The sequence below is a fragment of the Thamnophis sirtalis genome, unplaced genomic scaffold, assembly GCF_051295495.1.
Source record: "Thamnophis sirtalis isolate CommonGarterSnake01/CBP01778 unplaced genomic scaffold, rThaSir2_p1.2 scaffold_1, whole genome shotgun sequence".
Taxonomy (NCBI): domain Eukaryota; kingdom Metazoa; phylum Chordata; class Lepidosauria; order Squamata; family Natricidae; genus Thamnophis; species Thamnophis sirtalis.
In genome coordinates, this window is record NW_028261381.1 from 65,345,037 (window position 1) to 65,409,409 (window position 64,373).

General features: G+C 42.9%; 6 protein-coding genes across 6 annotated transcripts; all 6 read left to right on the forward strand.

The window, feature by feature from the left end:
• Positions 1-44,958: 44,958 nt before the first annotated feature.
• LOC148049472 (uncharacterized) lies at positions 44,959-45,843 on the forward strand. The gene is made up of 2 exons (XM_087703812.1): positions 44,959-45,037; positions 45,194-45,843. Exons 1-2 carry the CDS (start codon positions 44,959-44,961, stop codon positions 45,841-45,843), a joined length of 729 nt encoding a protein of 242 aa, XP_087559938.1.
• Positions 45,844-47,090: 1,247 nt separating this feature from the next.
• Positions 47,091-48,104, forward strand: LOC148049473 (uncharacterized). Its single transcript, XM_087703820.1, has 2 exons — positions 47,091-47,169; positions 47,326-48,104. The coding sequence occupies exons 1-2, from the start codon at positions 47,091-47,093 to the stop codon at positions 48,102-48,104; spliced, it is 858 nt and encodes a 285-aa protein (XP_087559946.1).
• Positions 48,105-51,475: 3,371 nt separating this feature from the next.
• Positions 51,476-52,432, forward strand: LOC148049474 (uncharacterized). The gene is made up of 2 exons (XM_087703830.1): positions 51,476-51,554; positions 51,711-52,432. The coding sequence occupies exons 1-2, from the start codon at positions 51,476-51,478 to the stop codon at positions 52,430-52,432; spliced, it is 801 nt and encodes a 266-aa protein (XP_087559956.1).
• A 1,214-nt stretch (positions 52,433-53,646) lies between these two features.
• Positions 53,647-54,552, forward strand: LOC148049475 (uncharacterized). The gene is made up of 2 exons (XM_087703838.1): positions 53,647-53,725; positions 53,882-54,552. Exons 1-2 carry the CDS (start codon positions 53,647-53,649, stop codon positions 54,550-54,552), a joined length of 750 nt encoding a protein of 249 aa, XP_087559964.1.
• A 1,267-nt stretch (positions 54,553-55,819) lies between these two features.
• Positions 55,820-56,779, forward strand: LOC148049476 (uncharacterized). The gene is made up of 2 exons (XM_087703846.1): positions 55,820-55,898; positions 56,055-56,779. Exons 1-2 carry the CDS (start codon positions 55,820-55,822, stop codon positions 56,777-56,779), a joined length of 804 nt encoding a protein of 267 aa, XP_087559972.1.
• Positions 56,780-58,037: 1,258 nt separating this feature from the next.
• Positions 58,038-58,874, forward strand: LOC148049477 (immunoglobulin iota chain-like). Its single transcript, XM_087714122.1, is given in 2 exon segments — positions 58,038-58,116; positions 58,273-58,874. Coding segments are annotated over 2 exon segments (681 nt in total).
• Positions 58,875-64,373: the final 5,499 nt, after the last annotated feature.

Here is a 64,373-nt window from a genome sequence, read left to right on the forward strand (position 1 = left end):
CTTCAGCTGACTGCTAGTTCAGCAGTTCAGCGGTTCAAATCTCACCGGCTCAGGGTTGACTCAGCCTTCCATCCTTCCGAGGTGGGTAAAATTGTGGGGGCGATATGCTGACTCTGTAAACTGCTTAGAGAGGGCTGAAAGCCCTATGAAGCGGTATATAAGTCTAACTGCTATTGCTAACTGCTATTGCATTGTGGAGAGAGCCAGACTGAGTGAGCAGGCCAGAGTGAATGAGAGGCAACGGGCTGGCAGATGGAGCAATGGAAGCAGAGAGGTTGATGGGGAGGAATCGGAATTCATGAGCCACTATTGACGGATACCCTTGGAAAGGCACAGATGTAAATTTTGCAAGGATTTCCAACACACCTTCCACTAGATTGTACATACGAGCTTTCCAGATGTGTTGATCATGCCCGTATTAAAGAAGCAAACATGAGGCTCCAGGAAGTAACACCACCCTTTGTCTTTTGAATACCAAAATGGCATCTATTCTCTGGCTATCAGGCATGGATACATCCTCTCCTGATGGTGGAAATACAGGTAGTCCTTGACTTTAGCAACCACAACTGAACCCCACATTTCTCGTGTTAAGTGAGACAGTTGTTAAATGAACTTTGCCCCATTTTATAGTCTTTCTTACCACAGTTGTTAAGCGAATCTGGCTTGGCCATTGACTTTGCTTGTCAGAAGATCGCAAAAGATGAGCACATAATCCTGGGGACACTGCAACCCTAAATGAGTCAGTTCTCATGCCAATGTCTGAATTTTGATAATGTGACTCTGGGATACTACAACGAACAAGTGCAAAACTGTCATAAGTCACTTTTTTCAGTGCCATTGTAAGTTTGAACAGTCATTGAATGAACTGTTGTAAAGGACTACCTGTATACACTGCATTTTGAGCCAAACATTGCCACTTAGCATTATTGTTGTTAGTTGCAAAGTCATGTCCGACCCATCACGACCCTATGGACAACATTCCTCCAGGCCTTCCTGTCCTCTACCATCCCCCAGAGTCCATTTCAGCTCATATTTACTGCTTCAGTGACTCCATTCAGCCACCTCATTCCCTGTCGTCCCCTTCTTCTTTTGCCCTCAATCTTTCCTAGCATTTGGCTCTTATCCAATGAGTCCTTCCTTCTCATTAGACCAAAGTATTTTAGTTTCATCTTCAGGATCTGGCCTTCTAAAGAGCACTCAGGGTTGATCTCCTCTAGGACTGACTGGTTTGATCACCTTGCAGTCCAAGCACAATAGTTCAAAGGCCTCAATTCTTTAGCCCTCGGCCTTTCTTATGGTCCAACTTTCACAGCCATACATTGCAACTGGGAAAACCATAGCCTTGACTATGTGCACTTTTGTTGGCAGGGTGAATGTTTCTGCTTTTTAGTATGATGTCTAGATTTGCCATAGCTTTCCTCCCCAGGAGCAACCGTCTTTTAATTTATTGCCTGCAGTTCCCACCTGCAGTGATCTTGGAGCCCAGGAAAATAAAACCCACCACTACCTCCATTTCTTCCCCATCTATTTGCCAGGAATTGAGAAGGCCAGATGCCATGATCTTAGGTTTCAAGCCAACTTTTGCACTCTCCTTCTTCACCCGCATCAAGAGGCTCTTTAGTTCCTCTTCATTTTCTGCCATTAGAGTGGGATCATCTGCATATCTGAGGTTGTTGATATTTCTCCCGGCAATCTTAATTCCCCTTAGCCGCTTAGCATAGGCCCACTAAATTCCATAGAGCAGGGGTGTCAAACTCAATTTGATTGAGGGCTGCATCGGGGTTGTGTTTGACCTTGGGGAGGGGAGAGGGGGCCATGGCCAGGATGCAAGTGAAAACGGAGTTCTATTTTTGCTGGCAGAGGGTTGCAGGAGGCCATCACAGTTTGGAAGGGCTGCATGAGCTCCATTTTCACTGGAAGAGACACTGGGGCTGGTCCTTCGTTGTTTCCACGGTGGCCTCGCAGGCCAGGTGTAAGCACCCCGCAGGCTGGATCCATGGCATAGAGCAGTGTTTCTCAACCTTGGCAACTTGAAGATATCCGGTCTTCAACTCCCAAAATTTTGGGAGTTGAAGTCCGGACATCTTCAAGTTGCCAAGATTGAGAAACACTGGCATAGAGGAAAGGAAGTAGTGACTAGTGAGCTTTAAACTGGTTTGAGGAAAATATATTCAGGAAAGAGCCCACAGATGGACGTGATTTCAAGTGATCTTCTTTCAGCTAGTGACATTCATATCACAGGAGAACTCTGAGGTCAGCCAAAGCTCTAGATTTCCTCAAAACCCCAAAAGACTTCTGCTCTAATAGGAATGGCCACGGTTCAGGGCTATTGTATAGGTCTTACAATGAAAACTGCCAATTACAGCAAAAAGGTATCATACGGTCAAGATCAGAGATACACATAGCACAAGAGCCGGTGACTTCCGAAAAGCCCCTGTACAGATGGAATCAAGTCATTCTTCAATAGAAATGCTAGGATGTGAAGCAAGATTTATTCCTGGCACTGTCCTGGCTTACTGGAAAACGGGAGCAAACCTGATTATTATTATTTTAGCTTTGTTTTCCTTTGGCATATTTCAAAAAAAGTATTTAATCCAGTTCTGCAGCATTGGGAGGGGGAGGGGTGTCAGCAGTTCCTGCTGGAAGAAATTCTTGCTTCATTTCAAATTCCTGGGTTCAAATGAGCAAACTGCTACAGAGTAAGTCCAAGCAAAGCTTCTCACCCCATAGAGGTGCAGCCTCTGGTTCCTGACATTGGCTTCCTGAATCCAGCCACAGTGATAGGCAGTCACGGGGACAGTATTGCATGTTTGATACTTGCAAATGAGCAAAGCCTAGATTGGCAAAGGTGAGTTTATCTCGGACCAGACCACTTCCTTGTAAAATTGAGATGGCCTGGAATAGACCCTCTCCATAAGGGTAAATAAAGGGTTTAGGGTTAGGGTTTATTGGTTTTGTATGCCACCAACTCCCGAAGGACTCCGGGCGGCTCACAATAAACAGGGGAGGGAATAAATAAGACAATACAAACTATTTTAAAATCCACAACAGTCACAATTAAGATGGGGCTGGGTGCTTTGACACAGCCCCCAGCCTGCCGGAACAGCCAGGACTTAGTAGCTTTACGGAAGGCCGGGAGGGTAGTAAGGGTCCGGATCTCCACAGGGAGCTCGTTCCAGAGGGCCGGAGCAGCAACAGAGAAGGCTCTCCCCCGGGGGGTCGCCAGCCGGCATTGGCTGGCAGATGGAACCTGGAGAAGGCCAAGCCTGTGCGATCGAATTGGTCTTTGGGAGGTAATTGGCAAGAGGCGGTCTCTCAGGTACCCAGGTCTGATGCCATGAAGGGCTTTATAAGTAATGACTAGCACCTTGAAGCGAGTCCGGAGACCAATGGGCAGCCAGTGCAGCTCACGGAGGATAGGTGTAACGTGGGTGTACCTAGGTGCACCCACAATTGCTTGCGCAGCTGCATTCTGGACTAGCTGAAGTCTTCGAACACTTTTCAAGGGCAGCCCCATTTAAAGAAGAACCGATTGGTGTGTTCTGCTTTGAAACACTGGTATATTTTCTGAATGCTTTGATGGATTTTCCAGCTGATCGGATTTCTGTTTCGTTCAGGCCTTTGACATAAATTGGATGAGAAGATGGAAATGGCGTTTGTACCTCAATGGACTCCTCAGTGCCTTGGATTCCAGAACGGCCCTTGGATCTCCAGGTGATGAAATGGGGAGTGGTTTCCTATAGAGGTAGTCCTCAACTTACATCCACAATGGAGGCCAAAAAAATTATGTTTCTAAGTGAGAAACATGTGTGGCTAAGTGAGTTTTGCCCCATTTTGCAACTTCTCTTGCCACTTTTGATAAGTGAATCACTGCAGTTGTTAAATTAACAAAATGGTTGTTGAGTGGATCTGGCTTCCCCATTGACTGCTTGTCAGAAGGTCACCAAAGATCATCACAGGATCTCTGGGACACTGCAACGGTCATAAATGTGAACCAGTTGTCAAGCATCTTGAGAGACCGCCTACTGCCAATTACCTCCACTAGACCAATAAGATCCCATAGATTAGGCCTCCTCCGAATTCCATCAGCCGGTCAATGTCGACTGGCAACTACCCGGAGGAGAGCCTTCTCGGTGGCTGCTCTGACCCTCTGGAACGAACTCCCCGTGGAGATTCGTACCCTCACCACCCTCCAGGCCTTCCGCGTAGCCCTTAAAACCTGGCTGTCCCGACAGGCCTGGGGCTAAAGACTTCAACCCCACCCGAATAGTATGACTGTTGCACTTTTTAATGATGTATTGTCTTCATGTATGTAACTTGTTTTGTCCTTCCCTCCCCCTGAATTGTGAGCCGCCCTGAGTCCCCTCAGGGAAAAGGGCAGCATACAAATAAAGTAAAGTAAAGTAAATGAAATGAAATGAAATGAAGCATCTGAATATAAGTCACGTGACCATGGGGATGCTGCACCGGTCATAAGTGTGAAAAATGGTCATAAGTCACTTTTTAGTGCCATTGGAAGTTCAAACGGTCATTAAATGAACTCTTGTAAGTCGAGGACTACCTCAGAGTAATCAGCACGTGCTGACCAGTTCTGGAGATCTGGTGGTGGAAATTTTGAGTAGTTCGGAGAACCGGTAAATACCACCTCTGACTGGCCCCACCCCCATCTATTCTCTGCCTCCTGAGTCCCAGCTGATCGGGAGGAAATGGGGATTTTGCAGTAACCTTCCCCTGGAGTAGGGAGAGAATGGAGATTTTACAGTATCCTTTCCCTGCCACGCCCACCACGTTATGCCACGCCCACTAAGTCACACCCACAGAACTGGTAGTAAAAAAAATTTGAATCCCACCACTGGACTATCTGTATTCTTCACAGCCATTATAAGTACTATTACATATTTATAAAGTTACATAGTGCTCTTCTTTCTATATTTCATCCTATCTAATTATGAAAGTCATAAATTATAACTTCATTTTTTTCAATTGTACACAAAAAGTCCCTAAGAGGTTTCCTGTCACCAATAAATGCAAATAGTGTCATTTCTCTAATCAAAAAAAGTTTAGTTTACCCATCTGAGCAAGATCTGTCCATTTCACCAACCATTCCTCCATAGTGGGCAGTGTTGAAACTTTCTACCCCTGTACATATAATGATAATCACCTCGTCATAGTAATCATATATTGAAATAATCTTCCATGGCTTTTTTCTAACTGCTTATCCATTAGTCCTAAAAGGGAAAGTTCTGGCTTCAATTGAATATTAGTCTTTAAAATCCTCTGAATCCAAGTATGCATTTGAATCCATTTTTAAAGCTTTTTTTTTACATGTCTAAAGCTGAATACCACTAAGGGGGGGATAACAAAGATTTATTTTCACCTCTTTTACTGCAGCTTACTGGTATCATTCAATACAATTGTTTGGGCCCATGTGGAGGCTTCTGGTCAGTCATCTGGAGGATATCATCACACAAACGATTCAAAATGTACTAATTTGTATGTAATTGGTGTCATTTGTGTGATTACATCCTGATGTCCTGGTATTGCTGGTCCCTTTGCCAGGGACATCTGGAAAACCTTGTTGCTTTTATTTGAACAACAAACGCAGCACAGTGGCATCAGACGGCAAGCTCTTCCACTTTGGGGCATATGTGCAACACTGCATGGCCCATAGATTAGGGTTGGCACTTGTGCCATGACTTTGCTTTCATCAGCCTGACCCTGCTGCCCCCCCCATCCCCCAGGAAGTTCATGAGTGCAGCATGAGTTTGGTGTAACTGCTGAACAGAAAAGTCCCTGGAATAGTTGGACAGTTAGTTAACTGAAACCAGCAAATATTAAGTTATCGATGTAGGAAGTAGCACCCACCCCTCTCCTAGGAAAATAAAATATTTTAGGAAATAATAAAAGGGCAGAATATTTCCCCTAAAAGGGAGGCAGAAACTCATCCCCAACCTTTGTTAATGGACCATTAAGTCTATTCTACATAACAACGATCTACCTCCTTCAGGCAGTGCCATGGTAGGAATTATCCAAAGCCCTTTCATTACATCATCACCCAGCAAGGCTCAACCAAACCTGGGACACAGACAAACCTAAAAAGTTACCCCTACGTGTCCCCCTGGGAGTCTGAAAACCAATCAGAATACAAGCTCAAATTTAAAGCCCAACAGAGGGCATAAAACCCAGGCACTCTCAGGATCTCTTTTTGCCCAGGACCTCAAACCATGTGATCTTGTCCCCCATTAAAAATAATCTTTCCAATCAGCCTCCATGTTTCCAGTGTCTTTCTCCCCACTTGGAACTGAACCCAGATGGATATTTCTTCCAACATCACTATTTATTTTAAGAAGTGAAGGAGAAAAAGATACTATATGGGAGAACAGAAAGAGGTGTATATTTATATTCATAAACGTGTGCTTGTACATATACAAATATATAGATATTCACACACAGGCATTTCATTTGCAAAAACAGGAATAAAATAAAGGCTCTCCCTTATTCAAAGCAGTCTTTTTTTGGTTCTAAGACTTGCTTTAGATTTGATCACAAGATCTTATTCTTATCCTAGCCTTTTCTTTATTTCAAAAACTGCTTAAGGGTTTCAAGCCTCACTTCTCCAAAAGAGATTTTTATTTCCAAAATTGCGTGGCCTGGGAAGCCCAGACACAAATCCAAGCCAAAAAAACAAAACAAAGACAAAAAAAAACCCATTTCGGTCCTCATTCAGTGTTGCACATCAGGAGGGAGGGAGAGGGGGAGGAGGGGGGAGGGGGGAGGGAGAGAGAGAGAGGGAGGGAGAGAGAGAACCTTCTATAATTGAAAGACTTGTGACTTTGCTATCCTCCAGTGAGTTTTGTGACATAAAGGAGCAAAGAGATGTCCTCCAATGTAAGATAAAAATGGGAATATAAAAGTTTAAAGTGCTCCTAAATACCAACAACTTCTGGACCAATTCACAGAACTCAGTGATAGATCGAGCAGTGAATGCAGAACTATTTTTTTCAGAGAGATTTTTTTAAATTGCAGTACAATTTGCTATGAATAACTGTTTCGGTGAACTGGTAGTCCATTTTTCCAGGCAGCAAAATAACTAAGAAAACTGTGTACGGACAAAGAATCCAGTCACTTTACCCATTGCCTACCAGAATAGAAAATGCTGCATCAGCCCAATGATCTCTTGTGCATTATTTGGGCATGTTTGTTAATTTGCAGTTGGAGCTCTCATTCATAATTAGGATATATTTCTTGATTTGGACTTAGGGGAAGATTACATCAATAGTCCATAAAAGTGTAGCTTTAACAATGTGGCTTGGTAGAAATTAGCCCTTTGGAGACCCATGTGTGGTGCGGAGGAGAAGGGATTTATCAAAAGATTTAACAGGTTGCAAAATGTGCAGCACATTATCAAAATTACACCCCTTTTCATGGTCCTGGGAAATCTGCTCCTGGGAATAGAGCCCATTGCAAAATAATTGACGCCTATCATGGCAGCTTCACAAGCCACAGGAACGTTTTAAAGCAATTGTAAACTGGCCCCGTGGTGAATGGGAAGCCCTTGGCAGCTTGCAATGGAATTGGTTATGGAGTTATTTATGTATCTGTTTTGCAATCTATCTTGGATTGATCAGCTGGAAGGACAGAGAATGATACTGAGTCATGTTCTCTGCATGCAGGCGCAAAACCTGTAAACATAGACCAGCAGGAGAGCTGAGGCAGTGAAGGTATTTCTGAATGGAAGTGGAAATTCTAGTAGTGTGGAAGTGCCCGGAGAGGCCATCTGTTTTGACTGGAGTCTTAATCCCAAATGTACAATTGTCATTGTTGTCATTGTGAACAGGTCTCCTTGTCAAGTATGGGGAAAACACTAAGGGGTTTAATTTCAAAACTTTGCTGCGGAATAGGATGAAATTAGAAGGATCAATTGGATAATTGTGAATAATATCAACTTTACTTAATTGAAATAAGTGCAGATGTTTTAGAAACAAGTTCCTTTAAATTCCTCTTCTGCTTTATTTTTAGAGTGCTGCCTTTGTTGATCTTGGACAGAATTAGATGGCATCATTGTTGCCTCACCCTGAGGGTATAAATTTTACCCACTTTACCTACTGTGTATTTTTACATTGAAGAGTTTTAGTAAAGCTGGGGCAGAAAAAAACAAAGACTCATTAATCTCCCCACTGCTTAGGGAGCAGTGTAGTTGAACTTCAGCAAGGAAACAATATTTTTCCCCCTGTATATTTTCTTGATTTAAATCATCTACTGTTGAGTACACACAGCTTCTATTTGTTGCACAGCTTCAAACATAAATATAATACCTTATAAGCAGTGCTCTGCTGGATCAGACCCCTGGTCCATCTAGTCCAGCAGCCCGTCCTCATAGCAGCCAATCAACTGCATAAGGAAGCCTATTAGCCACCCAGCAGATGGCCTTCAGAGGCAGTCATACTGCCATGAAGACTAATGGCCATTAATCCCCAGGACTTCTGTCAACTGATTCAATCTTTTTTGAAGCAGTTAAGCGGGTAGCCTGTACCATGTTCCAAAGTTTAATCCAAAGTGGTGTAATTTTTTCCTCTACTATCTGTCCTGATTGTTTCCAGATTCAATCTCAACGGGTGATCTCTGGTTCTAATATTTTGAGAAGGGGGAAATAGCTTATCTTTGTCCTCTTTATCAATCCCATTGATATGATTCCTTCTTGTTGATCAGAAGCTTCCAGTTGTGAACTTTTATTCCTAGAACTCTTAGTAAACATCCTGCTGGCTGGGGAATGCTGAGAGATGCCTTTAGGGTGTCCACACAGGAGAAGAGTGACCTTGAGAAAGAAGTGATACCCAGCGACTATTTTAAAGGACAAACCCACTAATAAAATCTCCCATTTATAAACTTTATACCAGTGCATAAATCTATTTTATAGGTGAAAGTGACCACAACAAATTGAATACCCAGTAACCATATCTCTAAAATCATATTCTAAGAACCCAATAGCCACACTGGTTGGCTTTGAAGCCACTTTAAAATAAAATGGCACTTTATCAGATAGGAAAGCATTAGTAGTACCAAATCTGGAAGAGCCATCCTGGCTAAAAACTCCTGAAAAATTACAAATGGTCAATAGTGTTAACTCAATAGGCATAGAATTATCAGAGGAAAAAAGAAAATATTCCATGTTTAAGCAGATAGGCAGATGTCTTTCATAGCATTGAGTTGTATACTTTGGTTCCACCACAAAAGCGCGTAGGACAAAATCACGCTCGACAAAAGCGCGCTGTGACGTCATCACAGCGCGACGAAAAAGTTCGAAAAATGTAAAAATAAAGCGAAAACCTTACCCTAAGCCCCCCAAACCTAACCCTAAACCTAACCCTAAACCTAACTCTTAATCTAACCCTAAACCTAACCCTAAACCTAACCGTTAAAGTAACGAAAAACCTAACACTAACCCTTAACCTAACCCTAACGCTAACGCTAACGCTCTAAAGCTAACCCTAACCCTTAACCTAACCCTAACCCTAACCCTAAACCTAACCCTTACCTTTATGTGAATCGGCTTGCTTTAATTTAATTTTTATTAATTTTTATTTGAATTTTTTGATCTTTTTCGTCGCGCTGTGATGACGTCAAAGGCGCGATTTTGTCAATCGCGCTTTTGTCGTCCGCGCTTTTGACGGGTCACGGTATACTTTTAGTGTGCTGTATGGGTCAGTACATAGGGTGGCTCAGTGACTAAGATGCTGAGCTTGTTGATCAGAAAGGGTGGTAGTTCGGTGGTTCGAATCCTAGCGCCACATAACGGAGTGAGCTCCCGTTACTTGTCCCAGTTTCTGCCAACCTAGCAGTTCAAAAGCATGTAAAAATGCAAGTAGAAAAATAGGAATCACCTTTGGTGGGAAGGTAACAGCGCTCCATGCACCTTTGGTATTTAGTATTGCTGGCCACATGACCACGGAGGCGTCTTCGGGCAACGCTGGCTCTTTGGCTTTGAAACGGAGATGAGCACTGCCCCCTAGAGTCAGGAATGCCTAGCACATATGTACAAGGGGAACCTTTTCCTTTATGGGCCAGTACAACTTGAAACACATGACTTTCAGGTTATGTTCTCATTCAGAAATATTTCTCTGCATCACGCAACAACTCTTGGGAGGCATTCCAGGAACTGTGTGGTGTTCAAGAATGACTTACTTGCATGGGGTACCACAGAAGAAGAACATGATCAGTGATTAAACGTGGCACTAAAGAAAAAGCCAGGTCCTCAAATATTAAATGGAACAAAAGCAAATGTTTTAAAATTCAAGAAAAACAGCCTCTGGGAGAAATACTAATGAAAGATGGCATTGAACAGACCATGCTAAAGGAAAAGCAAATGTAAACATGTCAGAATCAAGGTTCTGAGTATCATGGGAATGGTAAATTATCTCTTGAAATGCATTCGCAGCCTCACTGCCCACACCACAAATTTGAGGGCATTACTTTGCAAAGATGCCTCCTGGCATTAGACTTCAGCACATGACCAGAACCTAAGTTACCTCAACAATACTCTAAGCCCACATCCCTTATGCAATTTTGCAATCCTTCTACAAGAAGTAAAAGGTTCACAGATGCTACTAGTCAGCTTACAGAGAGCAAACTTGGGAACAAATGGCCAGACACAATAAATGAACAGTGCTAAATGGTGCATGGATATATCAGTTTATTTCAAAAGAAGGGGACATGAAGAAGTCCATATTTAGCAAAAGATGAACCTTTCCATATTATAGGGAGAAATAGAATACTCCTTGCAATATATTAAATCCCTGCTAGTTCCAGGTCAGAGTTAATTCCCAGCTGATCTTAGTAAATACAGTCTGTTTAACTCTTGTGTTATTATCTCCTCATAAAAAGCACCCATTGTCATCTAAACACAATTAAGAATGTGGTCAATAGTTAGGAAATTAGTTTTGAATTCATGCCATGTAAAAATTTTCCTTTTCCCCCAAAAAACATTTCATTCTTGCTGCTCTAATAAACTACTGCAATTTTTTACCGCCATGCATGTTCCTGAGGGGTTTCATAGCTTTCATCATGGTAACGTAAGTGGTGCAACTCATATGTGGTTTGTCTAATTTCCAACTAGTAAAAATGGGAGATATAATCCAACTCAATTTCCCAAAAACCTGGGGGAAATTGAGCTAGATGGATGCTCTGGAAACAAAAGCTTCATTTGGTATTGTAACTTTACTTCATTGCAAATCAACAAGAATTATCGAGACTGGGGTGCAATCTTTAAATACTTTTTACAAATAAACCTACATCCCATACAATCTCACATGTTAAGATTGGCCCCAACCCTATTGGCCTTCTGGAAAGGCCTTAAAATTTTGTTTTGCTATCAGGCAAGGGTATCTTATAGATTTATGGAATCTATTCAATTGTTGCATAATATCTACCTTTAGAAGGTGCTCTGCTTTGTCTTTTTGTTATTGTAATACTTTTGAACTGTTTTTATTGTATATTTAGATGGTTTTGTTCTATTTGTGTTGACTGTTTAGTTTTATGTTTTAATTTTGTGTGCTGCTGAGAGTCACAAGTGTGAGAAGGGGGGGGGGGGCTATATACATTCAATAAATTAATAAATAGCATCCGGTGTTATAAATTCACATTGTTCCATAGCGAAAATTGAGTTTCAAGAAGTTGAGCAGAAGGGGCTAATATTAAAGTTACTTTATATCTGTGTTTAGTAGACAGGCTGTTCAGTTTAAATGCTGGTGGTACATATGCAATTTTTAAAAAATTATATTTTGAACCAGAGAAATGATCCACTACTGTTATGCAGGTGGATTCCTCCATTATGGAAGGGATGAAGTCCATATTGGGAAATGCCTGTGGTTCTTCCTCTCCTTTTCCAAGTCTGGATCTGAGTAGTGATGACTGTGAATTTTGAGAAACAGTTCCATGCAGATGTGAGGCAACCCAGGAGTATTTCATCCTGAGACCCAACTGATTTGTCAGACTGCCTAGGGAAGTCTCACTGAGTGACAATAGCAGATGGTAACTGAGGCATTCCTACACTTTCCACATGGCATTAAAGGCTGTCCTGCTGGACCAGCAGCCAATGAGATTTACTGAGCATGATGTTTTCAAGTGGTTCCTCTCTTATTGTTCCACTTTCCTCCCAAAGCTCCTTTTTGCTGTAATTTTAACTGAGTACTGAAACGTGACATCACAGCGTTGCAGTGACCCACTTTTCAGCCAGTCAGCAAGAGCTGAGGTTGCAATGGGTAGTCCCTGGGATCCAGGAGAACTTTTCACACATGCCCTAAACATCAGCTCTCCGTTCCCCTTGCACGCTATACGTACAGTTTTGCTTGCACACAGTAAAGTAATAAAGATCAACAAACTCACACATGTTGCCTAGCAAAGTCCTACCGAATAGAATGTGGTTAGAAAAGCAGGAGGCAATTGCTGAGTCTTAGCAATTTCTCATATTACCAGAGAAATGTGCTGTTGCTTCTCAGTGTGCGCAAATAACCCATCTCAACCAGTTTATGTCCATTGTGACTCTTAACTGCTTTCCCTTTCAGCTATTTATTTAATTGATTGATGGGCATTACAGTTTGCTCCTTAATGACACAACATCCAAGCAAACATTGCAGCCAAAACAATTTGACTTCAGCATTTTCCACTAAGCTGTCTCCATCTTTGTCTGTTTTGGAAAATATCAAACGGTGACATATTTTTTCTGACTTTAAATTAATTTTAAACATATTGTAGCTCTCAGAGTTTGATTGTTTGTTTAGGTGCATATTAGGTTATTCTTTCCCCTCAATTAAAGTCACATACATGGAAAAAGATCCTTAGGGACAAATATCAAATTTAATATTTACAAATATTAAGCAATAATTTGAACTATTTTTAATATTATAACATCATATATTAAAAGGGCCAGCATAATGATTGACATAATGATTAAGGCAACATGTTAGAAACTTGGAGATTGTAAATTCTGGTCTTGCTTTAGGCACAAACTCAGTTGGGGGTGCCTTGGAGACAGTCTCTTTCTCCCCCTTCCCCCAAAGAAGGAAGCAAGGGCAAGTCACTTCCAAAAATCTTATCAAAAAAACTGCAGACACTTATCCAGCAACTTTCCAGGAGTCAAGACTGACTTGAAGGTCCTCCAAAAAGTGGGGAGGATTACAGTGAGAAAAGGAGAAATATATATGAAAATTGAAACTATTAAAGGTAAATGTTCCCCTCGCACATATGTGCTAGTTTTTCCCGACTCTAGGGAACAGTGCTCATCTCCATTTCAAAGAGCCAGTGTCATCTCCGAAGACGTCTTCGTGGTCATGACTAAACATTGAAGATGCACGGAACGCTGCTACCATCCCACCAAAGGTGGTCCCTATTTTTCTATTTGCATTTTTATATGCTTTTGAACTGTTAGGGTGGCAGAAGCTGGAACAAGTAACAGGGGCTCACTCCGTTACATGGTGCTAGGGATTCAAACCACTGAACTGCTGACCTTTCTGATCGACAAGCTCAACGTCTTGGCCACTGAGCCACTGCGTCCCTTCTTAAAACTATTACATCATATTAATTCTGTAAAATTACATCAAGTACCTCCAGGTCCTCTTTTTGGAGGTAGCACATATCAGTTTTACACTGCTATAAAAGAGGATTGGATTTTTTATTTCCAATACTTCCCTGGACAGAAAAAAAGGAATAGATAATAAGCTTAACAGATATAAAATGGCAAAATTCCATAATACCATACTTTTGCCGTGTGTTATTATCCTTTTGGACTTATTGCTTGTACTTAATACATTCCACACTCAATAAAAATTGTTTGTGGGATATATTCAGACTTTATAAGGCATTTGAGAAATCTAATAAATAAAAATAATAATAAAAAGGTCAAGGAGGCAACTTTCTCACTTGCATTTGAAATAAGGCACAACTTGTGCAATTGAAGAGAAACAGGATCAACTCTAGCTAGAGTTTTAATAAACCTGATTGTTTCATTGCTGGCCTGATAAATCTAAGCTTGTTTAGAAACCAGGAAACCATAGGGCAAATCTGCTAGTTTCAGCACTGTGAGTTGTTGGTCTCAGGTGTGTAGAAACAGGGTCTTCTATTTTGGGATATAAAAATGGGCCAGTTGTTTTCTCCAGTTCCACCATCCCATTGCTCCATAATCATTACAATACAGACCTTGTAATGTCAGTCTACATAGAAACATGGACATAACAGTGAATGCTGAAGAGCCCTGTTGGGACTTGAAGTACACTAGTGTTTCTCAATCACAGCAACCTTAAGATATGTGGACTTTAGCCAGCATTTTGAGAGTTGGACATCTCACACCTCAAAGTTGATGAGATTGAGAAATATTGAAATATACAAATGGAAGCAGCAAATTGCAATGGAGCAAGGCGAATGGGACTCCACTAGGTCTGCACTCCTTCTTGCCCCTGTCACAAAATGGGAAGTGCTGCAATGGGCTGTTGGATGCACTCTTTTAAATTCCCCATCCAATTAAGAAGATGGGAAGATGAAGACGGCCAAGTGGTGCTCCTTCCTACCCTTGATTAAAGAGACGGTTCTCCATTCCTTCTAACTCTAAAGCAAGACTTTCCCAGTAGATAACTCACTTGGGAGCCATCTCTTGGGAAATACAAACTGGGGAAACAGCAGAGGTGGTATGCAGCCAGTTCTTACCAGTTCAGGCGAACCGGTAGTGGTGGCTGCTGGAGGCTCCACCCACCTGCCCCGCCATAATGTACAACCTTCTGCACATGCGCGAGCATGCTCACATTTGCGAATTGGTTGTGAAGGTAAGTTAATCCCACCACTGGGGAACAGGCCTAAACATTTCTAACGGGATTCCCAGAAACCTCACAAAAATTTTAATTCCCAGGATTTGGGAATTAAAAAGCAAGTGCAGTAAAATATACCAAGGGCCTCCTCTAGGTTTGTGTACACAGCTTTTTTTTCCATGTCTGCACAAGTTCAAAAGCAGAGCCATGGCCCAAAGGAATGCTCTCCCCCCCTCCCCCGTGTGTGTGTCTCTGTCTCTGGGAAGCTGGGTGAAGTCAGGTAGTGCAACTCTAGCTGAGCATCGAGAGAGCCCTCTTTTGTGAGGCTTCACTTTGATGCTTTCATTAGGTCTTGGCAGGGCCCTGTCAGGTTGGAAGCTTCCGATTGCTGTTGCTGGACTTTGATTGACAGTCTCCATTCTTTGCTGTTCATTGATGAAATGTGATAGCAACTCAGTGTTCAGCACACAGACAATGCAAGCCTGTGGAACCAGTAGAGGTAATGGGGAGGGTGGAAGATAGGAAGGGCCAGTGACCTCCATGAATTTTTAATCTCTCTCTCTCTCTCCTTCTCTCTCTCTCTCTCTCTCTCTCTCTCTCTCTCTCTCTCTCTCTCTCTCTCTCTCTCTCTCTCTCTCTCTCTCTCTCTCTCACACACACACACACACACACACACACACACACATTGAATCTGCTGAAATCAGGATGATGTCCTTATTACATTTTGGAGTTCTCCACCATCATCTTTTTATCCTCAGGCAACGTCATTGGAAGTCATGCTTGAATTATAAGGAAGAAGGTTGAAGGGAGCTTTCCAAAGTACCATTGCCTGTCTCAGGGGCTCATTTTCAAAAATGTGAGGGGGAGGGGCTTAATTTTATTTTCAGCTACTCTCTATCCCCATCCTACTCTCCCACCTACAACCAACGTTTTGTACTTCTGCAGAATTAACTCCACTGTTTCCTCCCCGCTTCATAGTACTAAAGCTATGTTTCTTTTGCCAATTCCTTTCCAAGCATTTAAAGAGTGGGAAGTTTAAGACTCATCATTGATTGTGATGAGATCACTCCAGGTTAATTAATCCAAATCAAAACCTTCAGCTTAACTCAGGATTACACCTCAGAGTATTCCCTTAAACTTAAGCTGAAAAATAGACAAAGGGGCTTTTATTCACCTGGGTAGTTCAAAACATGCTAGGACCTTATAAACTTATTCACACAACACAGGATTATAAGAATACTCTTCAGTGGAGGAAGCTTTAACCCTTGTAGATGTTCTTCCATTTTCTAGTCTCTTTTTCCCCTCTGTAGATTTGTGACTTCCTAATTCAGCTATATATATTTTTCCTGCCCCCAGAGGTATTTTCTCTTGTATCATCCTGCATAAATTTGCTCATCCTGCAGCTTGGCTGATATCTTCTCAGTGTCATCACCCATGCACCTGTCTCTCATCTCAGGCCTGATGCCAGAGATTTTTTGCCCAGAGAAGGCATGCAAGGAACGGAATGATGTTGGGTAGAATAAGGTAAGATGAAGGCAAGCAGAAGGCAGGATCTCAAGGTCATTTGCAAAAGCTTGCCAAGGATGATTGTACTTCAGCAAGAGCACCTTAAACGAGTCTGCTGAAATGAAGAAAGCTTGGGAAGAAGGTATTACATGTATTACATTGAGACACGGTGGCACAGTGGTTAAAATGCAGTACTGCAGGCTACCTCTGCTGACTGCCAGCTGACTGCAATTTGGCAGTTCAAATCTCACCACGCTCAAGGCCTTCCATCCTTCCGAGGTGGGTAAAATGAGGACCCAGATTGCTGGGGGCAATATGCTGATTCTGTAAACCACTTATAGAGGGCTGTAAAATACTGTAAAGTGGTATATAAGTCTAAGTGCTATTGCTATTGGTGGGAGGAGGAGGGGTGTCTCTGAACTGTTTTCACTCCTGAGGTTCAATTGCTGGGCCCCAAATTCTTTGACCCCAAGCATTTTATACCCAATTCTGGTTGAGGAATGTCTCTGTGTTCTAGCAAACCCATTGCACATCTTCAATGTTCAAATATTGATTTCAAGAGAGGTTGCATCTAACTCAACGTTGTCTTCATAAAAAAAAGGAAGGACCTGGAAACAAAGTTTGCCCTTGCTGCTTGGTTTGTTGTCCAACAACTTTTCAGCAGCTTGTCTGTTGTTTTGCTTAATTCAATCTTTTCTAGCTCCGTTTCTCACAGTCAAATCCAATCCAATCAATCTTGACTGCAATCCTAGCCCAATGTTACGTTCTTCGCGGTGCCCTTCAGCCCTTGTTGAGTGGCAAAAAGAGAAAGAAGGGGAGAGCTGACAATTGGTTTGCAGTTCCCAGCAAGAGGAACATGGAAAATAGCAATGAACCCTCCCCCCCACCGCCCTTCCTGGCAAAAGAAAAAAAAAATCCATGAATGAAAGTTAAGAGTAGAAGGTGCCTCACCCCCACCCCCACCCACCCTCAGGGTTGTTGAGTGATGGAAACTGGGGAAATAATTGGCTGAAGGGTTGTTGTGAGGGCTTAGCAGCCGTATCCCTTTTACAGCAGCCAAGTTGAAAGGCAAAAAGAACGAGCACTGTTACACAAATCACAACATTCTGACATCTGTATCGACCTATCTGGACTCGCCCGTTTGTCTCCAAGGGTGAAATGTCAGTAGCAGATCAGGATAAAACATGGTATCACTTTGATTTTATGGGCAACAAAACCGAACTAAATAAAGCGTCATTCCATTTAATCCAGTCCCGAAAGGAGACTTTGGGGGTGTTTGGGGCCTGCTGCTCCTAAATTTGAAGCCGCTATCTAGGAATGAAAACCTAGCTCCTTCGGTTGGGGAGGGGGAGGGCACTTGAGGAGAGTTGGATAATTTTGCACCAATCATTTATTTATGGATGTTGAGACAGAGACAATTTATTCTGAGCACCAGTTGAATAACAGCCCATCCTGTTTCTGCAATAAAACCTTATGCAATGATTAGCCCTGTGAGGTAGGCCAGATCAGGAAATTGGCTCTATAGGAAGAGCAGAACTATATTTAAAACTTAAGTAGACTTAAAACAGTTCATTTAGTGACCTTTCTAAGTTACAACGGCACTGAAAAAGTGACACTTTTTTCACACTTATGATCATTGCAACATCCCCATGGTCCACCTGATTTATATTTGGATGCTTGACAACTGACTTGCATTTACGACAGTTGCAGTGTCCCGGGGTCATGTGATCCCCTTTTGCAACCTTCTGACAAGTGAAGTCAATGGGGAAACCAGATTCACTTAACCCTGTCACTAGGTCAGTGTTTCTCAACCTTGGTAACTTGAAGATGTCCGGACTTCAACTCCCAGAATTCCCCAGCCATTGAATGCTGGCTGGGGAATTCTGGGAGTTGAAGTCCAGACATCTTCAAGTTGCCAAGGTTGAGAAACACTGCACTAGGTTAACAGCTGCAATAGTTCACTAAACAACTGTGGCAAGAAAGGTTGTAAAATGGGGCAAAACACACTTAACAAAGGGCTCAATTTCGGTCATAAATCGAGGACTACCTGTGTTGACATAGCTTTAGTAATCAGATCTTGTGAATCAGCCAGTGTTTGTCATTTCCTGCTTCTCATAACCAAGGAAATCATGAGGTAGCCAGTCTGTTTCTAATACTTTTCTGCCCACTGGGCTTTATGCATGCTTTTTTTCCCCTTGGCTTGTTTGTTGCGCTAAACCAGCTATGCTAGCTGGGGGATTCTGGGAATTGAAGTCCACAGGACTTAAAGTCACCAAGGTTGAGAAATACTGTGCTAAGCCTTCTGTATGCCTTCTCCAAGGCTCCCTATAAGCATGGCTCCAAAGGACCAGCCCTGTTCTTGGGCAAAGGGAGGCCGCCACTCATCCAGTGGATTTGGACTATCTCAATGGAGTTTGCAAGCTTTCAAAAAAGTGCTGTCCCCCATCCCATAAACAAAAGAACCTATCTGAATTTTCTGGAACTGGAATTTCATGGACTGGCTTCTGCCAGCTCAGGACTCCTATTAGATATATCCTTACAAAGATAATGAAAAATCTCCGTGTTTTACACATTCCCTCTCTCCCTTTTCCCCTGATCTGTATTCTGTCTTAATTAACACATTTCCCCTTTCTATTTGTGATCCCCCGAACATGAAACACATTCCCTGAAATTTGCAGTCATGAGTAAGTGGCAACCAGCTCCTTCCCTCCCACACCCGAATGCTCCAATGCGGAGGCTTAACCCTTCCCTGCCATTCAGCTTAACACTCATTACAAGATTTGTACCCCCACTTCTAGGAAAGGGATCTGGGCAATACCGATTCCCTTGTTCCTATTGACCTTGACAAGGACAAGGCCTTCTGAACCCCAGTTAAAAACAGCCCTCGGGTGGAGGGCGGTTGTGAGAACAGACATGATAAAGTTCTATTGGTTTATAGGGGACAAGGGACCAAGGGATTACAAGTGCAGAGCGCGCTCTCATTTGCTTTGCTACTGTATTGCAATCTCTCGTAAACCACGATAATTCTTTGCTTTAATAAGCAAGGTGACATCTGCACCAATACCCTAATCATAAATTATCTGTTATCACCCTTACACGCTATTATTCCTAGACAAATGTGCTACAATGGGAATGTTTTGCGTTGAAACAGTTCAATAGAGATAATAAAGCTGCTTTTCTTATTAACGTTATTAGCTTTATGCATGCATGCATGCGTACTGAACACTTTGCGAGGAATGAGGAGAAAGGCATAGCAAGAAAGCCCATGATTTTGTCAAATGTAGCCATCGTACAAGTGACAAAAGTAACTATTTGCAATTCTATTACCTCGAGTTTTACAGCTAAAGAAAGAGAGGTGCAAAAGGAGACCAGAGACTTTCTTTGGTGTCATTCAATAAAATAAAGTCAGGACACCCAGATTTCCAGAATGAACATTTTTGTATTCTGTCACTAGGCAACATCTTCTCTCAGATATGATTTGCTTTCTCCTAGGACACTGTTGAGAATGTAACTGATATTTTGTCACTGTGTTTGAAGCTAAAGCGCTTGCCTGTTCATCACCAATTTGCCTTCCTATTTCTTTTCTGTTTTTCCCCCTGAAACTGTTTCTGTTTTGAAATTTTAATGGTTCCCTGCCTTTTGTTTCCAGACAGGTTGTTTAGAGTGCAATTTTCATATTGCACAATGACATATTTCCAGTAGGTGCAATGAGTTAAAGTTTGTGTGAGTGTGTTTTTACCTCAGAATGGGTGGGTTTTTTTCCCCCCTTTGGAACGGAAAGTGAGGGCCGGGCATCATTTTTAATTCCAACATTTCAATCTGCCCAGGCTGATATGATCGGTTTAAAATGGGTCAGAAGTTTCCATGAGAGCAATTATTATCCCAGAGCAATAAAAAAAGGCCTGTCCTCACTCTGCCCCACAAAGAGGCAGAGATTGGTTGGCTTCTTCTCTGCTGCCTTCAAGATGGGAAAAGCTGTCATTTACAGGTCCATTTATTCTTTATTTATTACTTTGATTTATATAGCCATCCATTTCGAATACAGGACTCTGGACAGTTTAGGATTAAAACAAGGCAACCCCCCCCCCCCGAATAATATATAAAAACCATAAACAGTTACTGAGATATAAAAACACTCAGCAATGGCCAACATAGCTACTGTACAAGCTGTACTCTATCAGCCCTTAGAGATAATGCAGACAAGAAGCACTAACCATGAACGCCATCTTTAGTTGTAAGGTTACTGTAATAGAACCTTGCCAATTTCGAAGTACATCTCTCCTCCTTGCCTTTACAGTCCCAAAAAACTACAGAAAGTCCCTTCTGAAATGTTTGCCATGCTTCCATTTTTTCTCTAGACTAAACTGTCTTTTGTCTGTCTCTCTCTCTCTCTCTCTCACACACACACACACACACAAACACACACACACTCAAAGACCATTTCAAATGCACACTCTGATCCCCAGAGTGACCATATATTTAAAGTCTTACAAAAGTCTACTAGTGTGTTAGGGCCAACCTGAACTCTGAGAGTTCCCAAAGAGTGGGCAAGTGGGACCATGATATCCTATGCACATCTGGTAATTGATAAGCATCACTAACACAGTGGGCCTCATTTGCAGATAGAATGTACACAATTAGGTCCTTATTCTAAGTCTGGCAATCTGAGGGCCCAGAGTCTGATATATCTCCCAAAATAACCATAAATAAGCAGAACAAACCCCTACAAATTTAGAATAGGAAAAACACATAAAATGTACTGTATGGCTTAAGAGAGGGTTTTTTTTTTTTTTTACAAAAAGAACTAATTCCTAAATCTAGTGAAAATGTTAGGTGGATTTTTTTAAACTGAATATACCTCTTTCATCTCCAGGATGAAATGCTTCAACTGGGGAAGGTGCAAAAATGGGGACAACATGGCCCCTATCCTGACATTAATGACTTGTTAGTAAGTATTAGGTCACTTTGGGGATCGAGATGAAAATACATGCCAGTTCATCAAACTAATAAATGACCTCATAAGAATTTTTCACTGTCAATATGATAGTATGTGGGAATGACCTTGAGCGCTGGGGATGGGGAGATGTTGCCTAAGGAATGATAAGGGAGGGCATAGCCCACAGCTGCATAGCAGGCAGAGAAAGAAATCCAGAAAGAATCTGCCCTAATTTATCAGATGATAAAGAAGACAGCAGGAGCTTTGTACTTTCAGACTTGCAAGATTTTGTTAATGTAACCTTACAATAAAGTAGAATTAGCTCGTCTGGTTGTCTTTCCTGACTGGACTATCTGGGAAAATGGACAATCAGCTTACCTACTTCACAAGGCTGTTGCAAGAATTAAAGAGGGAGGCAGAATAACAATTCCCTGAATTCCCTGGCTCCACAATAGAAGAGGAAAAATAAATAAATAGCCTGCAAACACTCCAATCAAAAGATTCTCCTTTGCATCTGAATGGTAGGTGGCCTCTCCTAGTGCCACAATTCATGAGAATACAAGAACCTGCTGGTCAAACTCATACACTCATCTAATTCAAGTGTCATGCATTGGTTGGTTGGATACCATTGGAAAACACTCAAGCCTTGCCAGAACTCATAATAGCCAACTTCTTCTCTTTTTTCTCAGCAATCAGTACTTAAGATAATATTAGAGGTAGTGGACAGCTGTCAACATTAGTAGACATTGATAACCTTGAACTATGGGAGAACATTCAAACCCACCAGAATAATCACACCTGCCAGTAACAAATTCCATAGTTTAACTGCATGTTATGCAAAAACCTCTTCTTTCAGTGCTGAATCTCATTGTATTTAGCTGCAGTTGATGACTTCAAATTCTACCAGAGAGGGCAGGAAACTCTTCATAGTATCTATGTGATGCAAGATTTCACATACTTCAATTGTATCTCCCCTCCCTCCTTGTTTCAAGCTAAAACAACCCCAGTTGCGGCTCATCTTGTCCCCTAATCATTTTGGGAAACTTTTTTTTTAAAAAAATTGCACATTTTCTCTGCTTATAGCAACTTCTTATCTTGCAAAGGCCAGAATATACACAATATTCCAAGCACAGCCTCACCTGAGATTTGTATAAGGACAATATTATATTAGCAGTTCTATTTCATGTTCCTTCCTGATGTTTCTAAGCATGTGGCTTTACCATTGACAGCAGCTGCTGAGCCCAATCGTTCCTTTGAGCTCTCCACTGGCCGACTCTGCTCTTTCATTCATGTATAGGTGAAGTTTGGGATTGTTGCACTCATATGCACTTCTTGGCCCTTGAGCTGCTTTTGTCATTTTAAAGCCTCGTCAGCTGGCAAACTGAGTAAATATACTTGCAGAGCTCTTGGCAATTCCTTGTAGAGGTTATCCCGTGGAACAGTTTGGAATCATCAGCAAACCCCTACATGATGGCTCTCCATTTTTGTAAAAATGTTCAAAAGCACCAGCCCCAACATTTGTCCCTGAACATCCTCACAATGTCCCTCTTGCCAGTTTGAGCAATGCCACTCTAGCCCTGTTCTTTTCTCCTATTCTTGAATCTATTGCCAATCTAGGAGAGTTCCTGTCCTCTTATGCCATAAGCTGGGTTTTCTCTGAACTCCTAGGACTAACCAAAAACTAACCTTTTTGTCAAGGCATGCCAAAAGCATGGGGAGCGTGGAAGGGGGTCGCACAAGCACATGCCCGCACCCATAATGCAATGCCTTCTCCCCACTCATGCATTCACACGCATATGTGCACGCTTCACTAAAGCCTCCAGACTTCCGGGAGGTGCATTGGGCCATTTTCCTTCCTCCTGAGGCTTCAGGATGATTCCCTGAAGCCTCCGGGAGGAGTTGAAAAACAGCCCAACGCGCAAACTGGAAGTCTGTTCCTGAACTTCCAGTTTGCGCATTGGGTGGTTTTTCACCCTCCAGAGACTTCAGAGAAGCCGCCAGGGGGGGAGGGGCAAAAAATAGCCAAAAATCAAGGCCGAAAATCAGCTGGCCAGCGTGCGCATGTGCGCTGGAGCTGACAGGGCAACGCCTCACATGGCCCCAGAAATGGCTCCGCGTGCCACTTGTGCCACGCCTGCCATAGGTTCAGCCTCACGGTCCTAGGATAAGGAGACCAGACGTCCCGCTTTAGGAGGGACAGTCACGATTTCTAACAATTTGTCCCGCGTTCCTTGGAGTTTTTTAAAAGTCCTGACTTTCTGGCTTCATGTTGAAAGCGCAGTGGATTTGCTTAAGAAATCCTAACCAGGGCAAGACAAAAGACACTCTGTCTAACCCCTCTCTATGTCTCAGTACTTTCATTGAAGATATTAAAACGTTAATGCAAGAAAATGGAACCCTCCCCCGCCCCTTTTACTTCCTTTTATAAGAAAAGATGACACAGTACCATAGAGCTCTAGGAAATACTTTGGCTAGAGAAAGAGCAACTGTTCCTTCCTGGATTTCCCAGAGGGGAGGGGCACGGAGGTTGGAGGTTGGCTCGTGTGGGAAAAATGGTGGCTCCTCATCATTATCAAGGTTTCTTTGAAAAATATTTCCCTGAGACTAATTTCACCATTTTAATTTGCTCAGTTCTTTGTATTAACATCTACATCATTCTGGATTGACTTGGAGTGCCTGCCTGCTGGTAAGTGAGCCGGGTTTTTTTTATTTTTTTAATGTATTTTAAAATAATATTTTATTTATTGTGCATAGGATTTTTTTAAATAGTTTTATTTTGTGTGGATTCTTTTTTAAAATTGTCTTAGACTATCCAAAATAAATTGAAATAAATCATTTTTAAAAATTCTATACACAATACTTTGAAATGTATTGTGCATAGAATTTTTAAAAATAGTTTTACTTCAATTTATTCTGTGTGGAATAGTTTGAAATGTTTTACTTTAATTTATTCTGTGGGGATTCTTTTTTTAAATTGTCTTAGACTACTTTAAAAAAGATTCTATCCAAAATACAAAATACCAGCTGCAGTTATTCACTTAAGAACTGTGGCAAGAAAGGTGGTATAATGGGTTTAGTGACCAAAGTTACAATGGCATTGAAAAAAGTGACTGATGACCATTTTTCATACTTAGCGACCATTTTTCACACTTAGTGACCGTTGCAGCATCCTCATGGTCATGCGATCAAAATTTTGATATTTGGCAACAGATTCGTATTTATGATGGTTTTAGTGTCCTGGGGTCATGTAATCGCCTTTTGTGACCTTTTGACAAAGTCAAATGGGGAAACCAGATTCACTTATGTTACTAACTTATCAGCTGCAGTTATTCACTTAAGAACTCTGGCAAGAAAGGTGGTATAATGGGTTTAGTGACCAAAGTTACAATGGCATTGAAAAAAGTGACCGATGACCATTTTTCACACTTAGCGACCATTTTCACACTTAGTGACCGTTGCAGCATCCTCATTGTCACACGATCAAAATTTTGATGTTTGGCAACAGTTACAATTTATATTTGTAAATTGTAGTTATGTTGAAATAAAAAAATATTACAATACTATTTTTGCGTTCTAATAAAATTTTTGTTGCTCCGTATAAATTTTTTAATCAAGCCACCCCCCCCCCCCCCCCGGTCAAAGGTGTCCCTCTTTACCAATCTGAAAATCTGGTCACCTTATCCTCGGAGAAAGATTTTACCAAAGGTTTTTGAAAGTCTAGCTATCCAGTGCCATTGTCTGTGTGTTTGTGGATAACCTCTAAAAATTCCAGAAGGATAGGGCAGGCAGGTTTTCTTCTGCAGGAGCCTGAATGATTCATTTTAGCAAGGTTCATTCTTCTATATGTTTGCTTATTTTCTCTTTCATAATACTCTCAATCACGCTCTCCGGAACAGATGTTAATCTAACTGCCATATTGTTTCCTTTATCGCCCCTCGATCTGTTTTTAAAAATTATGATCACATTGGCTTTTTTCCAGTCCACAGAAATAGAAGCTGATGTCAAAGAGAGGCTGCATATTTTTGTGGAAAGATTAATATTTTCCTACGTACGTTCTTTCAGAGCCCTTGAGTAGAGATTGTTTGGGTCCAGGAGGATTTTTTTTGGTTTAAAGTTGATTTTTTTCGTTTGGCTTGTGCAACTTCATCTCTTGCAACCTACATTTGTTTCCCAATTTTTCTCAGGAAAAATTCAGTCTCGAAACCAGCATTTGTCCTACAGGCTCAGCAGCCAAGAGGGAAGGGAAGAATTCATTCAGAACCTCTGTTTGCCTATTTTCTCTCACACCTTTACTGCCCTTGTCAACCAACAGTACCATGATCATAAATAAATTGGAAGGATCCTATTGTTTATCTTGAAGTTCTTTGTCATCTGCTTCTCAAAAAAATAATAATTTTTTTGGCATCTTTTTTCAATTGCTTGCTATCATTTGCCAGTGTTTTATGTCCCTTTTTATTTTGTTCAACTGGGCAAAGACTTCTCCTTTTTGAAAGACGTCTCCTTGCCTTTAATAGCATCTCTGCTCATTCATCGCTCTGGCATCCTCCTGGATTTTGTTATGATGACTTTCCTGAACTCGAGTATATCTTCCTTCTACCCGAGATCCAATTATTATTATGGACTTTCCAAGCACTATGAAGAGAATTGACCTTCCTGACTTTCCCTTTCAACTTCCTTTTCACCAATTCCTTTTTATTTTTAAATTGCTTTTCTGAAACTAAATGTGACTACGCTAGACTTTCTCAATAGGCCATCATTTGCATGCACATTGATATGAAGTGACCACATTATGAACATCATAGTCCACAAAGGTAGGAGCACTACTTTGTATTACATGAGATGCCGAATCTCTTACTGTTGATTCCTTGTCCAGCTGTTCAAGGTTGCAGTCTTTTAGGTATCTAGAAATGTAGGGTTGTGGTTTTTTTTGTTATATCTAGAATGGCTGTTTGTTTTTCAATTGCCTTTCTCATTCCTCCTTTTCCCCTCTCCTCTGGAGCTCTAGCTTCTTAGTCAGGTAGACAACAGACATCCACAGTGATTCAATGGAAGAGTCCATTTTGCTTCCTGTGATTCTATGGCCTCTTTACATACAGAGCAACTCCATACCAAGTGCACCCTTCCCTGACTTTTCTGTAGCAATTTCTTCTAGAGAAAACCGTATACCACTCATTATTTCCATTCCTCTAGGCTTCTGCAGTACTTGATTTATCTAACATTAAACACCGTAGCTCTCCCATTTGGCTTACAAGAGCTTGATATTTTTAGATACGCAGATTCAACCTTGAAATTGGTATGTGACCTTATGGCTTTCTTGAGTGACTAGCCTATTTTCCTTGTTCTATCCTGTCTCCTGAATACTTACAAAAACATTCGCCCTCCCTCTTCCAGAAGTAATTTTTCATGAACCAAATGCTTCTTGCATCCTAGCAGCTTTTCCCTGGAATCAATTTAAAATCCACTCTGCCATCTCCTGCCTTTGATATTATGCACCAGCAGTCTCATGTATTCCAGTTTCAGCGCAGCCATCTTTTTTTCTACAGACATGGCTTCTCTCAAAAGATACTGCATAACCTCACAAACATGAATCTCTTCTCCCAGCACCAAACCCTCATCCATAGATTGGATTATTCTCCCCTATTTGGCCCTAATGCATGAGGGATAGGTAATTTTCCTAAGAAATCTACCTTGACAGACCTGAGTTTCAACATCCTATCCCGGAATCTATAGTTGACTTATGGGATCACCCAACTACTTTGCAACATTGGTACCAACATGCACCACAAACAATGGCTTCTTTTGCACCACCTACCAATCTGTCTAGATGATGCGTGATGCCTACAACATTTTCACCAGGTAGGAAGTCTCCTACCTGGTCAGCATGCCCAGATATATCTGTATCTTTCATTATAATGTTCACAAGTACTAGGAGCTCCACCTACCTGGACTATATTCTCAGTATGAAAAAAAGGTATCTTTTTTAGAGTTTCAAGACACAAAAGAACACCAGAGGGCTCTTGAAACTTGTGGCTTTGATAGCCAGATCAAAAAAGAAAAACAAGTGTAGGAGTACTTGTAGTACAACCAGCATGAATATCTATGCTAGCATTCCAATTCATGGTGCAGCCAAGCCCAATCTCATATTCTCCAATTCCCAGTTAATATGGATTTGGCCAAGCCAGTTCCATTCAGAGAATTGAAGCTATTCTACCTGGAGGATAACAGGGACTATAAATGTCTGCCTTCTCCAAACTCAAAAGCATTAAAATAAATAGGAATTCTTTGGAAAAATAAGATCTACCAAGGCTGTTTACCTGCTATTCATTTTTATTTAATTGTTATCACCAATGGATTCATTCTCAAATTCTTTCAGTCGGGTTTCAGGCCTGGTTACGGCACCAAAACTGCTTTGGTCGCGCTGATCGATGATCTCTGGTGGGACATTCCTCTATCCTAGTGCTTCTTGACCTCTCAGCGGCCTTTGATACCATCAACCATGGTATCCTTCTGCGACGGTTACGCGAGGTGGGAGTGGGAGGCACCGTCTTAAAGTGGTTCTCCTCCTACCTCTCGGACAGGTCGCAGTCGGTATTGGTTGGGGGACAGAGATCGACCCCTAGGCCCCTCAAATATGTGGTCCCGCAGGGCTCGGTCCTGTCGTCCCTCCTATTTAACATCTACATGAAGCCGCTGGGTGAGATCATACGCCGGCACGGGATTAAATATCATCAATATGCGGACGATACTCAATTGTATCTGTCCGCCCCGTGCCAACTCAGTGAAGCAGTTGAAGTGATGTGCCAGTGCCTGGAGGCTGTCAGGGTCTGGATGGGAGCGAACAAGCTTGCACTCAATCCAGACAAGACCGAGTGGCTATTGATGTTGCCTCCCAAAGATGGTCCAGACATTCCACCTCTTAGCCTGGGGGATGAAGTTATACACCCCTCGGAGAGGGCCCGCAATTTGGGGGTCCTCCTGGATTCACAGCTGATGTTAGAACACCACTTGTCGGCTGTGACCAGGGGGGCCTTTGCCCAGGTTCACCTGGTGCACCAGTTGCGGCCCTATCTGGACCGGGAGGCACTTTGAATAGTCACTCACGCCCTCATCACCTCAAGACTGGATTACTGTAACGCACTCTACATGGGGCTGCCCCTGAAGAGTGTTTGAAGACTGCAGTTGGTCCAGAATGCAGCCGCGCGAGCGATAATGGGTATACCTAGATACACCCATGTTACCCCTATCCTCCGCGAGCTGCAGTGGCTCCCATTGGTCTCCGGACCCGCTTCAAGGTGCTAGTCGTTACTTTTAAAGCCCTACATGGTATTGGACCTAGCTACCTGAGAGACCACCTCCTGCCATTCACCTCCCAACGACCAATAAGATCGCACAGGATGGGCCTCCTCCGGGTGCCGTCGACCGGACAATGCTGGCTGGCGGCTCCCCGAGGGAGGGCCTTCTCTGTAGCTGCACCAGCCTTATGGAACGAGCTACCCGCAGAGATCGGACCCGTACCACTCTCCCGGCCTTCCATAAAGCGACCAAGACCTGGCTGTTCCGGCAGGCCTGGGGCTGTTGATTGAAATCCAGCCCCACGTGATTGAATGGATGATATCTTATTTTAAATAATTGTATTTTTAATATTTTTTATGTCTTTACTTTTGTTGTGAGCCGCCCAGAGTCCCTAGGGAGTGGGCGGCATACAAATCTTATTAAAGTTGCAAAGAAGTTGCAAAGTCTTCTAGTTGCAGCACGAACATGACTCAGTAATTGCATTTTCCTATCATGTGTGAAGTTATTGTCTTTGTCTCAGTGGTGAAATTCAAAATTTTTCCCTACTGGTTCTGTGGGTGTGGCTTGGTGGGCATGGTTTGGTGAGCATGGCCTGGTGGTCATGTGACTGGGTGGGCGTGGCTTGGTGGTCATGTGGCCAGGCAGGCAACAAGCAGGAACCTAACAGAGAGCTCAAAAACAAACTATCACACTTTACACAAAAATAACACAAAAGCTACACAACTGACTCACACAAACAATGCAAAAGCAGCTGGACTTCACACACAAAAAAGGTTCCTACCATCGCAGCACAGCTAATTTTCACCACTGATCGTCGGAACCTTTTTAAAACTTTTTAAAGCATTTTTTAACCACCTAGTAAAAAATGCTTTTAGAAAGTTTTTTAAAAGTTCCGATGAACAGCTGTGCAACAATCAGCTGTGCCACACCATCTTTGGAACTTTTTTTTTTACTTTTTAAAGTATTTTTACTACCGGTTCGGGCAAATCAGACGGAACTGGTAGCATTTCACCTTTGCTTTATCTCATTCTCAGCCCGGAAAAAGCAATTTGAAGTCACCCATGGAGAATATTATTATGGTTTATCATATGATCAGAAAGATGGTTGGACTGGATTTGGCATTTTCATCCACCCATGGGATCCTTCCCAAGTCCTTGGGATAGGCAAATATTGTTTTATGGTATTAAATGTATCATTGCAAGATGTAAGCTGTCTGAAGTAAAGCTGTCTTTTGCAAGTGACTGATAGTGAATTGGTCAATATTAATGGTGCTCGAGTGATGCTCCTGATGTTTTGCGATTGCACCCAAAACACCTACTACTGTTGATACTATCTTAGCTTTCTTTCACCATAGTCATTCCACCTCTATCTGCAGATCTTTATATTTTTTGATTTTCTCCAGTTCTTTTTCTTCTCTTCTGCTGTCTTCAGATACTGCAACATCCACTCTCCAGATTTTTTTCATCTTTTTTAATCATGGGGTGTACTATGGCAGGTGCATCTTTATTGTTAAGCTGTATTTCATCATCTTCAACAATTTTGTCTGCCTTTATGGCTATAATTGTGAACTTGTTGATGCCAAATCACATTCCAATATTTTTGTTGAAGTCGTTTGTGCTTTTAAATAAGGAATCTATTTTGGCTTCTGTATTTCCAAATAATTTAATTCATCCATATTAGAATTTTTTCTCCTTTTTTATCAATTCATATCCACAGTTTGTCTTGTTCAAAACTGTTGTCAGTGGGGCCATTTATAGTACAAAAGAATAAAGGTGTTAATGAATCACCTTGGAAAATTCCACAATTAATTCCGACTACTAACTCTTCCCCATCAATCCGCAGCTTCATTCACCAAAATTGAATTGAAATATTCATACATTGCCAAATGTTTCTTGCTGATTCCAAAACTTTTGAGACAGTTGTCAATTCAGCTATGTGAAACAATTGAATGCTTTTTTATAATCTACCCCAGCTATAAACAAATTTGTTTCTTTTCTTATTTTCTTTAAAACCACTTTATAATTCATTAACTGATCCTTCATTCCTCTCTTTTTTGGGGGGTACTTGAGAGACCGCCTACTGCCAATCACCTCCACTAGGCCAATAAGATCCCATAGATTAGGCCTCCTCCGAATCCCATCAGCCGGTCAATGTCGACTGGCAACTACCCGGAGGAGAGCCTTCTCGGTGGCTGCTCCGACCCTATGGAACGAACTCCCCGTGGAGATTCGTACCCTCACCACCCTCCAGACCTTCCGCACAGCCCTTAAAACCTGGCTGTCCCGACAGGCCTGGGGCTAAAGACTTTAACCCCACCCGAATAGTATGACTGTTGCGCTTTTTAATGATGTAATGTCTTTATGTGTGTATTTTGTTTTGTTCTTCCCTCCCCCTGGATTGTGAGCCGCCCTGAGTCCCCTCAGGGAAAAGGGCGGCATATAAATAAAGTAAAATCCAAATCCAACACATTTTTTGATCTACAGGGTGTTGATCATTTCTTTTCAAATAGATGTAGACAGGGGTGGGCTTCAAAAATTTTAGCAAGGGTTTCTCTGCCCGATTGCTGGGTGGGCATGGCCATGGTGGCCTCCTGAACCATGGTGTGTGTGTGGGGGGTGTTTTTGGCCTCCCCAGGCTCTGGAGGATTTCCTCAAGCCTCCAGGATGACGAAAATGGCTTCCAGAAGGGCCTCTGGAGCCTGGGGAGTCCGTTCTGGCCCTCTGGAGACTGGAATTTCCTGACCTTCTGATAGGCCCATTTTTCACCCTCCCTGAACCTCTGCATTTGCCCTGCACTTACCTGCATCCAAAACAGGCCACATGGGGACTCCTGGGATGGGTGGGCGGGGCCAGGCAGGAGTGGGATTTGGGGGTTCTCCAAACTACACAGAATCTTAACTAGAGGTTCTTCCGAACCCCTGCGAACCCCCAGCAGCCCACCCCTGGATGTAGATTTGATTTGCAATTACTGTCCTAAGTAGTTTGTATGAAGTTTGCAAAATGTTCTGGGTCTGTAGTTTCCAGGTAGATTTCCCTTCTCTTCATCCTTCTGAATTAAGAATTTCCTTCCGATTGTTAGACATATTTTGTTGTTGTTGTTGTTTTCTGGTGCTTCCAAAACTCTAATCTTCAAGTATAGATTTGTCAATGATATAATCCAGAATCCATAGAGCTCATCTGGTTCAGCAGCACTCCAGTTTGTTATTTCTCTGATTCTTTTTGTATCACTTCCCTAATTATCCTATTGTCTTTTATAACTAAGTACTTTCACTTCATTTTCAACTTGCTTGATCTCTGTTGCATTCGTATTGTGATTCCTATTGCTTTCCAACAAGCTTTTCCAAAATTTTGGTGTCTCTTCTTCTACAGGCAAATCATTATTTGTATTGGTCCTTTTCCATTTTCAAGGGTTTGTAGAATTGATATTGATTTACTCTAAACTGCAAATTCTGCTGGAATTGAATTATTTGATTGTCATATCACTTGATCTTCTCTGCAATAGGCATGGCTTTGTTTTGTATGACAGCCTCTGCAATTCCTTTAGTCTCCAGGTTGTACTTCACAGAGAGATTAGCTTTGGTTTTCTTATTTTTCAAATTTTCCTGCCTCAACTTGTTCAAATTTCTCAAATCCGTGCAAAATTTCTTTATCTTCAATTCCAATTGCCTTTTCTATTTCTCAATAACTTCATTCCTTGCTATTTCAAGCCCGAATTCTTCAGTGATTACATAGGCCAGTGATGGCGAACCTTTTTTCCCTTGGGTGCCAAAAGCACGCGTGCATGTGTCTGTGCTGACACCAATAATCCAACCCCCAACACCATAGGCCCCACTCCCCTGTGCATGCGCACGACCCCTGTGCTCCCCCTGCCCTCCATGCATGTGTGGGTGACCCCCATTTTGATGTTAGCAGGCCTCCCTGAAGCTTCTGGGACAGGAAACAGGGCATGGGGGGGCCCCACACCTCCCACACCTCATTTTGGTGTTAGCAGGCCTCCCTGAAGCCTCCTGGAACCAAATAATGGATGGGGGCCACCATACCTCCCCATGCATGTGTGACTCCCCCCCCACACCTTTGTGCATGTGATCCCCCCACCCCTACGTGTTTCTCCCACCAGAGACCCGAAAATCAGCTGGCCGGCTGCGCATGCGCAGTGGAACTGACCTGGGTGACATCCCGCAGAGATGGCTCCGCATGCCGCCTGTGGCACGTGTGCCATATGTTCACCATCATGGACATAAGCTATGTCATATAGCTAGTGGTTCAATTGAGCCAATGTTGCACAATTTTAATAGCTGCATTAACATTCTTCATTGTTTTAGCCAAAATGTGCTTGTTAATTTCATTCAGTTTTGGCAAACATACTATTTTAGTTTCTTTCATTCAGTCCTTGATTTTCCCAACTTAATTAACCAATCATGCTTGCAGAACTTCATCAATTTCAGTTTCTTCTCTCTATTGTTCTTCATTAATATCAACAACCTCTTTATGGTCTGTTTTTTGCTCACTCTGCAAATTGCAAAATTACACACCTTTGGTCAATAGCAACAGACTTATATACCATTTCACAGTGCTTTTACAGCCCTCTCTGAGCAGTTTACAGAGTCAGCCTATTGCCCCCAACAATCTGTGTCCTCATTTTACCAACCTCGGAAGAATGGAAGCCTGAGTCAACCTTGAGCCATTCAAAATCGAACTTTTGGAGTGAGCCTGCAGTACTGCATTCTAACCACTCCGTCACCATGACACTCATTAATCCCTAAATTAAAATGTGGGTACATTCACCTTTGAAATCCATGTTTCAATGGCTATTCAATAATTGAGAAGTTTTCCTCCTTTGACTATTTTTTCACTTTTGATTATCTTCCAGTAGCTCTCCAATTCCATGTCTTGCTTACCTAGCAGAGAGAGCTCAGCCCAGTGGCATATTTTGTGGTAGATGTTCAGGAGCCATAGTACCAAACAGGACTCTTGTACATTTGAATGATGTATTCTCACAATATTTATCGTCTTTTTTTGGAAGAGATTTGGTTTGACTCTTCAGCTAAGACCTGTCTGAAATGTTGTTCAGCACAGCCCTTAGAGCATGTAGGCCTCTCCAGCACAACAAGGCATTGTTCCTTTGGAGGAAAGAATGTTATTATTATTTCCTGCAGGTTTAATATATAACTCAGGGTGCTGAACTATGATTCAGCACACTCCACCAATAAAGTGGCTGCTAATGCAGCTTGGGGTTGAGATGTGCTGAGTTCCTATTGGCCATTGAAGCAATGGCAAGCCAGCCCCTTTCCCTCTGGTCCCTGAAAACTGCCACCTGTTGCCATTTAGGGTTGGGAGGTAGAGGAGACAGTAGACCCCTGGCTTCTGCAGAAGCTTCTGCCCACTTTTTAATGTCAACTGCTGCGTGGCACGACATAACCGCGGTAGACTAAAGCGCGCCGACAACACCGCGGTGCTAAAACCGTGATGTCAAAAGTGTGCCCACAACAGCGCGCCCACAACAGCGCGCCGACAGAAGCGCGATTTAACTTAAGGTAAGGTTTAGGGTTAGGTTTTGGGTTAGGTTTAGGGTTAGGTTTAGGGTAAGTTTAGGGTAGGTTTAGCGTTAGGTTTAGGGTTAGGTTTAGGGTTATTTTTAGGGTTATGTTACAGCGCGCTTCTGTCAGTGCGCTGTTGTCGGCGCGCTGTTGTCGCGCGGTTTTGACGGTGCGGTTTTGTCACCGCGCTTTAGTCACACGCGCTTTAATCTACCGCGGTTTTGTGGTGGAACCAACTGCTGCTATCCAAACTTCTTCTCTGGTCTTACAGTGGTTCCTTCTAAGCAAGGAACTTACACTCTTTGGAAAGAGAGCTAGATCTGTGCTGCACAGAAGGTCAGTTTAATCCAGGAAAGAGAATAGGTTCTGCCAGGTAGGGGCTACTGGTTTTTATCCTATCACCCTTCATTGTATGGCAATAAGGAGATTTTGCAGGTTCTATGTTTGTTTTTATTACTTTGTGGTGACTGAGACACAGTCATTGGCCTACATTTCAGCCATGGTGCACTGGGTGCCATAGTAAGGGCTATCGCTATTACACATGGACTAATCACAATGGCTTTCCTTAACTACATTGGCTACTTCCAGGCATTGCTGGTTGCCAGGCCATCACTGGAGCCCTTGTTCACTTGCTGCCAATTCCTTCCCACATTGAGGATGAGCTTCATCAATCACTCAGTCCTATTTCACCCTTCCTCCTATTTTTACCTATCAGTCAAGCTATTTCAGAACCAGGATTAGAAAACCTTTTAGAAAAAAAATTACATTTGAATCCAGGAGATCGCATAGACATATTTCCATGCAGTTTTCTTGTAAAAAAAAAAGGAAGTTACCTGACATTGCCTTTCTCCTGGTGGTACAAACTTCTTAAGGTAAAAGTAAAGGTAAAGGTTCCCCACACACATATGTGTTAGTCATTCCCAACTCTATGGGGCGATGCTCATCTCCATTTCAAAGCCGAAGAGCCAGCGCTGTCCGAAGACATTTCCGTGGTCATGTGGCCGGCATGACTAAATGCCGAAGGTGCACGGAACACAGTTACGTTCCCACCAAATGTGCTCCCTGTTTTTCTACTTGCATTTTCACATGCTTTTGAACTGCTAGGTTGGCAGAAGCTGGGACAAGTAATGGGAGCTCACTCCATTACGCGCTGCTAGGGATTCGAACCACTGAACTGCCAACCTTTCTGATTGACAAGCTCAGCATCTTAGCCACTGAGCCTAGCAAACCTCTTAATCCAGCCTATATCCCTTGGCTCTCCTCATGGCCTCCATTCCAAGTGCTAAGAAAGAGAGTCAAAGCTTTAGAAGAACTCTCTCCTTCCCTCATATCTTTCTTCCATGCTTGTGGCCCATCAGCTGAGACAGCTGAAAATGTGGATCCAAAAATCCCTTTTTCTCTCCCAACCCTTGTTGTTATGAAGAGAGGTTGATGGTTGTTCTCCCATCGGCAGGTGACACTAAGCAGGAGGGGTAACAAAACTGGGTGAATCCACCCATCAAATTATTGCGTGTTAAATCACTGGTAGTGGTGCCAGTTCCTGGCCTCCATCCTGAGGCTGAATAGGATTGGCAATGAGGACAGCCCTAATTTATGAGGATCAAGGACTGGTGAAGAGCATTTTAATCCATCTGTTGGGTTTGCCAGTTAATCTGTCACAACAAAAAAGAAGAGGGGCTGGCTTGTCCAGAACCCACCTCCATTAATCTAGAATAATAGATCAAACACAAGAGGCCTTTTAAAAAACTAAGAGTGGATGGTTTATTGGCGTTCAAAACAAACGTGAAGGTGCCTGGGCGAGATTTCTGCCATTCCACGGATTTCTGTCCTTGGAATCGGGCTGGACCTGCAATATACTTAGTACGCAGGATATCCAGATCACAAAGCGGCGCGGGTCGGCAAGCGGGCGGACTTGATCCCGCAAAAACTTCCACAAAGCCGAGCAGCCGAATCCACCACTCCGAAGGTTCATCAGCCGCCCTCGCTGTTGCTTTGCCTCGGCAAAATCCCTCTTATGAATGAAATAAGGGAGGGGAGGGGAAGGGGCAGTGGGTGTGGCCTGTGGGAGAGGCCCTGATTCCGTCTTTCCCTTGCCGCCGGGAGCTGAGGGGTTTAATCCTGCCTCTGCTGGGCCCCCCTCCCTCCCTAATCTCGGCCCCCGCAGGAGATGCAGCCCTTTCTCGCCATCTGTTCGCTGTTAAAGCAGCAAAAAACACGTTGTTTTCCCGCTCTCGGCCCCTCCATTTGCTCATCGCTGCCGCCTTCCCCCGCGCCCCATTATTATCTCTTGAAGCATATTTGGAACGGGTGGCGGCAGGGAGGGCGGGGGTGGGGGTGGGGGAGAACAAGAGAAGGGAGGTGGAGGATTGATCACGGCGTCCCTCCCTGCCTCCCTGCCTCCCTGGCTCTTCTCTGAGAGGGACGCCTCGCTCCTTTCTACACCGTCCCTTCTGCCTCTTTTTCTTTTTGGCCCGGGAAAAGATTTTTCTGGGGAGAGGGAGGCGCCCCTTTGGCGTCCCTGCAGTCAGAAATTCAAGGCGTCCGAAAGATCCGTATTAACGGCATTAGCCGGAGAAGGGAACTAACTCGGGCAGGTTTGTAGTTTCTCCAAGTCGATTTTAAGCCAAGAAGTGTTTCTAGGGCAAACAACTGAGCCCCTTAGAAGGGGCGCCAACTTTGTTCCCACGCCTCGTCCCAATTTTGCACTGTTAAGTGAAGTGTGTTGAAGATTAGGAGGATGTTTTCTGGTCCAGGAAGTTGCAACCTCTCCGGACATATCTTCCTACTCACCTCTCTCAGAAAAATAACAGATTTAGAACATGGAACCCAGAGCAAAACTAAATAGTAAAACACTAAACAGGCGTGTCACTGAATTGCACACAAGATGTAGGGCAGGCTTCTTCAACCGGCTGCTTTCCAGATGTGTGAGACTACAGGTGCAGCAGGTGGCAGCATTGGGTTGACCTCGGCTGATCTCCAAAACAAAACAAAAACAAAAAACCTGGAGGAAGGCAAACCATTTGGGGCTTTTGCCAATAAAACTACAAGACTACAGGTCCATTTTATCACCAGTTTCAACCAAGGGAAGATTTTCTTCTTTTACATAGCCTCCTGTGAATCTACAGTTTGGTATTCAAAAGGCACCAGATTGAGCAAGGCTTATAAAATATACAGATAGCTAGAGCAGCTTTCCAAGATCTTGTTTTTGTGAGGGGAATTTTTGAATTATCCTACATGTATTTAAACTAAAGTAAAATGCCATAGCTCAAAAATAATTCTTTGTAGAAGCAGTTTAGGTTTTCCAATAAGTGTGATGTATCTTCCAAATAATGAAAGAACTATTCACGGGCTAGAGAATCAAAGTGACCTTGATTGATAACTATATCTATTATGTCTATTCTCTCTCTCTCTCTCTCTCTCCCCCTCCCTCCCTCCCTCCCTCCCTCCCTCTCACATCAAGGTTAATTTTGGAAGATCTTGTAAGGCTAAATATTGAGGGGGTTACCTTTTTATTTTTGCACTACATCTAACATTTAAATGTTAAATTACTAATGCTTTATTTCTGTACACATTGTCACTGCTAACTAGATTATGCATTCTTTCTCCTAAAGCCTTACATGCTTTAATCAATGAATAATTGAATATGAGTGATCGTGGCTGCAAGATGTTTTTTTAATAGAGAGTGGGGTCACTTTTCTTGCTTTCTCCAAAGCAACCCCCCCCCCTTGAGATATCATTATATCTCCTTGTTTTCTGGTGTCCCAGAACAAGCTGACATAGTTCTGCAGTGCCATCTACTGGACCCATCTTTCTACCAGATACCATTTGACAAATTTCCTGACAAACAAGCCATGCCAAGCTGGCCATTAAGGATGTTGATCTGCTGCACAAAAGCTGAACAAGTTGACCTCTTGCTGCCTGTTTGGAACAACAACCTGGAACATCTGAGCCTGTTAGTTCATTTCTATCACATTGCCAAATACTGTGACTTAGCAGGGCATTTTCTCTACTGCCACTACTCCAAATTATTTGATAAGAAAAGTAAACGTAAAGCATTTCAGCTAAGTTCCATTCTGGTAACCATGGATAAATTCATACAATTTTCTAGGCAACAATGCAGTAATGCATTGTTGCCATTATCTTCTTCTAGGAAAGCAACTATATATCTTGTTTTCCCTGGGCTGTTTCCTTTCATCAGCTCATGCCTCCATTAATCTGTTTTCTAACCCCTTTCTGGATACCTTGCCTATAGTTTTCAGTTTCTTCCAGTTTTGTTCCACCAGCCCTTTCTCCTTCATATCCTCAAGCACCATTGCAATGCTTTTTGCCTTGCCCCTCATTCTCCAGCTTATTTTCTAAAGATACTTGATGCCAGTTGTGCTTCTTAGAAATACTGCCAGTCAACTAAATATTTTTTTAAAAAGGGCATGTCAGCAATTATCATGCTAACTTTAGTAAGGAAAACACGACTTGGGGCAGTGAACAATTCACAATGAATACATTGGAAACAAAAGAAAGCAAAGAAAGTAGAGATGGATGAAATTGGAGGAAAGATGAAGCTGTAAAAAACAGTATACAGTCCCAGGGATATTTTAATAGTAGAAAAATAGAAGAGGAGATGAGCTGTGCAATCTTTTTTTGAGCACTAATCTGATAACCTTCTGCCTCCTAGACTAGCCAAGAGGCTTATGGAGAGAAGGTGAGGACCTCCTTGGCAATTCTCCATACTTTCGAACAGAACTTAGTTTTCAACATGAAACCTTCACACATTCATTGCCACCACTTGACTATTGCATACACGAAGATATTGTCACAGACATAACTATGACTACATAGACAGAATTTGTATGCTCCACTGCCAGGCATCAACTGCAGAGAAACCAAGAAATAAGCATATACATGTGAACTTCGACTAAGAGGTAAGAAAAAGGCTAGCCAAACAACCATTTTTGTGGTTCACTCCATCCCAAACCATTCCCTTCTTATGCGTGTGCCAGGTTGTCACCAGTGCTATGGTATCTTTGTCTCTAAAAATCCTACTTAAAATTTCCAATCTGTTCTTGTTTTAAATTAACTATATTATATAACAGCTTGCTCCCTAACCTTGCATATTTATCTCTCTGTTTTGGAGACTATCTGAAAAACAATGTTTCTGTCTTAGTGTCTCAGTGTGGCAATTCGTAGCCTCTCTTTGCTCCACTGAACTCACAATGTAGCTCCCTTCAATCCTAGACTCTTGGCTAGAGGCTTTTCAGCTCTGGTTACATATTCAATAAAGCCCTCCCTTGGTTCTACATAATTCACCCTAGTAAAATATCTGCTCATTCAACATTACTGCACAGGGATTTGAATCAGCCCAGTTTAGCACCCGTTTCAATATGCACTTCAAAGTGACTCATACTTCTTAATGGCTGGCCCCATCTACTTGAACAGTTTTAAATCATGAGTGCTCACTCTGGCAGTCAGGGCATTGATTAGCCTAAGGAGCAATAATATGTACGTACCACTAAAATGTTTGAGGGCATCTGCAGGGCTCCCTTAATTCTCTGTTGACATGGGGGCTGAGAGAGGACAGCTGGCAGGGAAAGAGCCACATGCAGAAGTCTGGGAGTCCAGAGAGGGGACAAGAAAATTATGTAAAGAAGTAAAAGAAGAAAGTAAAATGAGCAGCTTGTATTTTTACCATATTTGTTTAATTGCAGTTTGATCCTAGATGTCCAGGGCATTCTGTATCTCTTTTTTCAAGGCACTAACTTCTCATCAAAGGGCAGAAGACAATGCCCAATGGCTTTTACACACCATGAAGCAGGTTTTGGACCCTGCAGAAGAAGACAGGGAGAACTAGTATCACTTAAGTTTTTTTACAATTAGAAATAAGGCGATAAACTTAAAACAGGGATGGACAATCCATGCTGATTTTTTTTTTCTTTGAGGGTGGTAGTTTTTCAGAATGATCATGTCAATATTTGGCAGCAAGCAGCTGAAACATAAAAAAATAGAACTCACATATTAATCCCTAGAAAGAGGGAAAAAATGGCTTCACAATCATAAATCTTAAAAAAAAACCAAAATATTCCCAAGCCTTCAACTCAGCATACTTGCTTAACATCAGTATGCTATTGTTAGCATTTTCTGCCCTGGCTGCCTAATGTAATGCTGTTTGCCCCTCTGGCTGTCCATAAGTTGGTTCCCAGTGATCTAAAAGGTCCCAGTGAATAAGAGGAAAATGTGAGGCCGGATTTCTGGCTCATACCTTTAGGACCTATCTTCAGCCAGAAAACAAATGGATTTTAAAGTCCCCTTTGCATACATTTTAACCTACTTCTGAAAGCACACACTGAATTAGACTTTATTTTCACTTAACTTGTCAAAACAAGTAAAACCACAAAGTAGAGCTGAAGCGATTGCTCGGAGCTGTCTGTAGAGCAAATGTGAATGCTCAAGGTTTGGGGAGCTGATCTCAAAACCACAAAGATCATTGCAAAAACAGATGTTGAAAGATAAGGCAGCAGAAATGAAAAACAAAATCACCCCACAGTAAATCTATTATACTGTAATTTTCCCAATTATGCACCTTCTGGAGTTGTTGGAATAGCACCATGATATTCCAGAATTCCTAGCTGGTAAGATCTTTGGCATCTTCGCTGGAAATTCTGGGTGTTTCCATCCTAATATATCTGGTAGAACACAAACTCTGTCATCTTGCATTAGCCAAAATGCATGCAATGGGTTGTTGTTTTTTGTAACAGAATATATCATTTTGCATTTTGTTTGTGAGACAAATGACTAGTAGATTGAAAAAAAAATATTTCTACCCTTTTGCTTGCATCACTTAGCTCAGTTTGGTTTTGAAATGTACCTTTTGGGATTGTTTTTAAAGCACATGTGATGTGATGCCCTACTGTACACCATCAATAAATTCTTGTGACTCATAACCAAAAATGAGTTAATAGCACAGTTGGTCTTCAGAAATAAAAATCCCCAAATCATTTTACAGGAATACTTGTATTGGGAAACTTCACAGATTACAAAATAGTGTTTCAAGAGAGTCAGAATTCTTCATTTGGTAAAGTAAAATTAAAGCAGGTTTTGGGCAGTAGGAAAGAAGTTGCTTGGGTTAAAATCATGGTGTTAACATTTAAGGTGGGGGGAAGAGCTTGGTTTCCAAAGGCATGCCCACAGCAGCAACAGAAATCGGTAAGAGCTGGGCAGAGTCCAGCCCTTGCTGGATTCATGGCAGAAGTATCACCTATCAGGCATTTAGAGAGGCTTATGCTAGAAAAAGATAAGAGAACATTACTTTCACATGAGATCTGAAAATAAGTCCACCCAGCAACGGGTTCGACTAAAAGAATGCCTGTGCCAGGCAGGCATGTCCTTCCAAGAATTTACAAGGCATCATTGAGCCAAAATTAGGGAGTTGTGTAGATGTCCCCTTGATGATCTTATGAAGATAAAGATAACATTAGGCTTTAATAAATGCTTCAATGTTTTCTGGTTCACCCAAGACTGCTCTTAAAATTGCTTGGATGAACAAATAAAGAATAGCCGATCTGCTGTTTCTGAAAATATAAAGTGGGAATGTTATCCAGACTGATCTCCATCGTATGTCAAGTAGACAGGGGTAGAGCACAGCCACGCCAGAACAACTGAGCTCATTCCCTGTTAATCCCACTTGATAGAGTGATAGCAATCCGTGGAATGAAGGCTGCAGTATATAATGATGGCCAAAACATAGCAGCAGTGGCCCAGTTAGAACATTTTCATCTGTGAGCTTATTGGTTTTATGTACCATTATTTATGCACATCCACAGGCTCTTCTGCCGACAGATGTCCTTCAGATGCCCTGAACCTCAGTGTTGTAGTTGTACCCAGTACAGGTTAGGTCGTGTAGATTATGGGGGTTGAAATCCAAAACATCAGACTGGAGAAAGCTAATGCACATAGTAATGTGTATAATGTGCTTTACTTCAACATGTGGTAAGCTCAGTCTCCTGCATTCAGGAATTCAGCCAAAATTGAAGAGCAGCAGTTGCAAGGCTGAGCCGGAAACTGTCTAGATAAGCGATGGGTAATGGGCCTTCTCTGCTGCCACTGCTGCCAACATCTATTATGAGTGATGATATTGACAGTTCAGGATACTAAGGGAGAGGTAAAGGGCTGGTATACCCAAGGAGCCCCTACAGTAAAATCTTTTTCAGTGGCTCTTAGCACTGTTGGGAGTTTTTTTTACATCAAGAGTAGGCAACCTGATATCTGCACATTACTCAGCTCCAAGAGCTTAGCTGTTTCCTTGTTCACCTTGCTTTAAAAAATGCTTTCAATTAAATTAAATAATAATTAAAATTGCAAAATGGTGGAAAGCTGAATCTCTCCCTCTCTCCCTCTCTCCCTCTCTCTCTCTCTCTCTCTCTCTCTCTCTCTCTCTCTCTGTGTGTGTGTGTGTGTGTGTGTGTGTGTGTGTGTGTGTGTGTGTAAAATCCCCAGAAACAAAGACCAAAGTCTCCTGGGAATGACTTGGAGAAGGTTCTTGGGGGACAGAGGAATGAACACACTTGCCAGTTGACCCTTTTGAAAGTAGATTCTTGTGATCAGCAATCGCTCCACAAAGACCACTTTGTTTACAAGTAGACCTTCAAATGTGCTTTCCTGCACCAAATGTCTGCTTATCAATGTTAGCTTACACACCTGCTTACCATTTGTGCAGAAGCCTCAACGCCAGGAAGATCCCCAAATTGCACACAGGTTCTGTCTGGGGTGGTACAATCCTATCCAGAAAAAGAGATAAAAACACCCCAGTCTCTCACCCACCCTTCAAAAACACTAGATCTTCCCCACCTAGATGCCCAGATCTTCCAGGCAGCAAACAGGACCTCCATGACATTACACAGTACAGCTCAGGTGGCCTAGGATGGAAATGTAAAGCTGGATATCACAATAATTCACACTGAACCATTGGATGATCTCACACAGCAGTTTTTCTTCCTACCCGGCACCACACAATGCAGCTTCTGACAGCCTGAATCAGCTTTTTTGTTTTATGAAAAGACAGTTGCAAAATAGGAATTATGAAGCTAAAACTTCTTGTCCTGCAGTATCATCTTGTTATCTTTTTCAATCAGCAAACTGATTGTTTCCTTGACTTTCCTTGTTCTACATATACCCCCAAAATGCTTTATAGTGGTTGTTGGTATTTCTTATTTTGGGCATTTATTGGAAGTCTCACTTCATTCTTAGCTTTAGCCTTGCATATTTTCCCTTCAGGATTTCCATCAATGGTATGTTTCCTATTTGTCCCCTTTCCCCTTATTGAGGTCTGCTCTCTGGAAATCTAGACTACTAATCTGTTTGCCTTCAGTTCTCCCTGCCTGCAATATGGTGAATTTTAGAATCACATGGTCAGTTTCTACCAAGGCTCCTACAACTTCCGTTTCTTCAATTATTTCTTCCCTCTTAGCAAGTCTTGAGTCTAATGTAACCGATCCTCTAATTACCTCAAGTACATTTTGGACAATGATGTGGCCCCTAAGACACATCAAGAACCTGTTGGCTTCCTTACTTGGCTGCATCAAAGGGTTTACTTTCCATGTGATGCTGGGATAGTTGAACTCTCTCACTATGCCAGCAGTGATTTCTGGATTCCTTGCATGTCAGACTGGCAAGTATTTCATTCCTCTCTTTGGCTTGATACATGGCCTGTATGTCAAGCGCCAGGAAAATCAAGAGATCCATACAGTTCAAATAGATATAAACATTTATTGTAAGCTTAAGCTCCCTACAACAATCTGAACCATTAGGGCCCAAGAGAAATTAGCAGGAGATAAGAGTAGAAGGAATTCAAGGTAAGTTGGACCTCTTGTGGGTGCGAAGGGACTTGAGACTGATGATGCATTTATCCCCCCACTTTGGTCTCAGCCTGGTCATCTCCTACACTGTAGCATCCTATCATAAAAGTGTCATTTATAGTTAGGTTCTTTTCCCCACCCCCACCCCCACCGCTTATTTTCATCCAGGCTCCTTCAGTAGAATTTTGATGGCATGAATCTTCGCACAGGTATAGTCATTCTTTACATATAATGCAAAACCTATAGTTGGCTTTGTTTCTTTTGAATAAATTACATCCCGATGAATGCTATTCAGATGAAAAGTCTGGAATTGTCTTTGTGATATATCTAATCTTTTCCCTTTAATTTCTCTAAAGGGTGTTGACAGCCTAAGGCCACCATATAAACCACATGACTGAATAAGGATTTGCTCTCATGCTTCTAAATTTAATTTATCTACTCTTCCACCTTAGCTGGAACAGTAGCTATGTGCAAAGAATGTACAGTTCTTCTACCAAAATATAGATCAAGAAATCAAGCACATTTCTTCATGCTGCTGTTGTCATCGCTAAAGAGAGCAAAGATTAGTGTTATGCAGAACACCAGAACCATGGTTTATACACTTTTATAATAATCTAAACTCTCATGTATTTGTAATCCTTCTTTTGCAAGCTTAAGGACTAGAAACATTGCTAGTGGAAAAAATAGACAAATTCAATTTTCCAGACTAAGCAAAAGCCTCTTCATAGTCAAGCTATTAATGCAACAGAAACTATTTATAGCGAAACCAGCCAAACCAGCAGGTGCAGCAAATCAGCCCCCCTTCTTTTTCTAACCAGCAGAACACCCCTCTCCCACAAGAAGGCAAATGGGGCCCCGCATTTCTGCCCAGCCTGTGCTATTCTTTCCTTCCTGAGCTCAGGTGCAAAGGCTGCAGCGAGCTCTGGGCATCTGGTTCCCTCTGCTAGGCCCAGGCCAGGAAGTTCTTGCAGCCACATTGTCAACACGTGACAGGAAACCCAACAGCTTATGATCTCTTCCCAGCTGCTATAGTAGCAGCACCAGGCTGAGATGGCCGCAGCACCAATTTACTCCTGCTCTGGGATCCTCGGACTCCGCTTCCCCCATGTCCTCCTTGCCTTCTGGTGCAGTAAGTGCCCTGAAATAGGCCTGGACCCCTTCCTTCAAAAGAGCCCTATTTTCCTCCAGATCTCACTGTCCTCCCTTGACCTAATTGTTTCAGAGACTCCTGGACTCCCCTCTAGCCTCCCTACCTAATTTTGCCTTTTTCTTTCTCCTTCTTCAGCCTTTGTGGGCAGTGGCTCTGCCGTGACAGTGACCCAGACTCCAAGCTTTGTCACTGGCCCAACCAGGCAGAAAATTTCCTTCAGTTGCTCTGTGGATGATACAAGCTACAGGATTTTTTTGTATCGCCAATTGCCTGGGGAAACAGAACTGAAAGCCCTGGGGTACCTCCCCCGTGCTAGTAAAACATTTGAAGATATTCCACCTGAATTGAAGAATCGGCTGAAAGGACAGGGTTCTAGCCGGAATTTGAGTTTCGAATTGTCAAATCTTCAGGCAGATGACGCAGGCTTGTATCTGTGTGCTGGGGTGTACACAGTGAAAGAGGAAGGAACAGTGGCAGGTGCAAAACTGAGTATCAGGAACAAATCTGCCCTTTACTCTTTTCTATTCATATCCATCTTTTACCTGACATCCATGGGTAGCCCTGTTCTACATCCTAATGGTCTCACATTTAAAACAGCCTTTGGTCAGTTTATGCCTTTCGAATGCCCAGAATTGCCATTTTCACACAGGCTGTGGGATGAGACTTTTGAATCTAATAAATTACAGGACCACAAGAACAACCCCACAAAACTGTTTTTGTATTATTTTTACTACCAGTTTACTCATGGGCTGAACAAGCAGCAACACATCTGTGCCACACAATAAGGAACAGGCTGTTGTAGGCTACCATTTAACATCTCACAGGGGCCAGAGAGATCTCTCCAGGCTGCTGTCAAAGAAAACATGGATACTGTTTTTTTCCTGTAACTGGAACTTGAAGGCTTGGTGCCCCTAACCTACAAGTAACATTGCTTTACAAAAGACAACAGATCCTGTCTGGTAAAATGGTTGAGAGTTTGGATCAGAACCAGAAAAGGCCAACTTTGTATTGTCACCAAAAAAAGTGCATATACGTGGGTAAAAAACATAAGATAAATTGGGATGAATGATATGGGACCCCGCCTCTTTCCTCAACTCCATTTTGGAGAATATTTTCACCATACATTAATTGATATATAAGTTGGAAGCATTCCTGTTTACTGTAGCAGAACATTAACCTTCACAAGGGGTTGTGGGCAATGTAGTCCCATCAAATCCACAAAGAAATGTTCTCATTAATACTGTAAGTAGTGAAAGACATTTTAGATTTCTCAGGTGGAAATGATGCACTTCTGACAAAACACTGGTACCAAAAATCTCTATACCTTGAAATCTGAACCAATTGCTGAAAATAAGCACAGATACCCAAGGGGGTCCACAGATGGGAGTCAGCAGTGTCAAAATGGTGCAATTGAAGTTCTTCCCCTTTTAATGTGCACATATTGCAGGTATCAAAAAGAACAGCAGCTTCAATCTCTCAATCATATCTACATTTTTGATTATGATGCCCGTCACACACCTGAAAATAGGTTTTTGGTAGTCCTGGACAGGAACAAACAGTACAACTATCCTATATAGGGTGAGATCTCCCTGACCCTCCGATTTCAAATCCATCTCTAGAAACATGATTAAGGATAGACAAAGATGCTTCAGAATAAGGGCATTTCAACCTGCGTTCAAAGCCAAATGAAATCACTGAATGGCTTTTGGCTGGGTATATAGAACCATCACCTTTGAAGGAACAAATGAATATATGAATGACTTTGCTCTTAAAATTACTTATAGCCAAGCCAGCAGGTGTAGCAAACCAGCCCCTCTCCAGCAGCTTCTTTTTCTAAGCAGCAGAAATCCCCACCCACATGTACACAGAAGGCCTATGGAGTCCCTATATTCAGGGGCAAAGGCCTTAAGGGGGTCTGGGCATCCAGTTCCCTCCCCCAGACAGTTCTTGCAGCCCTATTGCCAACACGTGAGAGGAAACCCAGCAGCTTATCATCTATCCCCAGCTGCTGCAGTAGCAGCACCAGGCTGAGATGGCCTCAACACCTCTTCATTCCTGCTCTGGGATCCTTGGACTCTGCTTCTCCCATGTCCTCCTTGCCTTCTGGTGCAGTAAGTGCCCTGAAATGGGCTTGGATCCCTCCCTTCATCGGAGCCCAAATTTCCTGTAGATTTCACTGTCCTTCCTTGATATAATTCTTTCAGAGTCTCCTGGGCTCCACTCTAGCTTCCCCACCTGATTTTGTCTTTTTCTATCTCCTTCTTCAGCCTTTGTGGGCAGTGGCTCTGCGGTGAATGTGATCCAGACTCCAAGCTTTGTCACTGGCCTGATTGGAGATAAAATTTCCTTCATTTGCTCTGTGGATGATACAAGCTACAGGATTTTTTTGTATCACCAATTGCCTGGGAAAACAGAACTGAAAGCCCTGGGGTACCTCCCTGCTTCTGGTAAAACATTTGAAGATATTCCACCTGAATTGAAGAATCGGCTGAAAACACAAGGTTCTAGCCAGAATTTGGGTTTTGAATTGTCAAATCTACAGGCAGATGACACAGGCTTATATCTGTGTGCTGGGGTGTACACAGTGAAAGAGAAAGGAACAGTGGCAGGTGCAAAACTGAGTATCAGGAACAAATCTGCCCTTTACTCTTTTCTATCCACATCCCTCTTTTACCTGACATCCATGGGTAGCCCTGTTCTACACCCTAATGGTCTCACATTTCAAACAGCCTTTGGTCAATTTATGCCTTTTGAATGCCCAGAATTGCCATTTTTACACAGGCTGTGGGGTGAGACTTTTGATCTAATAAATTACAAGACCACAAGAACAACCCCACACAACTGTTTTTGTATTATTTTTACTACCAGTTTACTCATGGGCCGAACAAGCAGCAACCCATCTCTGCCACACAATAAGGAACAGGCTGTTGTAGGCTACCATTTCACATCTCACAGGGGCCAGAGAGATCTCTCCAGGCTGCTGCCAAAGAAAACATGGATACTGTTCTTTTCCTATAACTGGAACTTGAAGGCTTGGTGCCCCTAACCTACAAGTAACATTGCTTTACAAAAGACAACAGAGCCTGTCTGGTAAAATGTTTGAGAGTTTGGACCAGAACCAGAAAAAGCCAACTTTGTTTGTATTGTCACCAAAAACCGTGCATAAATATGGGTAAAGAAACATAAGTTAAATTGGGATGAATGATATGGGACCCCGCCTCTTTCCTCAACTTCATTTTGGAGAATATTTTCACCATACATTAATTGATATATAAGTTGGAAGCATTCCTGTTTACTGTAGCAGAACATTAACCTTCACAATGGGTTGTGTTTAATATAGTCCAATCAAATCCACAAAGAAAAGTTCTCATTAATACTGTAAGCAGTGAAAGACATTTTAGATTTCTCAGGTAGAAGTGATGCACTTCTGACAAAACACTGGTACCAAAAATGTCTATACGTTGATATCTGAACCAATTGCTGAAAATAAGCACAGATACCCTGGCTGCTGCGTGGCACTCGGCAGCGTCGGAGGCCCTCGACCGGATTGCGCCACTGCGGCTCCTCCGAGGCAGCGGATCCCGGAGACCCCCTTGGTTTACCGAGGAACTCCGGGAGATGAAGCGCCGGAGGAGATGCCTAGAGCACCGTTGGAGGTCCGATAAGTCCGAATCGAACCGAGCAATGGTAACCACCTGCACCAGGGAATACACCAGAGCACTTAGGGCAGCAAAAAGATCCCACATAGCCACCCTGGTTGCATCCGCTGAGTCCCGTCCAGCCGCCCTGTTTAGGATAACCCGCTCCCTATTGAACAAAAGGGAGGCGGGGGAACCCTTGCAGGGCAGAGCTGAAGAGTATGCCCAATTCTTAGCGGACAAAATTGCTCGGTTTCGGTCGGACTTGGACTCCACCCCCGCAGTTCCAGCCGAGGCACAAGGGGACCAAGTAGAACAGCTCTGGGTTGAGTTTCAGGACGTTACCCCCGGGGATGTGGACAAGGCCATGAGAGCTGTAAGTACCTCCACCTGTGTTCTGGATCCGTGTCCCTCATGGCTGGTTACGAACTGCAGTGAGGTGACACGAGGCTGGATCCAGGCGGTCGTGACCGCCTCCCTTCGGGAGGGGAACTTCCCCGCCGCACTGAAAGCGGCGGTGGTGAGACCCCTCCTGAAGAAACCATCTTTGGATCCAGCTGCTCTTAATAGCTATCGCCCTGTCTCCAACCTTCCCTTCTTGGGGAAGGTTGTTGAGAAGGTGGTGGCCTTCCAGCTCCAACGGTCCTTGGAGGAAGCAAACTACCTAGACCCCTTCCAGTCAGGCTTCAGACCCGGTTACAGCACAGAAACCGCTTTGGTCGCATTGATTGATGATCTCTGGAGAGCCAGAGATGAAGGACATTCCTCCATCCTGGTCCTCCTTGACCTCTCAGCGGCTTTCGATACCATCGACCATGGTATCCTTCTGCGACGACTGCGGGGGGTGGGAGTGGGAGGCACCGTGCTACGGTGGTTCTCCTCCTACCTCTCGGACAGGTCGCAGTCGGTGTTAGTGGGGGGGCAGAGATCGTCCCCTAGGCCCCTAAGTTATGGGGTGCCTCAGGGTTCGGTCTTATCCCCCCTGCTATTCAACATCTACATGAAACCGCTGGGAGAGATCATCCGCAGGCACGGGATTAGATACCATCAATACGCGGACGATACTCAATTGTATCTGTCCGCCCCGTGCCAACTCAATGAAGCGGTAGATGTGATGAGCCGGGGTCTTGAGGCCGTTATGGACTGGATGAGGGTTAACAAGCTTGTGCTCAACCCAGAAAAGACCGAGTGGCTGTTGTGTTTTCCTCCCAAAGATTTGACTAATATTCCATCACTCAGGCTGGGGGGTCAAATTCTACACCCCTCAGAGAGGGTTCGCAACTTGGGAGTCCTCCTGGATCCACAGCTGTCATTTGACCACCACCTAACGGCTGTGACCAGGGGGGCATTCGCCCAGGTTCGCCTGGTGCGCCAGTTGCGACCCTACCTGAATCGGGAGGCTCTCACAACAGTCACTCGGGCCCTTGTGATCTCTAGGCTGGAATACTGCAATGTGCTCTACATGGGGCTGCCCTTGAAGAGCATCCGGCGACTACAGCTAGTGCAGAACGCAGCCGCGCGAGTGATTGCGGGTGCACCTCGATTCACCCGCATAACACCTATCCTCCGCGAGCTGCGCTGGCTGCCTGTCGATCTCCGGATGCGCTTCAAGGTGCTATTAACCACCCATAAAGCCCTACATGGCAGTGGATCTGGATACTTGAGAGACCGCCTTCTGCCAATTACATCCCTGCGACCAATAAGATCCCATAGAGTAGGCCTCCTCCGTATACCATCGGCCAGCCAGTGTCGGCTGGCAACCACAAGGAGGAGGGCCTTCTCAGCAGTAGCCCCGGCCCTTTGGAACGAGCTCCCCGTGGAGATTCGTACCCTCTCCACCGTCCAAGCCTTCCGCATAGCCTTGAAGAACTGGCTCGCCCGTCAGGCCTGGGGATAAGGATAGTTACCCCTCCCGAATGATGAATGTATGTTGCCTACCATTTTATTATATGTTTCTATCTTGATGTTTGTATTCCCCCTTTCCCAGTTTTATGTGAGCCGCCCTGAGTCCCCTCAGGGAAAAGGGCGGCCTACAAATTCTAATAAAACTATAAAACTATAAAACTATACCCAAGGGGTACACAGATGGGAGTCAGCAGTGTCAAAATGGTGGATGCCATTGAAGTCCTTCCCCTTTTAATGTGCACATTTTGCACATATTGATGAGAGCAGCAGCTTCAATCTCTCAATCATATCTACATTTTTGATGATGATGCCCTTCACACACCTGAAAACAGGTTTTTGGGAGTCCTGGACAGGAACAAACATTACAACTATCCTATATAGGCTGAAATTTCCCAGACCCTCCAATTTCAAATCCATCTCTAGAAACATGGTTACTGATAGATGAAGAGGCTTCAGAAGAAGGGCATTTCAAGCTGTATTCAAAGCCAAATGAAATTACTGAATGGCCTTTTGGCTGTGTATATAGAACCATCACCTTTCAAGGAACAAATGAATGTATGAATGACTTTGCCCTTAAAATTACTTATAGCCAAGCCAGCAAGTATAGCAAATCAGCTCCTCTCCAGCAGCTTCATTGTCTATGCAGAAGAAATCCCCCCCTCCTACACACAGAGAGAAGACAAATACAGGGGGGATTTCTGCCCAGCCCCTCCACTTGTTTTCTGCCTGAATTCTGGGGCTAAGGCCTTAAGGGGGTCTGGGCATCCGGTTCTCTCCCCCAGACAGTTCTTGCAGCCCCATTGCCAACACGTGAGAGGAAACCCAGCAGCTTATCATCTCTTCCCAGCTGCTGCAGTAGCAGCGCCAGGCTGAGATGGCCGATATACCTCTTCATTCCTGCTCTGGGATCCTTAGACTCTGCTTCTCCCATGTCCTCCTTGTCTTCTGGTGCAGTAAGTGCCCTGAAATGGGCTTGGATCCCTCCCTTCATTGGAGCCCAATTTTCCTCCAGATTTCATTGTCCTCCCTTGACCTAATTGTTTCAGAGACTCCTGGACTCCCCTCTAGCCTCCCTACCTAATTTTGCCTTTTTCTTTCTCCTTCTTCAGCCTTTGTGGGCAGTGGCTCTGCGTTGGAAGTGATCCAGACTCCAAGCTTTGTCACTGGCCTGATTGGAGAGAAAATTTCCTTCAGTTGCTCTGTGGATGATACAAGCTACAGGATTTATTTGTATCACCAATTGCCTGGGGAAACAGAACTGAAAGCCCTCGGGTACCTCCCGCCTGCTAGTAAAAAATTTGAAGATATTCCATCTGAATTGAAGAATCGGCTGAAAACACAGGGTTCTAGCCGGGATTTGGGTTTTGAATTGTCAAATCTACAGGCGGATGACACAGGCTTATATCTGTGTGCTGGGGTGTACACAGTGAAAGAGAAAGGAACAGTGGCAGGTGCAAAACTGAGTATCAGGAACAAATCTGCCCTTTACTCTTTTGTACTCATATCCATATTTTACATGACATCCATGGGTAGCCCTGTTCTACATCCTAGTGGTGTCATATTTAAAGCAGCCTTTGGTCAATTTATGCCTTTCGGATGCCCAGAATTGCCATTTTTACACAGACTGTGGGATGAGACTTTTGATATAATAAATTACAGGACCACAAGAACAACCCCACACAACTGTTTTGGTATTATATTTACTACCGGTTTACTCATGGGCCGAACAAGCAGCAACCCATCTCTGCCACACAATAAGGACCACGCTGTTGTAGGCTACCATTTCACATCTCACACAGGGGCCAGAGAGATCTCTCCAGGCGGCTGCTAAAGAAAACATGGATACTGTTCTTTTCCTGTAATTGGAACTTGAAGGCTTGGTGCCCCTAACCTACAAGTACAAAGGACAATAGAGCCTGTCTGGTAATATGGTTGAGAGCTTGGACCAGAACCAGAAAAGGCCAACTTTGTTTGTATTGTCAACAAAAAAAGTGCATAAATGTGGGTAAAAAAACATAAGATAAATTGGGGTGAATGATATGGGACCCTGCCTCTTTCCTCAACTTCATTTTGGAGAATATTTTCACCATACATTAATTGATATATAAGTTGGAAGCATTCCTGTTTACTGTAGCAGAACATTAACCTTCACAAGGGGTTGTGGGTAATGTAGTCCCATCAAATCCACAAAGAAATGTTCTCATTAATACTGTAATCAGTGAAAGACATTTTAGATTTCTCAGGTGGAAATGATGCACTTCTGACAAAACACTGGTACCAAAAATCTCTATACCTTGAAATCTGAACCAATTGCTGAAAATAAGCACAGATACACAAGAGTCCCTGCAGATGGGAGTCAGCAGTGTCAAAATGGTGGGTGCGATTGAAGTCCTTCCCTTTTCAATGTGCACATTTTGCACATATTGATGAGAGCAGCGGCTTCAATCTCTGAATCATATTTACATTTTTGATGATGATGCCCTTCATACACCTGAAAACAGGTTTTTGGGAGTCCTGGACAGGAACAAACATTACAACTATCCTATATAGGCTGAGATCTCCCTGACCCTCCTATTTCAAATCCATCTCCAGAAACATGGTTACTGATAGATGAAGAGGCTTCAGAATAAGGGTATTTCGAGCTGCGTTCAAAGCCAAATGAAATCACTGAATGGCTTTTTGGCTGGGTATATAGAACCATCACATTTGAAGGAACAAATGAATGTATGAATGACTTTGCCCTTAAAATTATTTATAGCCAAGCCAGCAAATGTAGCAAACCAGCCACTCTGCAGCAGCTTCATTTTCTAAGCAGCAGAAATCCCCCAAAACACACAAACACACAGAAGGCAAATGGAGGTCCCCATTTCTGCCCAGCCCCTGCATTTCTTTTCTGCCTGAATTCAGGGTCAAAAACCTTAAGGGGGTCTGGGCATCCGGTTCCCTCCCCCAGACAGTTCTTGCAGCCCCATTGCCAACACGTGAGAGGAAACCCAGCAGCTTATCATCTATCCCCAGCTGCTGCAGTAGCAGCACCAGGCTGAGATGGCCTCAACACCTCTTCATTCCTTCTCTGGGATCCTTGGACTCCACTTCTCCCATGTCCTCCTTGCCTTCTGGTGCAGTAAGTGCTCTAAAATGGGCTTGGATACCTCCCTTCATCGGAGCCCAATTTTTCTCCAGATTTCACTGTCCTCCCTTGACCTAATTGTTTCAGAATCCCCTGGGCTCCTCTCTAGCTTCCCCACCTGATTTTGCCTTTTTCTTTCTCCTTCTTCAGACTTTGTGGGCAGTGGCTCTGCCGTGACAGTGACCCAGACTCCAAGCTTTGTCACTGGCCTGATTGGAGAGAAAATTTCCTTCCGTTGCTCTGTGGATGAAACAAACTACAGGATTTTTTTGTATCGCCAATTGCCTGGGGAAACAGAACTGAAAGCCCTCGGATACCTCCCCACTGGTAGTAAAACATTTGAAGATATTCCACCTGAATTGAAGAATCGGCTGAAAGGACAGGGTTCTAACCAGGATTTGGGTTTTGAATTGTCAAATCTTCAGGCGGATGACGCAGGCTTGTATCTGTGTGCTGGGGTGTACACAGTGAAAGAGAAAGGAACAGTGGCAGGTGCAAAACTGAGTATCAGGAACAAATCTGCCCTTTACACTTTTCTATTCATATCCATCTTTTACCTGACATCTATGGGTATCCCTGTTCTACATCCTAGTGGTCTCACATTTAAAACAGCCTTTGGTCAATTTATGCCTTTTGAATGCCCAGAATTGCCATTTTTACACAGGCTGTGGGGTGAGACTTTTGATCTAATAAATTACAAGACCACAAGAACAACCCCACACAACTGTTTTTGTATTATTTTTACTACCGGTTTACTCATGGGCCGAACAAGCAGGAACCCATCTCTGCCACACAATAAGGACCACGCTGTTGTAGGCTAGCATTTCACATCTCACACAGGGGCCAGAGAGATCTCTCCAGGCTGCTGTCAAACAAAACATGGATACTGTTCTTTCCTATAACCGGAACTTGAAGGCTTGGTGCCCCTAACCTACAGGTAACATTGCTTTACAAAAGACAACAGAGCCTGTCTGGTAAAATGTTTGAGAGTTTGGACCAGAACCAGAAAAAGCCAACTTTGTTTGTATTGTCACCAAAAACCGTGCATAAATATGGGTAAAAAACATAAGTTAAATTGGGATGAATGATAATGGGACCCTACCTCTTTCCTCAACTTCATTTTGGAGAATATTTTCACCATACATTAATTGATATATAAGTTGGAAGCATTCCTGTTTACTGTAGCAGAACATTAACCTTCACAAGGGGTTGTGGGTAATGTAGTCCCATCAAATCCACAAAGAAATGTTCTCATTAATTAATACTGTAAGCAGTGAAAGACATTTTAGATTTCTCAGTTGGAAATGATGCACTTCTGACAAAACACTGGTACCAAAAATGTCTATACGTTGAAATTTGAACCAATTGCTGAAAATAAGCACAGATACACAAGGGTGCCTGCAGATGGGAGTCAGCAGTGTCAAAATGGTGGGTGCGATTGAAGTCCTTCCCCTGTTAATGTGCACATATTGATGAGAGCAGCAGCTTCAATCTCTCAATCATATCTACATTTTTGATGATGATGCCCTTCACACACCTGAAAACAGTTTTTTGGGAGTCCTGGACAGGAACAAACATTACAACTATCCTATATAGGCTGAGATCTCCCTGACCCTCCGATTTCAAATCCATCTCCAGAAACATGGTTACTGATAGATGAAGAGGCTTCAGAATAAGGGCATTTCGAGCTGCGTTCAAAGCCAAATGAAATCACTGAATGCCTTTTTGGCTGTGTATATAGAACCATCACCTTTCAAGGAACAAATGAATGTATGAATGACTTTGCCCTTAAAATAACTTATAGCCAAGCCAGCAAGTATAGCAAACCAGCTCCTCTCCAGCAGCTTCATTGTCTATGCAGAAGAAATCCCCCACACAGAAAGACAGAGAAGACAATTGGGGGGGGGCATTTCTGCCCAACCCCTGCATTTCTTTTCTGCCTGAACTCAGGGGTGAAGGCCATAAGGGGGTCTGGGCATCCGGTTCCCTCCCCCAGACAGTTCTTGCAGCACCATTGCCAACACGTGAGAGGAAACCCAGCAGCTTATCATCTCTTCCCAGCTGCTGCAGTAGCAGCGCCAGGCTGAGATGGCCGATATACCTCTTCATTCCTGCCCTGCGATCCTTAGACTCTGCTTCTCCCATGTCCTCCTTGCCTTCTGGTGCAGTAAGTGCCCTGAAATGGGCTTGGATCCCTCCCTTCATCGGAGCCCAATTTTCCTCCCGATTTCACTGTCCTTCCTTGATCTAATTCTTTCAGAGTCTCCTGGACTCCTCTCTAGCCTCCCCACCTAATTTTGCCTTTTTCTTTCTCCTTCTTCAGCCTTTGTGGGCAGTGGCTCTGCGGTGAAAGTGACCCAGACTCCAAGCTTTGCCCATAACTCAGCAGGGAAAAATATTACCTTCCACTGCTCCGTTGATAACACAGAGTATCATTTCTATTGGTATCGCCAACTGCCTGGGAAGTCAGAGCTTGAAGTCCTTGGATATCTCTACACTTACAGTAAAACACTTGAAGGTACTCCACCTGAACTGAAAGCCCGGCTGAAAGGACAGGGTTCAAAGTTGGAGAACCCACCTCGGCGTGAAATGCGTTTGGAATTGTCAAATCTTCAGCCGAATGACGCAGGCTTGTATCTGTGTGCTGGGGTGTACACAGTGAATGAGAAAGGAACAGTGGCAGGTGCAAAACTGAGTATCAGGAACAAATCTGCCCTTTACACTTTTCTATTCATATCCATCTTTTACCTGACATCCATGGGTAGCCCTGTTCTACGTCCTAGTGGTCTCACATTTAAAACAGCCTTTGGTCAATTTATGCCTTTTGAATGCCCAGAATTGCCATTTTTACACAGGCTGTGGGGTGAGACTTTTGAGCTAATAAATCGCAAGACCACAAGAACAGCCCTGTACAATAAGGCCCAGGCTCTTGTAGGCCAGCATTTCACATCTCACAGGGGCCAGCCAGATCTCTCCAGGCTGCTTTCAAAGAAAACATGGATACTGTTCTTTTCTTATAACTGGAACTTGAAGGCTGGGTGCCCCTAACCTACAAGTAACATTGCTTTACAAAGGACAACAGAGCCTGTCTGGTAAAATGGTTGAGAGGTTGGACCAGAACCGGAAAAAGCCAAATTCAAACCCATCCTCAACTATGGAAGCTCTCCCTGGTGACTTTGGACCTTCAGCCCAGCCTGTCCAAAAGGGTTGTTATTGTGGAGAAAGCTTACAGAATGGAGTAACATGCATACCAGCCTAAGCTCCTTGGAAAATGATGAATTGTAAATCTAACATCTTGATAGGCACATCCTTCAGTCCATATTTAAAGCCTTCAAATCAGTAGCCACTGCTACGACTTAGTGTTGTACCATGGACAGAAGGATACCTTCCTTTTTGTGTTCTAAATTCTCTTCTCAAGCAGCTACACTGGCTGACATCTGGACCGACATCTATGAGAGAGGATAAAGCCTTCTTCCTGTCTACTATCTCCATGCCATGGATGACTTTAAACATCTTGGTCATGTTCCCCCCAACCTCACTTTTTCTTATAAAGAAATGGTGCATCTTCCTTCACCTTATTTGAGAAAACAGATGGGCAGTAAGGAGATATCATTTGGTCCAGGGAAAAGGCACTCGTTTGCACAACTACAGCATTACGTTGGGTTTGCACCCCCTGTCATCTTTCATTTCAGAGTCATCACGTGAAATCAATTGACAGTGCATTTTGGACAGGGATATAGAAGCAAACCTTCATCCCCCCAAAAAATTGTGGCAGATCCAGGGGAGGGTTCCTGTACCGATTGGTACCAGTTTGCTTTGTGTGCTCTTCACACGCGCTTTGTCTAGAAACATAGTTACTGACAATGGTAGAAAAGAGAAAATGCTCAAAATAAGGGCCTTGAGAGCTGCATTCAAAGCCAAATAAAATTATTCAAGCTCTTTTGGCTGGGTATATAGAACCATCACTTTTGAAAGAACAACTGAAAGTATGAATGAGTTTGCCCTTAAAACTATTTATAGCCAAGCCAACAGGTGTAGCAAACCAATCCCTCTCCAGCAGCTTCATTTTCTAAGCAGCAGAAACCCCCAGGCATAAGAAAGCAAATGGGGACCCCCATTTCTGCCCAACCTCTGCTTTTCTTTCCTCCCTGAGCTCAGGATCAAGAGGCCTGGGAGGGGTGATCTGGGCATCCGGTTCCCTCTGCCAGGCCCTGTACGCCAGTCTGCCCTTGCAGCCACATTGCCAGCATGTGACAGGAAACTTATGATCTCTTCCCAGCTGCTGCAGTAGCAGCACCAGGCTGAGATGGCCGAGATACCTCTTCATTCCTGCTCTTGGCTCCTTGGACTCCGCTTCTCCCATGTCCTCCTTGCCTTCTGGTGCGGTAAGTGTCCTGAAATGGGCCTGGATCCCTTCCTTCAACAGAGCCCAATTTTCCTCCAGATTTCACTGTCCTTCCTTGACTTAATTCTTCCATAATTTCCTGGGTTCCTCTCTAGCCTCCCCACCTGATTCTGCCTTTTTCTTTCTTCTTTTTCAGCCTTTGTCGGCAGTGGCTCTGCTCAGAATGTGATCCAGACTCCAAGATTTGTCAATGGCTTGACAGAGCAAAGTATTTCCTTCAGTTGCTCTGTTGACAAAGACTATAATTTGTTTTGGTATCGCCAACTGCCTGGGAAGACAGAATTGGAAGTCCTTGGGACTGTCTACTATTACAAGAAAGAACTTGAAGAGATTGGAAATGATTTCAAGGGTCGACTGAATGGAAATATCGCAGAGAGATCAGGCAAGCTGGAAATGCATTTGGAATTGTCAAAACTGCAGGCAGATGACACAGGCTTATATCTGTGTGCTGCGGTGTACACGGTGAAAGAGAAAGGAACAGTGGCAGGTGCAAAACTAAGTATCAGGAACAAATCTGCCCTTTACTCTTTTCTATTCATAGCCATCTTTTACCTGACATCCATGGGTAGCCCTGTTCTACATACTAGTGGTCTCATATTTAAAACAGCCTTTGGTCAATTTATGCTGTTCGGATGCCGAGAAATGCCATTTTCGCGCTGACTAGTGCGGGGGCGGGGTGAGACTTTTGTTCTAATAAACTGTAAGACCACAAGAACAGCCCTGCACGATGAGGGCTAGGATATTGTCCATGAGAGTACATAAGACTTGCATATAGGCGGGAAACCTATGCACTATGGTAAGGAACACCAAAATCAAAGTTGGAAAAGGCAGGAACAAACCTTTTTGGTGGTTTCACCAAGTAGGTCAAGTAGTCCTTGACCTATGACTTAGTAACTGCTCAAACTTACAACCAACTCGGAAAAGGGGACTTATGATTGGGATCCAAAGTTCTGATGATCATTCTCTACCCCCTTCAGTCACGTGACTGCCCTTTGGCATTCAGCAACATGGCCACATTTATGGCCTCTTGCCGCAAACAGTGATGGCATGAATATTGTTTTATGACAGTTTTGCCAAGACCTATTCTTTGGCAAAACTGCATCGCACAGCTATCCATGGATTCACCTAAAAGCCACTAGGTTTGCTTAATGTCCATCTCATTTGTTTAATGATGTGAGCAAAAGAAAATCATGAATTGAGGTCAGTCATGTGATCAACCAATTTACAAGCCTTAAGACTTCTGGCTAGGTTGAGAAGGCTCCATTATGGTTGTAACCTGAGGACTACGTGTCACCATGGCTTAAAAAATAATATAAATTTGGATGCCAGATAATGGGACACCCTATTCCCCATATCCATTTTAGGGAATATAATTTATTTTCACCAAATACATTGATTTATATTTAAGTTGGAATGGTGGTGATATGCTACCGGTTCAGACCGGTTCACCCAAACTGGTAGCAGAAATTGTGGATGGCCCTGCCCACACACCCCTGCTCTACGGCATCCCATTTAGGCCCTTTTTTAGGCAAAGTGCATGCCCTGAAATTCACTCACATTTGCGAACTGGTAGGGAAGTTAAGTGATTACCACTCCTGAGTTGGAAGCATTCCTGTTTACTGGAGCAGGACATTAACTTTCACATAGAATTTCTGGGTAATATAACCAGTTCAAAGCAACAAGGAAATCTGCTCACTAATAGTGCAAGCAGTGAAAGAGGAGCTTCTCCATTTTGTACAAATATGTTTATCTAGGATGCAGAGTGTGAGAAACATGATCCAAGAAAAACTAAAAAATTTCAAAGAGGAAATGAAGCATATTACAGTGGGTGCTTTAAGAATAAACAAACTTAATTGAATTGGCATAGCCAACTTAAATCAGATGATTACATGATGTATTATTCAGGTAATGAAAACATACAAGGAAATGGCATGTGAATGATATCCAAAAATCCAATCAGTATGTGCTTAGTTATAGCCCAGCAAACAATGCCATAATATCTATTGTTATTAATGAATGATATCTATTCAACATCTGTGTTATGCAAGTATAGGCACCTGTTACAAATGCAGTGGGGAAAAAGACACTGAGGAAAATGACAAGAGCTGCAACATGAAGAAAGTATTTGAAGCCTTTTCATGGAGTATTTGTGAAGGTTGTTTAATGATGAAGTATACCCTGGTGATGATTTATGCCATTTTTTGTGTCATCAGGCCCTCACAACCTCCAGATACTCATTGAAAAATAACCTTGTTGGTATCAGCTTATCATCCCAGGGTGGAGATGTATCATAAGCATAGTGATTATATCCAGTCCTGTACCAACAATTTCCCTCAGTAGTATAAAGTATAAAGATGTTGGATAAGAGAGAAGAGCCTATATAGCTCTGAGGAACTCCACAAAACAAGGTTCTCATCCTTTAACAACCCTGGCTTGAACCACCCATGAAGGAAGGAGGAAATCACTATAACACACGCCTCCAATTCTTAACTTCAAAAATCACTTTGGAAGAATACTATGATCAACAGTATTAACAGTTGCTAAGAGATCAAGAAGGGATAGGATAGATGCACCACTCCAACTTGGTCCCACCAAACGTAATTAATGCCACTTTGATATTGTATCCTAGTCTGAAACCTTATTGAAAAGAATTCAGATAATTCATTTCCTTCAGGGCCCTCTGGAGTACAATTATTCAGTACTATGGAATCCAAGAGTGGCTTATTGAGGAGGAGATGGATCACTGCCTTTTAAATCCAGCAGAATCCCCCAACTCTCATGGAAGCATTCACCATCATTTTGATGCTCCCACATGCTTTCTCCTGGGAGGCATGAATCCAACCAGAAGCATGGATCCAATATGCAGGTGGCCATGCTCACAGACTCAAGGACCCTATCCACTTCCTCAGGACCAACAGGCTTGAACTCTTTCCAGATAACTATGCTAGAGCATGCCTCACTCAATTTTCTGGGATCTGCACATCCAGAATCTAACTCAGAGCAGATTTGAGTGACTTTATCTGATTGATGCCTAGAACTGTTTCACAGTAGTAATATAGATGTTCCTCCAGCCCATTCTTTTTGAGGAGTTACCAAATCATTGTAAACAGGGCCACCAGATAATTCTCTACACATACAATAAGAACAGAAGACTCACTATAATTTTTCACATTTATCTTTACAAGGTAACTCTTAAGAAAGGCTCTTACCAAAGTCAATCAGATTTGCCTTCCAGCACTCTAGACATGTCTTCATCTCTCAGAATTATTCTAAAAACCAAGGATTCATGGATAGAAAGAATCTACACAGGGACAATTCAATTCAGGGTCATTACCATTCCCTCATTCCAGCTGTGGCCGACTGCTCAAACTATGCATCATATAGCCATTAGGCAACTAGGCAAATAAAAACACTGTGGATGAAACAGATTTTTTTAAAAATGAAAAACTAAGTAAACCCATCAAGGGCAAAAAGGTTTAGACTGCATAAAAATTATTGGGTGAAAAGGGAAAGAAGAGAAGCAAAGTTTTAATTCAGCTGACAAGCTCAAGTTATGATTCCTCTTCTCACTGTAGCAGAATTATCTAAAAATAGTAAGCATACATTTCTATACTTGTGAGTTCTACTTAATGCAATGAAAATTTCTCAACAGAAGTGTACAATATCATTGGGCAATAATGATCTGGGGAATAAAGAAACTTCCACAAAGGTAAGCAAGCAGCCCTGTAATTCACGCTCTCTTTAGGATAGTTTAACCTAAGTACAGCAGCAGTAGGCAAGTTTGTGGTGAAGATTCAGAAATAAATCTGAGCCAAAAAAAATAGCTGCAACAGCATCATCTGTACAGTGTACCACTGGGCATCGTCAAAGTCTTCATTTTCATTTTCCTTATAAGGGGAGAATAACAGAATCATAGAATCAAAAGGAGTCCTAGGAGGTTATCAATTCCAACCTCTTGCTCAGCATAACAGCATCTCTGAAAAATGACCACCCAATCCCTACTTGAAGACCTCCAGCAAAACAGAATTCACTACTACATTTGGCAGCCTGTTCCACTGGCAGACAACTAATATAATCAGGAAATTCCTTCTGATGTCTAGCTTGAACCTCCTTCCTAATCATTTTAATCTATTGCTTCTCATTCTGCTGTCTGGGGTTCTATTTGACACTGTTTCAGATTCTGAAGAGTGCCATCATCTCTCATTGCATTGTCTTTTCTGTAGGTTTAAAAAAGTCTCCTTAACAATGAAGATACTGATGTCACAGATTGCTTCTGCCCTTTAGGATCAACCATCAACAGTAAGGAACCAGCAGTCAAGAAAGACACCACAGAGTGAGGACTATGAAGGCCTTGGAAAAAATATTCACATCCTGTTAGGTAACTACATCTGTAACAATCAAAATCATACAAGGTGTGGTATTCCATGTGACAGTCTATGTAATCAAACATTGGATTTTGAAGAAGCACGATAGGAAGAGCATTGACACTTTTGAACTTTAGTATTGGGGGGAAAAAATCCTGAGAATACTACAGAAAACCAAGAAAACAAAAATAAAACAAATAAACTTTTGAGCTCTCACTCAAGGCACAAATGGCCAGGTTCAGATCACAGTAGTTTAGACATTATATGAAGACTTACCTCTCAAGTTTATGATGCTGGGAAGGTGGAAGAAAAGAGAAGAGGATGACTTTAGGAGCAAGGTGGAAGGACTCAGTTACCGGACTGATCCGTGAACCCCTAGAAAACCAGAAGACCCATGTTGGGGACAGATTATCCTGGAGAGGATCTACCTACATGGTCACTATCTTGATGGATCATAATCAATCAATCAAAATAAATCCCAGATCTCATAATTGTCCTTCATAAGGCTTGATTTCTAGATCTTTTCAGGCTTGGTAGCCTTCTTCTGAATTCACCATATCTGTCACTGTTGGGACACCGTACCTAATAGGGTAGGGAAGGGTTTTTCAAGCCTAACTGTCCATCAATCCCATAAAAGTTGCTCTATGGGCAGCCTTTCCTTGCTTGCACCTAACTATAACACTAACATGTTCCAGAAACCTCTTTTTTTCTGCCATGTCCTCATGTTTATCTAATCTGAAGCAGCATAAAGTATTCCTTAATTGTTCTGATTTAACAATAGTACCTTCCATTTTCAACAGCTAACAAGGCTCAGTAATTTACCTGGTGGATATTCTGACATATTTAACTGATGCTGAAGTCAGTTGACCCCATTGGGTGACATCAGTCCATCATCCTATTGGCCTCTTTAAGCTGGTTTGGGCACACTCTTCCCTATCACTCCCTTGACATTGTTTTTGAGGGGCATTCAGCAGCTGATCAGTAGTGGCAATGGAGGACTGTTCAGTAGAGACACATAGAGAAAGTGTTTCCCTTTGTCACCCCTTGACCTCTCGAACTGCTTTGGAAATGGGTTTAGCCCTTTACCATTCAAACGCCTCTTCTCAAAACTTTGTTGCCTATCTATTAATGTAGAGAACAGAAACCTCCAGTGGGAAGCAATGCAATTCATACAAAATATAAATACCGGTACCAAGAAGTTCAATACTTCGAACCCTGAACAAATTCCTGAAAATAAGCAGAGATATGCAAGGGTCTCTGCAGATGGGAGTCAGCAGTGGTGGGTGCAACCCAGCGATCGAAGTGCTGCCCCCTTTGGGTATGCACTGCACACTTTGCAGGCATGAAAAAGAGATGCAGCTGCAACCTCTCAATCTCATGCACCATTTTGATGCTGTTCCCTTTCTCCCCGCTGCAGACATTCACTAGCTGTTGTTTGTTTTGGAGACCTGGAGAGAAGCCAACGTTAGGGAACCTATATGCACTGAAATTTCTCCGACCCTCCAAATTCTTCTGAGAACTCAAAGCCATTGCTTGTACATCTTCAACCTTATTTTTGCAGCCCTAAAAACTAAAAAACACAGTTACTGAAAATGGCAGAAGAGAGAAAATACTCAAAATAAGCTCCTTGGGAGCTGCATTCAAAGCCAAATAAAATCATTCAAGGGCTTTTGACTGGGTACATAGAACCATCACTTTTGAAAGAACAACTGAAAGTATGAATGAGTTTGCCCTTAAAAGTCTATTTATAGCCAAGCCAGCAGGTGTAGCAAACCAGTCCCTCTCCAGCAGCTTCTTTTTCTAAGCAGCAGAAATCCCCCCCCCCCACATACACACAGAAGGCAAATGGAGGTCCCCATTTCTGCCCAGCCCC

Excerpts from the sequence above, each read along its gene's own strand:
- LOC148049476 (XM_087703846.1), top strand. The coding sequence starts at position 55,820 with ATGGCCGATATACCTCTTCATTCCTGCCCTGCGATCCTTAGACTCTGC. Across the intron at positions 55,899-56,054 it reads CCTCCTTGCCTTCTGGTGCA|CCTTTGTGGGCAGTGGCTCT; the intron begins GTAAGTGCCCTG and ends CTCCTTCTTCAG.
- LOC148049472 (XM_087703812.1), top strand. The coding sequence starts at position 44,959 with ATGGCCGCAGCACCAATTTACTCCTGCTCTGGGATCCTCGGACTCCGC. Across the intron at positions 45,038-45,193 it reads CCTCCTTGCCTTCTGGTGCA|CCTTTGTGGGCAGTGGCTCT; the intron begins GTAAGTGCCCTG and ends CTCCTTCTTCAG.
- LOC148049475 (XM_087703838.1), top strand. The coding sequence starts at position 53,647 with ATGGCCTCAACACCTCTTCATTCCTTCTCTGGGATCCTTGGACTCCAC. Across the intron at positions 53,726-53,881 it reads CCTCCTTGCCTTCTGGTGCA|ACTTTGTGGGCAGTGGCTCT; the intron begins GTAAGTGCTCTA and ends CTCCTTCTTCAG.
- LOC148049474 (XM_087703830.1), top strand. The coding sequence starts at position 51,476 with ATGGCCGATATACCTCTTCATTCCTGCTCTGGGATCCTTAGACTCTGC. Across the intron at positions 51,555-51,710 it reads CCTCCTTGTCTTCTGGTGCA|CCTTTGTGGGCAGTGGCTCT; the intron begins GTAAGTGCCCTG and ends CTCCTTCTTCAG.
- LOC148049473 (XM_087703820.1), top strand. The coding sequence starts at position 47,091 with ATGGCCTCAACACCTCTTCATTCCTGCTCTGGGATCCTTGGACTCTGC. Across the intron at positions 47,170-47,325 it reads CCTCCTTGCCTTCTGGTGCA|CCTTTGTGGGCAGTGGCTCT; the intron begins GTAAGTGCCCTG and ends CTCCTTCTTCAG.